The sequence below is a fragment of the Lemur catta genome, chromosome 13 (assembly GCF_020740605.2).
Source record: "Lemur catta isolate mLemCat1 chromosome 13, mLemCat1.pri, whole genome shotgun sequence".
Classification (NCBI taxonomy): Eukaryota; Metazoa; Chordata; class Mammalia; order Primates; family Lemuridae; genus Lemur; species Lemur catta.
In genome coordinates, this window is record NC_059140.1 from 76050055 (window position 1) to 76122143 (window position 72089).

General features: G+C 39.4%; 2 protein-coding genes across 2 annotated transcripts; one reads left to right on the forward strand and one right to left on the reverse strand.

Moving 5' to 3' along the window:
- The first annotated feature begins 8271 nt into the window (after nt 1-8271).
- On the forward strand, nt 8272-22940 carry SLC46A3 (solute carrier family 46 member 3). The gene is made up of 6 exons (XM_045567630.1): nt 8272-8719; nt 9223-9435; nt 12658-13528; nt 15003-15086; nt 21182-21338; nt 22839-22940. The coding sequence occupies exons 2-6, from the start codon at nt 9247-9249 to the stop codon at nt 22921-22923; spliced, it is 1386 nt and encodes a 461-aa protein (XP_045423586.1). The 5' UTR covers nt 8272-8719; nt 9223-9246; the 3' UTR covers nt 22924-22940.
- Nucleotides 22941-29430: 6490 nt separating this feature from the next.
- On the reverse strand, nt 29431-43740 carry LOC123649466 (proteasome maturation protein). The gene is made up of 6 exons (XM_045567631.1): nt 43561-43740; nt 40662-40759; nt 38911-38971; nt 34996-35097; nt 31721-31814; nt 29431-29599 (listed from the first exon to the last, which is right to left on the reverse strand). The coding sequence occupies exons 1-6, from the start codon at nt 43561-43563 to the stop codon at nt 29532-29534; spliced, it is 426 nt and encodes a 141-aa protein (XP_045423587.1). The 5' UTR covers nt 43564-43740; the 3' UTR covers nt 29431-29531.
- Nucleotides 43741-72089: the final 28349 nt, after the last annotated feature.

Consider the following 72089-nt stretch of genomic DNA (forward strand, 5'->3'; position numbering starts at 1 on the left):
ACATGACAAATTCTATGTCCTTGCATTTAAAGATAACCAAGGGTGCGGCTCCCCCTCACTGTCAGGGTGGCATGACTGCCCTGTTTTTGTAACCCGGGGCAGTGCAGTGGCCGCAGGGACAACAGTAGTAAAAACCCGTAATGATGGGAGCAGCTGCAGGAGTGAAAAGATAAGACAGCACCTTTTACCTTCCTGTGGCAGGTGCAGGGATCCGAGCGTCTCCTCCTTAAAACTCCTTCTTAAGCTTCCTTTTAAGCCTCCTTAAAAACCCCATGTTCTGTTAGGAAAATGAAGGCAGAAAGATGGGTGGTGGCAGGGCCTGGATGCCAAGGAGGATCCTGTCCGCAGCCTCTGAGCACGGGACAAGCGGAGGGCAGACGTGTTCCGTGAGGAATAACATTATTTCACCTGCGGGTTCAGTTTTCTTATGCGTGAAGTCGGGGGTGGACTAGCGGGTTTCTGTGTTCTGTGAGTCCCACTGTCTTATGAATCCGGTTTTTTAAATAGGTTCATCCAGGCAACTCAAACATTCCCCTCAGTTCCTCCCTTCATTCCAGGACATTCTGTCTCCATTCTTGACATGACTTTTTTAGATAAAGGACTCTGGCAATAGTCAGTAGTTAACATCCATCCTGTCTTATCTTGGGCCACCTGTGACAGTCCAAGGATGTCATTTTGCCATGTGGCTGCTGATTCAGCTTTAAAGCATGTAGAACCACTTGGAAAATATCAACCTTTGAGAAAGTCTGGCGGGTTTTTTTTTTCCTGAGGCTTTTTAATGAATAAAAATGATTTTGCATGTAATTGTTTTAAAGTTTCCCTCTCATTTCTTTTTAATTAAATTCTCTTTCTGATTATAAGTTCATACATATTCATTGTTGAAAATGTGGAGAATACAGAAAGTTTTAATGTGTATGTTGTTTAATATGCAAATAAAAATTGTTAGAAATCCCACCACTCAGAGATAATTGCTATTAACATTTGATGTATTTTTATAGGCTGTTTTATGCATTTATATGTATACTTACTTTTTAAAAAACTGCTATACTTTATACTTTTGTTGCTTGGTTTTTTCCACTTAATATCATAGCATGAAAAATTTTTGTAGTTAAATATTCCATAAAGACATAATGGTCTTTTCTTTTTTTTTTCTTTTTTTTCTTTTTTTGAGACAAAGTCTCACTTTGGTGCCTGGGCTAGAGTGCAGTGGCGTCATCACAGCTCACTGCAACCTCAAACTACTGGGCTCAAGCAATCCTCCTGTCTGTCTCCTGAGTAGCTGGGTCTACAGTCATGCGCCACCACACCCGGCTAACTTTTTTTATTTTTTATGAAACAGGGTGTAGCTATATTGCCCAGGCTGGTCTCATACTGCTGGCCTCAAATTATCCTCCCACCTTGGCCTCCCAAAGTGCTAAGATTGTAGGCGTGAGCCACCACACCCAGCCTATAATGGTTTTTCTAAGCATATAATTATACATACGCATGATTATCCTATTGTTTTATTATGTATATATAGTTATAGTATATAGTAATATATATTGAGGTCTTTTCAAATTATAAACAACCTTCTGATAAAATCCAAATAGCTAAACTGCTGTATAAATTCATATTATTTCATCAGCAGGACTTGTATAATGATTTTAATGCATATTGTTATTACTCTGAAAAAAAACTTTGACCAATTTACTTTTTACTAACAGTGTATGACACTTTATTTCACCTCAGGCTGTGCAAATGAATTTTATCTTAACAAAATCTTTGCCCATTTTGAATGTGAAAGATAACACCTTAATTGTTATCCTAATGTGTTTTTATTTGATTACTAGTGAGGTTGAATGTTTTTTTTTCCCCTCTTTTTCTGTTTGAGAATAAAATTTCAGATAGAATTACAATTATTAAATAGTTTGGGAGTTAACACATTTTAGACTGGTTTTATGAATAGAAGCTTTTCCATTTCTGCCATTATCACACATCATATTTGAATATTGTTTGTAATCATAGTTTGCTGAATGTTCTGGCACACATTCATTTTAAGTGATTCAGCAAGACAGAGCATACTGTCATAAACTCAGTCTCTTAGAACAATAAGTACATCAGATAATTATTCTCTGTGTTTCCCAAGGGCAGATTTAATGTATAATTCCCTAATGTGGAGAGTAATGAACAAAACCCCCTCATTTCATTCATTGTACAAAGATCTGCCACATGCCAGCCCCAGTTCCCGATGTGAACGTGGTCATGCAGGAGGCGCCACACCCCCAACGGGCATGGAGCTTACATTCTAGTTCAGGGCATAGATGGCCAACAAAGGTAAACATACAAATAAATAAAATAATATAGAATGTGAACTGTTATAAGAAATTGAACAAGATGCTGTTGAGCTAGAGAACAGCAGAAGAGAACTCACTTTCCTATTTTGGGTGGGATGGTCAAAGAAAACTTCTCTAAGGTGCCATTTCAGCTGACGCCTGAAGGCAGGGAAGGAACAATGTGGCAATCCTGATGCGGGAGGGAGCTTGGCTGGCAAAGGACACAGAATGGATAATGGCTAGATCCTCTGGGGTCTTTCGGGCCATGGTGAGCGGGTTGAGTTTTATTCTGAATTCAATAGGGAAGCCATCGAAGATTTCAGAAGATCATTCCTTATTGCTTTGTGGAGAATAGATTAAAGAATCGCGGTGGAGTGCCCAGGTAAGAACTGTGCAGCAATGCAGGTGAGAGACAATGGTGGCCTGGGTGAGGAGCTGGCGATGGAAGGAGGTGGGTCAGCCCTCTAAACATGGTCTGTACTTGGAGTTAACACGCCTGGGAATTTAACTTACTTTGCCAGCTTTAAACCCTTCCCTACTGCCATGCCCAATCCCACTAAAGGTTGGGCTGGCCCTTCTGCAGAGGAAATGTCAATTTGGAGCAGTGGCCAGTGTCCTCTATAACTTCTCAAAGACAGTACTATGTGTGTCTGATCAAGCAGGATGTAGATTCAAATCCAAACATTATTGAATATCCTCCAAGTGTCACACTCTGTTCTGGGACCTTTCACCTATGTCCTATTTCACCTTCTGCAGTTGGAAATAAAGCCACATTTAAGACACTATACAAATAAATCAAATTTGAGCTTCATCCTACTGCTTGTAAGAAGTCCATTTTTCATTCTCTCAGATCTCTCTTCCTTGAAAAGTAAAACCCTCCATGTGTTTACTCAATCCAAGCCAGTTAGTCATGTTTACTACTGTTATGCAGAAAAGAAACTGAGAAGTCTGCTTCGGTGAGGCTGATACAGAAGGCAGGAAGTTCACCTCCCAGGTATAAAGGTCATAGCAATGAGTACACCACACCATGGGACACTGGGTTCCTGGTTACAACTGTAGTGACAGTTTCATTTATTTTTTTATTTTTCATAGAGACAGGGTCTTGCTATATTGCCCAGGCTGGTCTCAAACTGCTGGCCTCAAGTGACCCTCCCACCTTAGCCTCCCAAAGTGCCAGCTATTTCTCTTAAGGAACTCCAAGGTCCAAGGTGGTAGATCAGGATGTGATGCAACTTTATCACTCTGTTCTTAAATGAGCCTCCCTGGGACAGGACAGGCCCTGTGTTGAGGCTGGCTCTCCACCACCACCACCACCATCTTGGTGGATTTCTTCTTGAGGGCCATCGTTGTACACTTCTGACAACTGAGCTTCCTTAGGACTTTCCCAGCCCCATCAGGAGTGTTGTAACATCTTGAAACCTTGAGGGAAAAGGGTCAGGATTCCTGATTTCCAAGGGAACTCCTTGGTCCCTTTGCATATGTGCCCATCCCTGTTCCAGCAATCTTCAAATGCCTCTCACCAATGGGCCAGTGGCAAGGCAGGGCCCTCCACCTTAGCCAAGCCAAAAGAGAGCTGTTCAGCCAAAATGCTCCAAAACAAGGGGGTCTACCTGCCTTATCACCACGCACCCAAAATATAACTGGCATTACTATACTTGGTTTTAGAATCATTTGCACTCCTTTCAGATATTTCCATCTACTCTTACCACATAAAACGAAACTTCTTTGGTGATTAACTATGGTGTAGTGACTCCTTTTGTTTCATCTGCAGTGCACAGTACAGTGACAGATTCCAATTAACCGTCAGTTTAGGCTTCTCTGATTTAATATGTACTCAAGCACTTAATTTTATTTGGAAAAAAAAAGAAAAAGCTTGCATAACAATTGCTGTCACTGTAAAGATGAGCAGGAGAGTACATTAAGAAGGCCTGGCTTTCTTCTTCACGTGGAAGAGCAGGGACGAACAGCATGGCTTAGTATTCATACATATATAGTATTAGTATCTATACCTAAAAGAGGTATAGACAATGCCAATTATATTTGTGATATAAAATATTTATGATGTCTTTGGTGACCAAAAAGTCAGGGCTGAGTTCCAAGTCTCTGTTGTCAGGACAGGTGATATCATTAACTAAAACAGAGATTATAAAAGGGTATCAGATTTGTGAGGAAGATGATATCTGCTTTGTACAGTTAATGTACACAGTCTTTCTTTTTTTTTAATACTCAGGTGGGAGCTCTGGGTGTCAAGTTCAAGAGAAGAAGGTGAGCTTGAGGTAAGAGATTCAGGAGCGGTCAGCATATTTGCGGTAGGTAAGTCACAAGAGCAGATGAGATTGCCTGGGGAGAAGTAGGAGCTGAGATGGGCCCTGAGGATGCTGCCATCTGAGCAGCAAGTTCAAGAGGAAACTGAGAAGGAGCTCTCAGAGCAGCAGGGAGACAGTCTGGTCATGGAATCCAAAGGGAGAAGACATTTCCAGAAGGAGCAATCTGTTCAACAGTGTCCAAAGCAACAGAGGTCAAGAAATACAAGGGTTGAAGTCAGGTTATGAATATAAGAACTATTTAGGTCTGTTTTGGTAAATTATTTACCAAGGTCATATGATCAGATTACATTTCCTCCCCACAATTTGTGCTTGGAGTTTTATCATGTTAGACTCTTAACAATCACCTACTAAGCAGTAATTAGTACAACTGAGATCTTCTCATCACATCTTTCTTCACCGATTTTATCAGAAGTGAAAAAGCCACTTCCATCTTGAAACCAACAAAATCTCATAGCTACTATATTCCATTTTGGCTTTTGCCACTTGAACATGGCATTGCCCAGCACAGCAAAGGTTCTTCTTAGTCTAGTATGTCTATTTGTGTGTCAGGTCATGACTAAAGTCTCCCACTCTTTTTATTGGAATACTCTGGAAACTTATCTCGGACAACATAATAATGACATTGTTTGCTCTTTACTTGGCTTGGGCATATCATTTATATATTTATTCCACTTCTTTTCTCATTAGTCTGACATTATTAAAGTACATTTGCTTGGACCCAACGTGATCATAAGCAGAAATACAAATACAGACACTGAAATCAAATGTCAGTACTTGATTACAACTCATAATTTGCTTGCATCAAATTTTCTAGGTCATTGAACTGAAAACATAAAATTTCAAAATCCTCCCAGAAGCCCTTGCTTTGATGAATAAACTTATTTTCAGAAACACTTCCAGGCAGATTATGCCAGGTGAATGGCCACTGCTCTTTGCACACTTCACCTTTATTTTGTATTTTTTATCCAAGTCTTTGAAGGAAGAAGGCTTGAGTGGGATCCTATGAGGAGGAATGGGAGGGACAGGTCTAGATGATCTCCACATACTTTGTTTTAGAATTGTTTGCACTCCTTTCATATATTTCGATCCATTCTTACCACATAAAGGGAAACTTCTTTGATGATTTACTATGGTGTAGTGACTTCTTTTGTTTCATCTGCAGTGCACAGTACAGTGACAGATTCCAATTAACAGTCAGTTAAGACTTCTCTGATTTAATACATGCTCAAGCACTTAATTTTATTTGGAAAATAAAAAAGCTTGCATAACAATTGCTGTCACCATAAAGATGGGCAGCAGAGTACATTAAGAAGGCCTGGCTCTCTTCTTCATGTGGAAGTGCAGGGACGAAAAGTGTGGCTTAGTGTCCATTCCTTGTATGCTAATTCTTTCTGCCCCACAAGAAAAGACATCTTCTAATTGTGAATTTCCTTTCTATTGATTTTGATGAGAAATTATGGCCTGGGGATGTGGAAACTCATTAGAGCTATTTATGGATATTTCCTCCTCCTTCTGAGCATGATAGGATTGTACTTCTCCACCTGGTCCTGTGACTTGTTTTGGCCAAAAATGTGAACAGAACTGGCCTGTATCACTTCTAGGGGGAAAGTCTGAGCTGGCGTCAGACTCATCATATTCCCTTCTCTCTACGGTGGTGCTAGCAACAATATTCAGATGATGGTCCCATCAGTCTGTGTCTGTGAGTGCCAGTGACAGGGAGTGAAGCTCTGCAGTGGCCCAAGATGGACATAAAGCTTTGCTGTTTTAAGATAGTAAGGTCTGGGCTGGGCGCGGTGGCCCACGCCTATAACCCTAGCACTCTGGGAGGCTGAGGCAGGAGGATCGCTTGAGCCCAGGAGTTTGAGGTTGCAGTGAGCTATGATGATGCCACTGCACTCCACCCAGGACGACAGAGTGAGACTCTGTTCAAAAAAAAAAAAAAAGATAGTAAGGTCTGGGCCATGACCTTGCCTTCCTGACTTTATAGGAGCCAAGCCCCTGAAGTGATCATTTTATTTCACGTTAATAGTTAAGACAGTTAATAAGAGGGTCTAAGCCAGCCAAAAAAATATTTCAAAAGTAATTCGGCTAGCAGAAAAATAAATGTTATTTTAAAAATAGTACCTCAGATTATACAGGGCTTTACAATTGTCAAAAGCACTTTTGTGTAAAGTGTTTCATTTATTCTTCCTTGTGTTCTTGTGAGGTAGTAAGATCTCCTTCTCTCCTGTTCAAACCAACTTTTTCTGGTTAGAGTCAGCTGCTGTCATTGGCCCATCCCACTTTGAATGTGTCCTTAATCTAATACTTAGCACCGAGCACTGCAATTTAAAAATGTTACTTGTTTTCCTAGCAAAATGTATCTTATTCATTTTTGTATACCTTCTTTCCAACATCTATGCTTCATTGTTTGAGACTCATAAGTGCTTCATAAATGCTTGTTTGAAGAAACTGAGAAGTCAAGTGGCAAGTCCAAGGTTATGAGCTACCAAGTAGCAATTAGGATTCCAACCTAAGGCTTTTGACCCTACATTAATGATGTAACTATCATTTACTGAGTACTGAGGAAGAGAAAGCAACTCTGACATCCAGGTGCTGGTCTGGAACTATGAGCTGGGTCTTGGTGTTGCTAAGAGCTTTTCTGGACCATGGTGCCCCTTTGAATGGAAACAATCTCACAGAACACCAACAGCAGACATTGTCAGTCTGTAATCTTGATCAAGACGAAAACAAGACCACTCCATAACCCCCTCTGAACCCAGACAAAACTTGAACATTGTTTAAACCACAAAAATGAGGAATATGTGTGACTGCTGCTTCATTATCAATTATGGCTTTAGTCTCTGTCTAGTCTTGACTCCTTCTAAATAAGATTTATTAAGATACCTAATCATAGAGTTACCCTCAGTTCCCAGTGGGCCAGTCCAGAGTAAGGCCTTGCTTTCTTGAACTCATCCCAAACTCACATAACGCAAGCCCAATCCCGTAATAAATTCTAACACCTTCTTACTGAGATGCCCCCACGGGTCCCCATGTGTGTGTTCCTACTGGCTGATCCTGGTGGCTGTGTTGGCGAGGACTGGCAGCTTCTCTACCCCCGTGGGCTATGTCGTGCATACACGTGGAGAGTTTAATGACTACAACCCTGTTATTACCCCCACTTGGCAGATAAAGACATTAAGTCCACAGAGATTTAACGATTCGCCGCAGGTCACACCACTAGGAAAAGCCAACGACCACGTTCCAGTCCACCGCTAACTCTTTGCACTGAGCGCTCTCTTCTGCACCCCCGAGGGGCGCCCCAGATCCTGCCCCTCTTCTTCGGGGATTCTGCAGGCACTTGCCCTGCGGACCGGAATGCTGCAGGGAGCTGCAGCCCAAACATGTTCCTTTTGCGACAAATCTCCTGGGTGCTTCTGTGCAAAGCGACATTCGGACCCAGACATGCTTTGCAACTGCAGTCTGGGCACCCGGCCGCGGCGGCTCTGGGGCGCGGGATCCACTCCGGGTCGCCGGGGGCGGGCGCACGAGAGCGGCGTCGCGGCGGACCAATCGCAGAAGAGCCGAGAAGGACAGTGACAGTGGCCGACCCGCCTCCCGGGCGGGCGCGAAGCTCAGCGGGCGGCGGCTGAGTCACGGTCGAGGCTCGGGGACCGGCTGACCCCAGACGGCCCACCGCGCCGGAGGAGCAGCTGCCCCGCTCGCCAGCGCCTCCCGGAGCCGCCCGAGGCCGCGTCGCAGGGCCGCGGGGGACCGAGGGCTGCGTGGCGAACCTCGCAGGTGTCACTCGGGAGCGGAAGTGCGCTTGCCGGGGTTTGCTTTCAAATAGGGCTAGAGTTTCCCCGACTGGCGCATTTGGGGAAATTCATCGGGAAAGTCCCCTCCCCGCCCCAGCGCCGGCTGCGTAGCCGGCTGCGTAGCCTCGCCACCCCCGTCCCCATCCCCGCGGAGGCCGGAGTCCCCGGCGCGTCCCTGGCGCCCCCGCCCCGCAGGCGCCGCCCGAGCGCCGGGTACCCGGCACGCAGCCCGCGAAAGGGGTCGGACCTGCGCGCGGCCCGGCAGCAGGACTGTCATCGTGGGGTGAGTTGAAACAGGACAAAACAAGAAAAGCCCCTTCTGATTGGGAGCTGCTTTTTAAAAGGCCCCTCCCTGTCCGTCATTAACACGCAGCAAAATAACAATAACAGTTGTGTAACTGCCGCGTCCCAAGAGGAACCTCATTGTTTAACTTACGAAAACCGGCTGGCAATATACAATGTCGGGACTGTAGAGCGGATCATTAGGTAACCAAGCTGGGTGACAGCTTATTAAGATTATTTCAAAGAATCATCTTAGAGGCTGCTCGAGTCCTTAAAGGTCCCACTCTGAAAAGTGGAAACGATGACAGCCTCGGGTTGTTACTGAGTGCCCTACTCCAACGTCAAAGTTACTCTCCTAGGAAGTGCTTGCTTCTTTTCTCTTCTCTAGTTTGCTTGTTGTTTACTGCACAAAAGTTCTCTAACTTCCCCATCTTTGAAAATCTAGCCACTGGGATAAAAATGCACCTGATTACCTCTCTCCTTTTTTTCCCCCCTTTTTTGTAGAATTCAGCTATCTACGCAAGCAATATGAAGATTTTATTTGTAGAACCTGCCATTTTCCTTAATGCGTTTGCTCTAGCTTTGACCTCTCCACTGACAACACAGTATGTGTATAGGAGAATATGGGAAGAAACAAGCAACTACAGTTTTTCATTTGATAGCAATATTTCTGAGTGTGAAAAAAACAAAAGCAGCCCATTTTTTGCATTCCAGGAGGTAAGACATTAAAATATCCACAAAATGTAATAAATAGGGAATGTGTACCGGAGTTTTAAATAGAAGGGGACACTGCACTCAGTATACATCGGTCTCTCAAGGGCAACCATCAAAGTCCTAAATCCTAAACTGAATTGGTCTTTACTGAACTTCTCATCCAATTGGAAGTTTCTTGACACCTTTCATCTGCCTCTTCTTAAAACACTGTCTTCCTTCTGTGACACTATCTTTTCTCTTTCCTTTTTTAAAATTTTTAAAGTTTATTTTATTTTTCAGACAGAGTCTCGCTCTGTCTCCTGGGCTAGAGTGCAGTGGCATCATCATAGTTCACTGCAACCTCAAACTCCTGGGCTCAAGTGATCCTCCTGCCTCAGCCTCCGGAGTAGCTGGGACCACAGGCATGCGCCTCCATACCCAGCTAATTTTTCCATTTTCTGTAGAGACGGTGTCTCACTCTCGCTCAGGCTGGTCTCAAATTCTTGGCCTCTAGTGATCCTCCTGCCTCAGCCTCCTGAGTAGCTGGGTCTACAGGTGTGCACCACCACTCTGTCTTTCTTCTCCTTTTCCTCAGAAAATTTCAGCACGGTATCATCTCCTCTGAAAATTGGAGCAGGGCCGGCCAGGTGGGCTACTGGGTGGGCAGGGGTGGGTGAAACATGGTGTTTCTGCCTCTCCCCTGCTCTCTGCTTCCCAGCCCTTTCGACTGCATCTGCATGTCCCAGCTTGCAGGGGCCCTAGAAAGTGGCCCATCACTGAAGACTGTGGGCCAGTGTCTGTCACGGGCTGTGGCTGGGGAGCATTTGCATTTGGTGGTGGCATCACACCAGCCTTGGCGCCCACGTGTTGAGGAAGCAGCTGTGTGGACTCACTTTTGCTCTCAGGACACTGAAAATGTTTAGCCACATATTGTGGAGGTTTTTCTTCCTCCCTCTCCAGCTCCCTCTGCCAATATTTTTTGTTTAGAACAGGAGGTACTTCACCGTTCTCCTGGTCCCTGGGGCGGTTTTTGACAAAAGTCTACCATGTCTACCAAAGAGACAGCCTCCAGATTTGCAAATGTTTCTTCCTACAATGCCTCAAAAAAAACCACGCTTGTCAACTTTGAACTCTTCCCCTTGGGGATATTTTGTGTTGGCAAAAGAGCAGTGCAGCCTTCCCAGCCAAAGATGAAAAGCGTTTAAGGGAATTGAGTCACCTCCTGCTGAGGTGACTGGGAGAGGAGTCTGAGGAAATGGCCACGAGGGCCAAGCGGGGAGGCTCCAACACTTCCCGAGGTGACCCCCAGGTGTCAGGTGGAGCTGGCTGGGGTGAGGCCCAGCTGTTTGGCACATTCCCTGGCCTTGCTCATTTCCTCATTCCCATGGGAGAAGATTGCTTGGAACTGATTCTTTCTGGGCAGCCACGGAGTAAAGACATCAAGGTTCTGGCCTAGAAAAGGGTCATAAAAAGAGAGTGGCTGAGGCTCTCACCTAGTGGTTTTGTCTCCCTTCAAGAATGTCATTCCCTGGGGCGAGAAGGTTCACTAGATTGTGTGTCTGTGCTTTCCTTCACCGGGGCCTGGGAGTGGCTGACTTGTAGCAGTGGGAGGGGCCTGGGAGGAGAGACTGGGATGTCTAGGAAAGCCTGCTTGTGCCCTGGCAGAGCTGAGAGACAGGCCTTGGTCCCGACACCTTGGTGGCCTTTGCACCTGTGCAGGTGATGGGTGTTGGCCTCCCTCTGGCCTGGCCCCGCTGCTGAGACCAGAGCAGTGGTCTCATTTTGAAGATTTTTTTGTGAAATTTTCAAATAGATTGACTATTTTTTCATTTACTGTTTTTTAGTTGGATTAATATTCAAGAGAACATACTATTTTAGATCGCTTCCCTTAAATTTGGTGCCCTTAGACCTCTGGGAACTGGAAACCACTCCCAACCCCACCCGCCACCCACACTGGAGTGGCAGCCCACTCGCTATTGCTACTTAGGACAAAGGAACATGTTTGCTCCCAGCAGGCCCCTCCATCACCTTCAGTGATTCATTCAATGACTGAAAAAGATTTAAATCTTCTATTTTTGAATGAGCTTAGTATTTCCTATTATAAAATGGCACATACTCTTTATATTAAATTTGGAAAATAGAAGTGGCAAGCAGAAAATGCTTTTAAATCACCCAGAGTTCCTTCCAACAAATAACTAGTGTAACAATTGTCACATCTAATCTGTGTGCATGTAGTTGTCTGCCATCATTGTTTTGGTCCCCAGGAGTGGAGTTTATCTTACCCCTCAGTTCATGACACGGGCCTGTCTTTAGATAATGACAGGCTCCTCTTTGGATTTTATCTTATTTTCTATTTTATTTTATTTAGTAAATAAAGAAATAGGTTTCCCACTAATCTATTTGTGGAGACACAGGTAAAAAGGGCAACTGAGCTCTTCTTAAATAAAGGACTGTTAAGCATGGTGTTCGCATGTGCTATACTTTCCCCTCTAGAGCAGCTGGGAAGGCATCTCACAGAAAAGGGTATTGCTCTTGCTTTAGGACAGTGGTCATGAGCTCTCACTGCGAACTGCTTCTAGAAGAAAGAAAAGTCACAGTGTGGCCAGTATTAGAGGACTTGGGGTCTCCAGGCCCTCTGTATAAGACAGACACACACCAACACATATTTTTCTTTTTATGGGTTTAAGTCACCACTGTGGCACTTCAGTATCATGACTGAATGGGGATAATTATGTCACCTTTTGATACAGGTTGAGCATCGCTAATCCAAAATCCAAAATGCTCCAAGATCCAAAACTTTTTGAGCAGGAACATGATGCCTCAAGTGGAAAATTCCACACATAAGTACTTAATACAAACATTGTTTCATGCACAAAATTTTTAAAAATATTGTATAAAATTACCTCCAGGCTATGTGTACGAGGTATATGTGAAACATAAGTGAATTTTGGGTTTAGAGTTGGGTTCCATCCCCAAGATATCTCATTATATATATGTAAATGTTCGAAAATCTGAAAAAAATCATCCAAAACACTTCTGGTCCCAAGCATTTTGCATAAGGGATACTCCACCTGTACTTGCTTTGTGAGCTGCATGAAGATTTAAGCTATATCAGTCCTACCCATACACCAGAGACTCCCCACCCATGATCTACTGTTAATGTTAAGAAAAATATGCACCATGATATGTTGATGCACATTGTATAAACCTCTGTAAACATATTCTCTTCTTTCTATGTCTTTGCAGGAAGTTCAGAGAAAAGCATCTCTTTTTAGTCTGCAGATGGACCTCAGTGGGTTAATTCCTGGTCTAGTGTCTACATTCATACTGTTGTCTAATAGCGATCACTATGGACGAAAATTCCCCATGATTTTGTCTTCTGTTGGCGGTCTTGCAACCAGCATTTGGCTCTGTTTGCTTTGCTATTTTGCCTTTCCATTCCAGCTTTTGATTGCATCTACCTTCATTGGTGCATTTTGTGGCAATTTTACCACATTTTTTGGAGCATCCCTTGCCTATATAGTTGATCAGTGTAAAGAACACAAACAAAAAACAATTCGAATAGCTATAGTTGACTTTATACTTGGAGTTGTTACTGGACTAACAGGACTGTCATCTGGCTATTTTATTAGAGAACTAGGTTTTGTGTGGTCGTTTTTCATTATTGCTATGGCTGTTGCTGTTAACTTGATCTATATTTCATTTTTTCTTAGCGATCCAATGAAAGAGTCTTCATCTCAGAATGTTACTATGTCATGTGGTGAAAGTTTTAAAAACCTATTTTACCGAACTTACATGCTTTTTAAAAATGCTTCTGGCACGCGACGGTCTGTGCTCTGTTTGCTGCTTTTTACGGTGATCACTTATTATATCATGGTCATTGGCACTGCCCCGATTTTTATCCTTTATGAATTGAATTCACCGCTCTGCTGGAATGAAGTTTTTGTAGGTTATGGATCAGCTTTGGGTAGTGCCACGTTTTTGACTAGCTTCCTAGGAATATGGTTCTTTTCGTATTGTATGGAAGATATTCATATGGCCTTCATTGGGATTGTTACCACCATGGCAGGAATGACCATAACTGCTTTTGCCAGGACAACACTGATGATGTTTCTCGGTGAGTTACAACTGTAGCCTTAGAACTAACTGTGTGTGTGATGTTTATATGAAATGAAGTGTGTTTCTTGGGAGAAAAACTGAAATATAGAGCTCTCTATTTAGTCCATTCTAATTCAATTAAAAGTAAAAAGCTAGTTGCCCAGGAACCAATAAACTGAAAGCCAAATTTGCTTTAAAAATTTAATTCACTGATAACCACAATTTTCCGCATTTGCCCACTTGCCAAAAAATTGTTTTGAGGAGCATTCTTCTTATGAATCAGTTATTCAATATAGTTTTCGCCAATGAGAGCATTTTTTAAAATGCTACTAAGAAGGCTACTTTCCATAAAAATATTTAGGATAATTATATAAAGTATACTCAGAGGTTCATAAGAAAAATTCCTATTCATTGAATACAGTCAAGAAGCAAATTCTTTAAGACAGATTTTTGCGAATTGATCTTTGATCAAATCAGTCATTTCTGTGAATTGACTTTTGATGAGTTGCTGTTTGGCAAATCGGACTGCTTCCTTAACCCCCTAACTGTTTTTGCAGGGTTTGTGTGAGATATATACAGACTATAACGTGGGACCTTGGGAAAGGTCTGATTTAGTCTTTTCTGCAGTGGAGGTGTTAACCCCTTGCTACCTTGCAGGGAAGCAGTGTGACCAAACAGAATTGGGCTTCATTTCCATCTGTAGCAGTAGGTGATATTGGGCAAGTGGCTTATTTACTCTGAGCCCTCATTTTCTCATTTGTAAGATGGACACAGCAGTATCTAATTCAGAGCACTATAATGAATATTAGATAACTGTAACACACTTACTTAGCACGAGGCCTATTATTCAATAAATGCCAGTTTTTCTCCCTGTCTCCCTAAGAGTTGCCAAGGCCAAGTAAGTTAATAGATGTGAAAACACTTGGAAAACTTTAGTGTTCTGCGAATGTAATATATTACTGTTTTATGATATAACTGGAAACACTACTGACTACTAAGGGCCATAATTTAAGACCAGACGCAATGTGTGTTCATGAAGTTATTCAGCCACAAAGATGAACAAGCAAGATGATAACCAATTTACAAATAAATGAATCGTTATAATAAAGGAATGCTGTCACTGAAAATGCCAAGTCTGAAAAGCACAAAAACTAATCAGCAGCCACAATTTACTAAATAAGGGGTTACTATATAATCAGGAAAATAGGCAGATCAATCTCAATTGGCAGATTATAGAGTTCTGGACCTAGAATTTAAATGAACTCTTGTTGTACTGAACTAAGAATTCTAGAGTAAAGGTACCTTAAATTGGCTAGTCCATAGTTTATTTTAATTCATTAAACAGAATTCTATAATTGTTGCAATCTTTAGATGAAGTGAGTTAGGATGCTCATAGAAAAGGAAATATTTAGACAGAGAGAACTTGTTTCCCATTTTAACTTGACTGTTAGCTTTCAGACTTAGCCAGTGATTTCCAATCATTTCTCTCACAGCCAGGGTACCATTCCTTTTCGTTATTCTGCCGCTGTCTGTTCTACGCTCCATGTTGTCAAAAGTGGTTGGTTCTACTGAACAAGGTGAGTTTAAAGAGTATCATGAATGTACAGTTTGTACCAACTCAAATACATATGTGACCAATGTCTGAGGCTGCAAAATGTTCCACGGCCCTTTTTCTGCATGAGTCTCCTTTTGAATGAAGTGGTGAGTTCTGTTAGGAAGAGGCTCACACTCCCACTGTGCGCCCGCAGTGCCCCCTCCTCTTCTAGACTGAACCCTGTAATTCCCAGCCCGGACAGCTCTGGGCCCAGGTCCAGTGAGTGCCTGGATGATCCTCTTCCTCAGCCCCTTTCTTCTGAGGGTGGGCCATGCAGAGTGCTCACCGCTAGACCAAAGGGGGAGCCCAGGACAGGGGTCTGCACTCCTGTGGAAATGGCCCCTTCCGAGCAGGTGGAGCAAGGGGTAGAATGGATGGGGGTGGAGTGAAGGCTTGGGACAGAGGGCTGAGGGCCCCCCCTCCCAGTGCTGTCATGTTTCTATGTGGAACTCTGAGAAAGCCTGAGAATGCTAAGTTCCAATCCGGCCTTCCAACTCATTACAAAGGTATACTTTTCACAGTAGGGAGACAGAACATATTTTAGTTAACAGTTTGTTAGCCAGATTTATAACTTTTAAATACTGAGAATATAATATTATACATACACCTCTGATTATAACTTTACTCTGGGCCCCACAAATGTTACAGCTGAGCCTGAATCAGAGTCCTGGCAGGAAACAGGGTCCCACTTACCGAGTTCAACAAGAGACCCTCTTGAAGGGCATTATGGAGGAGTGGGTTGATTGTCCCCAGATTCTAAGACCAAAAAATAGAGAGACGGGATTGGGCAGGTGGAGACAGCCAGAGAGATGCCCCAAACAGGGAGGGAGCAGAGAAGAAACACAATAACCTTTTCTCCTCCATCCCTTTGACCAAGTGCAGCAGGAAGTCGGGCCAGCAGGGAAGTCCCGGTCACACAGTGTGTGGGGTCAGCCTCCCAGGTACAGAGCAGGGCACAGAGCTGAAGGGGTGGGCAGAGAAAACCAGCATGGAATGAAGACAAAGTCCTATTTCAAACCAGCTGCGAGTTAGATATTAGACATATGGGGCTGTCCTCCTTCCCTTTTGTATCATGAATGTTATTAGACTTTGGCACTTTCTTTAGTTTCATATCTTGGCCTGGTACAAATGCTCTTATTTGATTTTTGTGAATAATCCATAATTATGCTATTGTATTTATGCCAGTTTATTAGTCAACACTGGGGGAGACTACATAATTCAATAAATCACAAAATATTTCTTGACTCTTTTTCATTCATATGATGTAGCTGTATATTCACACAGCTGCTTCTAGATTATGTGATGACGATTACCTTGAAAACCACTTAGGAATATAAAAATTTATAATTAAACTATGTAAAATTCTACCTGCTTCCTTGGATTGTGCAATGATTTCCTAGATATGACACCAAAAGCACAACAAAAGAAAAAAATAGGTAAATTAGACTTCATCCGACAACTTCTTTCAAAGTTTGTCCTTTGAAAAACTTTTGTGCTTCAAAGGACACCATTGAGAAAGTGACAAGCCCACCAGCAGAATGGGAGGAAATATTTGCAAACCATGTGTCTGAGAGGGAATTTGTATCAGGCATGTATAAGAATTCTTAAAACTCAACAACGAAAAGACAAATTAAAAAATGAGCACAAGATTTGAATGGACATTTCTCCAAAGAAGATACACAAATAACAAATAAGCACATGAAAAAATGCTCAGTATCGTTAGCCATCAAAGACATGCAAATCAAAACCACAGTGAGAACCAACAGGATGGCCCAAGTAGGACAGACCATGCCAGCGCTGGGAGGACGTACAGAGATTAGAACCTGTGCACTGCAGGCGGGACGTGCAATGCTGCAGCCAGCATTGGGCAGTTCCTCCGAAAGTCAGAGTTTCTTTATGACTCAGCCACTCCGCCCCTACATGTATACCCAAGAGAAATGAAAACATATGTGCACACAAAATCTTGTACACAAATGTCCACAGCAGCATTATTTGCAATAAGCAAAAAGTGGAAACAATGCAAATGTCCATGAACTGACAAGTGGTTAAACAAAATGTGGTGCATCTGTCCAATGGACAGTCATTTCTTTTTATTGACAGCATTTTATTCACCAATGAAAAGAAATGACATTCCGATAAATGCTTGTAACATGGATGAATTGTGAAATCATTATGTTAAGTGAAAGATGTTAGTCACAAAAGCCACATGTTATCATATAACTACGATTCTGCTTATATGAAATGTCCAGAAGAGGCAAATCCATAGAGACAGAAATGAGATTAGGGTTCGCCTGGGCTGGCGAGGGGAGTGACTGCTAATGGCTATAGAGTTGCTTTCTGGGGTGATGAGAATGCTCTGCAGTTAGATTATGCTGATGCTTGCACAACTCTGTGAACGTACTAAGAACCACTGAATTGTACACTTTAAAAAGGTGAGTTTTATGGTGTGTGAATTATATCTCGATAAAGTTGTTACAGGGAAAAAAAATTACCTGGTTTTACGTAGAGCTAAAATAGAATTGTCAGGATGTATAGTTTATTTCTGTTTATATTTGGTTTAGTTTATAAAGTCTTTTAAAAGGTCATCTTACACTGTTAAATATAGTAACATTTAAAAATGTTAAGCTTCCATTTTGGCATTTCTTATTCTGTATTGCAGTAACTTTGTGACTTGTGACTCCATTTATTCTAGGATAGTTTAATTACTCTGTTCTTAAGTGTAAACTAAGAAATCCTTTGGATGGTGTCAAGATTTCTATAACTAAAATGTACTCCCACTGGGTGAAGTGGCTCACACCTGTAATCCCAGTGACTCAGTAGGCTGGGGCAGGAGGATCCCCTGAGGATAAGAGTTCGAAACCAGCCTGGGCAAAATAGTGAGACCCCATCTCTAAAAAAATTAATAAATAAATTAGCCAGGTGTGGTGGTGCACACCTGTAGTCCCAGCTACTCTGGAGGCTGAGGCAGGAGGATAGCTTGAGCCCTCTGCACTCCAGCCTGGGCAACAGTGTGATTAAAAAAAAAAAAAAAAAGTTAAAAAAAGAATGTATTCAAAAATGGCCATTTTTGTGAAAATATTATGCACTTTAAAATAATCAGAGGAGAGGAGAAATACTGCAGAGGTTTTCAGATGACTCTATATCTCTATTGTCTTAAATGAGAAAGATGAGAAAATGGAATTTTGGTAATGATTTTGAAATCTCTGTGCTCTACACAGCTGTGAAACTCATAGCTAAAGCCACCTCAGACTACCTATTTTACCTTGACGTCACCCGTGTACTCCTTGTGATCATAAATTGGAATATAATAAAACAGACTTGATTTTTGAGGTCTACTGATTTAAAAAACAAAGTTTAGAAAATAAACTCAATTGCACTTATTATTGAATTTATCTCTGGCAACTATTAAACAAGTTGAACTGCTCAGAGAACAAGCTAAAGCTGCTTCATAATGTATGGTTCTATCAGAACAGATGGTGCACCGTCAGACCCACTTCCATCAAGGATGCATTAAAGCCCTTGCAGAATAGAACCAGTGCTGTGCAGTCTGTTCCATATAGCACGATTTCTGGCTGTAGCAAAAGATCGGAAATATTAATAAAAGAAAATAATAATGTAGCTAAACAATTTGGAGAACTTCCTTCCAATTAAACTGACTTTATTATCATAAGTCATGGAGGCAGTAAATCCACATGCTACTTGATGGTTGATAAGTGGTCTCCTGAATTAAGCTTTTATTCATTCATTTGACAGATATTTATTAAATGTCTGCCATGCACCAGGACAGCTGGGCCCTGGGGACATAGCAGCGAGCAAGGCAGATGTGCACTTGGCAATGGTTGGCAGAGCTTTCGTTTTAGTCAAAAGAAGACACATAAATAACCACACATTATTCTATAGAGACAGATTTATGTTTTATGAATGTATGTCCTATCATTCAATGAAGAATTTGAACCAATGTGTGAGAATATGTAGAATAGAATGGAAAGGTTTAAATAAATAAAAATCGGGCACAGTGGCTCACACCTGTAATCCTAGCACTCTGGGAGGCCGAGGCAGGAGGATCACTTGAGCTCAGGAGTTCGAGACCAGCCTGAGCAAGAGCGAGACCCCATCTCTATAAAAAAATAAATATAAATATAAATAAATAGAAATTAATACACAGTCTAAAGGATCAAGACTGTGGAGAAAATTAGAATATAAACATGTGAACTACAACCTAATTATGAAAGGTAATCCTCTAGCTTGGCTTCCCTTTCTATCAGTCAAGCAAACACAATTATTGGCATGATTTGCACTGTCTACAGGAAAATGCATGCAGTTCTATCATGGAAAAGTCAATATGGCAAAGGAGGGAACAAGTGCGATGGCTTGATGATCAAGTCTGCAGCCAGCAGAAACTACATCCGCAGGAACTTAGACCAAGAGAGTCACGTCAGTCTGACTGAAAATGGTCACAAATCTTATATCTAGTGATGCAAAATTTGACAAAGAAGAATCAAAATGGCCAGCCTGTTTTCTGGAGGTTTAGCTCTTCAGTTGACGTGGTCTTGGATTGCAGACAAAGCTAAAAATGGGTAGACTAATGTCCATTTCCCTCTGACTGTGAACTTGACCTGACTACACAGTCATTTCGTGCTTCTCAAACAAAGCTGAGTGGCCTCCCCGTTACCACACAAGTGTGACCACAGCAGAATCCCTGCTCTTCTTAATCCTTTTTGAAATGTTTTTTATTGAGGTAAAAACATACATATATAATTTACCATCTTTACCATTTTTGAGTGCAATAATACATTTTTAACTGGTAATAAATTTATTTATATTCTTTTTTCTCCTCTTCCTCTCCCCCTTCCCCAGGTTCTGGTAACCACCAATCTAGCCTCTATATTCACGAGATCCACTTTTTTCAGATCCTGCATATGACCGAGGACACGCAACAGCTGTCTTTCTGTGCTCAGCCTATTTCACTTACTGTAATGACCTCTCTAGTTCCATCTGTGTTGCTGCAAGTGACAGGAGTCCTTCATTTTTATGGCTGAATAATGTTCCATTGTGTATATACCACATCTTCTTTATCCATTCATCCTTCGATGGGCACTTGGGTTAATTGCATATTTTGGCTATTGTGAATAGTTCTGCAGTAAACATGGGAGTGCGGATATCTCTTCAATGTATTAACCTCCTTTCATTTGGATATATACCCAGTAGTGGCTTTGCTGGATCATATGGAAGTTTTATTTTTAGTTTTTTGAAGAACCTCCATACTATTCTCCATATCCACTCTTAATCTTATAAGCACCTTAGTGCAGGGGCAGTTGCAACCAGATAAGAGAGAAAAATATCCTTTAAAGAATCACTTAGGGAAGGGGCAGAGAGGGCAAAGGAGAAAAAAAAAGAATCACTTAACATCAAACTGTGGCATAAACCTTCACTAGAGCACAGGGGAGTTAATTTAATGGGTCAAACTTGCAGGAAACTAGCTGGGGACTGGGCTTTTTGGTCACTTTGGTGAGAGGGATGAAATTCAAATTGCAGGATGTATGAGAATCTCATCTCTCTTTGCCTGCAGCTGGCACCCTTGCCAGGACTGAGAAGCAGATGAAAAGGATTTATGTACCCTTCGAAAGGCCATTGCAGGGAAGCTTTGCTTGTTAGGGGCCAGCCTGCCCATTCAGTGTGTCACAGATTAGCGAGGGGAGGGAGGGTGGGACACAGCAGCCTGAACTGCAGGGGTAGCGGTGGCTTCGCTGAGGCTGTGGCAGGGAGGACAGACTCTGCAGTGTGCAGATGAGTCAGCTGCTGCTGCCCAGTTAGCTTTGCCCTGCAGACATGAGAACTCAGCTGTTAGGAGTTTTCACCATCTCTCACATCAAGTCCAAGAACCCTTTGACTTAGTTTCTTCCTCTGCAAAATGGGTTACTGACTTCTCGGGGATTTTGAGAGTATAACTTTCATTCACCAAGCAGGGCTCCCATGTTTGCTGTTTTCAATGAGTAACAACTTTCTCCATTTGTTTTTGTTTGTTGTTTTGTAATTCAGACTTTTCTTTTTCCCTTTCCACACCCCTACCCCAAACAGGTACCCTGTTTGCTTGTATTGCTTTCTTGGAAACACTTGGTGGAGTCGCTGCAGTTTCTATTTTTAATGGAATTTATTCAGCCACTGTAGCTTGGTACCCTGGCTTCATTTTCCTGCTGTCTGCTGGTCTACTACTAATTCCCGCGATCAGTCTATGGTATGTAGCTACTTCCAATCATCTTATCAAGGGGCATCGGGATTAAGTGAATTTTCTAACCCCACCAATAAAATTACATAGATCTGTTGAAAGTTTGCCTCAGAATGTGCTTTTCTCAAGAACTTTTAGACATGAAGAAACCTGTAAATAATTTTGGAGACTTCGGAAGAGGCAGTGACAAGGCTGCCCAGAGCCAGGCGAAAGAAAGCTTGGGTTAGACTCTGAGCAGTTACCTGCCCCTCTTCAAATACAAACACTTCACTAAATTAGCATCTGAGATTAGAGATGTATATATTCAAACTATGATTTCCCAGGGGGTAACATTCCCTGGTGGTCAGAGATTGCTGTAACAAGATTGACTTTCCTGTGGATTCCTGGGTAAACGACCAAAGCAGATGGAATACACTGACCATGAAGAGTTCTCTTCCCAGAGAGTTGGCTTGTTTAATGACTCTCTTTTTAAGTGTAAATATTCAAATAAAACAAAGTACAAAATTGTATTTACGAGTAGTACATATAATAAAGAGATAGGTCAGAGGCATAAATATAAAAGAAATGTTTATTTCCTCCTTTGCCTTCCATTTCACAAAAAGTGTGAGCCAACCAAATGAGCGGAGGCTAAAACGTCCATCCTGTGGGGCCACAGCATCAAGCAAAAAGCTCATTAACCTCTCTCCACTGGCCTTTGTCCTTTTCACGTGGCTGACATGACGGCATAGCGTGGTGACGGGAATTGAGGCAAAGGAGGTGACAAGGAGCCAAGCCTTCTCTGTGTTCTCCTAAGCACTTTGGGGCGAGGCTCTGAGCAAGCGAGAAAAGAAGCTGCAAGCACAGGCCTTAAGCATTCTGCAGGGCGCCGAGCTCCTTAGGGCTGGCCCACGCCTCGTCCATAGGAGCTCAATGCATGTTGTCTCAATTGAATTCTGATTCCTACATCTGTGTCAGAGTACAGTAGTACCTGCAGTTCCTCTAATTTTGATGAAAAGTTATTTTTACTAGGTATCCTAAAAAGAGACTGTTACCTACTGAATTAGCAAAATTATGAATACATGCTGTGCTAGTGAGCACATATGTCGTTGGTAGCTGAGTTATTCAGCTCTATCACAAAGCAGTTCATGAACATAGATCCAAAGCTTTAAAAATAAGTTAATAGCCAGGTGCCATGGCTCATGCCTGTAATCCTAACACTTTGGGAGACTGAGGTGGGAGGATCGCTTGAGGCCAGGAGTTCAAGACCAGCCTGAGCAAGTGTGAGACCCTGTCTCAACAAAAAATAAATAGAAAAATTAGCAGGGCATATTGGTGCATGCCTATAGATTTTTTTACTATTTTCAGAGCACTATGCATAATGAGTGAGCTGGATTCAAGATGCCAGGATACTCCTATTCATAGTTTGTATAATTTATTAAAAGCTATGTAACCAGGGAAAAGATGGAACACAGATTACTCATTTGTGTATTGTCTTAATCTGAATTTTAAATGTCTTGTTTGCTTCTGTAGCGTTGTCAAGTGCACCAGCTGGAACGAGGGACGCTCTGGGCTTCTCATACAGGAGGAACCCAGGGAAGATGCTTCAGACGGATGATTGGGATCTTTCCCAATACACATATCACATACTGTGATTCTGAAGACTGTAAACTAGCTCCACAATCAGTGCTTCATCGATAATCAGTGTGACACACCCTTTCTTCTGAACTGCATGCCAGGGAAAGAGTCCTGGCTCTGGCTTCTTACGGTACCACGCACTCTGAGCACTTTGTTCGCATCACGCCATATATTTCCAATACACAAAACCACCAATCTCCCATACTGCCCACTTTGGGACTTAGAAAAGAAACTGAAACGCAAGGGTGTAAGAAGGGATTAAGAAACTTGATATGGTCAAAAGCAATAATCTCTCTGACATATTCTAGTCTCTCACACGGAACCAAGGAGAAGTCTTTACCTCAGTCTCTTCATCTGCAAAAGAGGTTTCTGGCCCCTCTCAGGGATTATGAAGGTATAATGAAAATTATGATGAGTCACTGATTGGAAAATAATTATATGTTTCAAATATTTATAATTTTACCTATACTTGAGTAATGCTTTGTTTTATAAAGCTCATTAAGTTGCTACTAATAGTCAAAGCTTTTAATAGATACAAAATCCTTAAAAGGGAGGCACTTTGAAGAATATGTATTTTTTGCTTTTCTGAATATGTTTCATCAGTGACAAGCATGATAGCATTTCTAAATGTAAAACAGGTAATTGGGAAAAATAAGATTATAAATAAAATTATTCTAAAGACATTTAAAAACTTAGTAAACAGCTAATCATGGTACCAAGTAACTAATGTTGCAGCACCAATATTTGTTCTTTGGGTCAGTAGTAGGATACCGGCATTCCACAAGCCCAGGCTGGGAATTCTGCCTCCCAGTCTTTCTTACCCAGCTCTTGTTCCCCCTCGCCACCGCGCTGAGAAGGGCATTCCTAAAACACAGGTCTTGTGTTGTTCAAGTCTGACTCTTTCAGCAGTTAATAGCCACAGGAAAACAATCAAATAAGCAAGCCAGACATGATTTGACCCCTTCCCATCTCATTTCTTACTGCCCTACGCTCATCCTGGGATCCACCCTGGTCCCTGAAAACACCACGTTGTCTCATGCCGCCGCGTCTTTTTACACACTGTTCATCTGCCCTTCCTCCCTCACTACATTCAAGTCTCAGCCAAACGTTGCTCCCCCTTCACAGCCAGCCTTCTGGACATACCCTCTGCCCCCGAGTCCTTGCAGGGCTTCCACAGCTCTCTGTGTGTACTTCGATCCTAGCATTTCCAGTGTCTTGTAATTATTAGATTGTGCTACTTGACAATCATTGCCTTGAGTACAGGGGCAATTTTTGATTACTTCTTATTTCCTCAATAAATGTTTTCTGAACTAAATGACTACATTTTTAACTTGTAAAAATCATTTAAAGTTATATATTTAATGCGTTATGAGAGTAACTACTGATATCATGCCATAGTCATTAAGCCAGCCCATATACTTTTTTTTTTTGAGACAGAGTCTGGCTCTGTGGCCCCCAGCTAGAGTGCAGTGGCATCAGCCTAGCTCACAGCAACCTCAAACTCCTGACCTCAGGCGATCCTCCCACCTCAGCCTCCCAGAGTGCCAGGATTATAGGCGTGAGCCACCACGCCGGCCACTCATATGCATTTATAGCATTTTCATAGGTCCTTCAATATGTTCCATTTTCTAAGTTACCATATGTTTTGAAGTGCAACTAGATGGTTAAGTTCATTGTAATCTCTTGAAAGCAGGTAGTCTTCTGTTTGATAGTATTGCTTAGGGCTTTCTTCTGCAAATGGCACTCTTAATTCAATATGCCAAATTATTTCTAAGATCATTCCTTTTAGGTTTAGCTAATGTCTTCTGGGCTGGAGGCCCATCTAATAACTGAGTAATTCTCTGATTGATTGATTTTTGTTTTCCTTCCTATCCAATGCTCTTCCTAAATCAAAAGACAAAGCACCTTACAGTCTACAAAGTGGTTTCTCTATTAACTTGTTTTACTCTTTTAATAACCCTGCAAAGTAGATCTTCATTTTCCTCACTTTGTAGATGAGGAAGGCAGTCTGCGAGATTTGGCTTGCCCATGGTCACCCAGCTACTGTCAGGCAACAGCATACACACAATGCACCTGGCACTGAGGAACTCCACAGCCAGGGTTTGCATGTGACAGAGTATAAACCCAAATGCAAGAACTGTATCACCTATGGTATGCAGTCCCCGCCAAAAACACATTAGCACAACCTGCACTCAATTAAACTGCCTGTAATTATCTTTCTTGAGGTTAGACAAGAAGGTCTATAAAGTCCCTTCCAGCTCAGCACTCCATGGTTTTACGCATTTCATCTGAACTGAAGCAGTCGCATATGGTATCATTTAATACAGCTGAAGGATTAACAGATGGTTTCTGAGTTGAGCAAAAACTCTACTTGGAGATGTAGGAAGTATATCAGGGGATTAGATTGCAGTGACCCAAGGCAAAAATATAGCATGAAGGAATCTAGCCATGTCCAAAGTGTCTATCCTAAGAGTCAATTAGTAAATGTGATGCTGAAGAGACTGGAGAGACATGCAAGCTGACGGGATGGGGGGAATATATTCCACACAAAACCAAAACAAAACGCTGTCATCTAAACTCCCATAACGTAACTTATGCAAGGACCAGTCTTTATGATACAGTCCAGATAAAGGTAAACTGAAGAGGAGAACATGTTCCTTTTTATCCAACAGGGTACAAAGGGGGTTAGATAAACCATATTACTAGAAATGAGTATTTTCATCATTAGAGAGGTATATTAGTATTTCTATTCAATGGGATGGTTCATAGCCTGCACTGCACAGCCTCAAAACCCTCGAAATCCCTTTCATCCACTCCTGTAGTCACTAGATAATCCTCTGATTACTCATTCGGTACCTGAAATTCTTGACAGTAAGAATAGGGTGCCATTTTAAAGAAATGCCTGCATATCAGAACCATCTGTGGAATTTAAAAATAAAAAATCCCTGGCCTCACATCCCAGAGATTCTGATTCGGTAGGTCTGCAGTGGGGTCTTGGAATCTATTTTATTAATAAAAAATCTCCCAAGTAACTGGTACACAGCCTGAGCAAGAGCAAGACCCCGTCTCTACGAAAAATAGAAAAAATTAGCCAAGCATGGTGGCACACACCTGTAGTCCCAGCTACTCGGGAGGCTGAAGCAGGAGGATTGCTTGAGCCCAGGAGTTTGAGGCTCCTGTGAGCTAGGCTGACACCATGGCACTCTAGCCTAGGCAGAGTGAGACTCGGTCTCAAAAAAAAAAAGAAAAAAAAAAAAATACAGAGTCTTTCTGTCACTCCATATGACAGAAGCAACATACTCATGAGCAAGTAAGACACTATGTTAATAATCGGTGAATCTACATGAAAGTTGTATGGGTGTTCCTTGTATTGTTCTTTCAGATTTTTGCTAAGTTTGAAATTTTTAAAATAAAAAGTTGGTGAAAAAAATCATTTGTTTATGTCTTGCAAGATTTCTATAGAATACAGAAAACAAATTAAAAAGGTGGTGGAAGTCTTGAGTTAAAATCAATTCATCTCTCCAAAAGTAAGTGTAGCCAAAGTTAAAGCAGATTTTACCTGATCCTTCCTCCACTGACCCAAAACCATATGCTCCATGTGACCTCTATTTTGTCACAGTGGTAAACAATATAGCTCTTTTTCCAGCCTCTATTAGGTCAAGACACTGAAATAAGCAAGAAGACAACGTACAGCTGACAAAGCACATCCACTGGCTCCAGAAATAAATTCAAGATCTGGAAGCAAACTAACGCTTCAAACCTTGATTTTTCGTCTTAAAAAAATTTTTTTAAATCTCTTACACTTTTTTAATCTGGGGAGAAAAACCCTACAGAAATTCCACTTGAAAAACTAATAGTACATTCTCATTCTTTAATATTTAAGGATCTATAATAAGCATTTATTATACATGAAGGAACTTGAATTTCATTTGAAATCATGAGGTACGTAAGTCCAAGGATGTATCATGGCATTTTTGTTTTATTGAAATAGCAAGTCAAAATCTGGTGGATAATTTCATGTGAAATGAAAAAACAAATCTATTCAATTGTAGATTCCAGTGAAAGATTATATATTGCATAATTGTTCCGTTTTTTCGAAAGTAATCTACTTGTTCAGAACATTTTTCACATTCTTGAACGTGTGCATTCAAAGGATGTAAGCCGGGGCACAATGTCCATGCCTGTAGTCCCAACTACACAAGAGGCTGACACAGGAGGATCACTTGAGCCCAGGAGTTTGAAGCTGTAGTGCCCATGATCGCTCCCGTGAATACCCACTGCACTCCAGCCTGGGCAACACAGAAAGACCCCATCTCTAAAAATAAATAAAACAAAACAAAGGAATAACAAAATGCAGGAGAGCACTGGGCTACATTTACTGGTCCTCCTGAAAAAGGGACAATGCCCACAGCAAAGGGCAAAATTAATGAAAAGTGATAAACTTGTTATTATTTATATTTTGTAGGAGTGAAAAAAAATGCATTTAGTCAAAGTCATCCCATGAGTGCCAAACAGGGCTCAATTATATGCCAAACCCCTGATACTTCCACCAGATGGTAAAACCCACCAACTCCTTTGTTCTCACATATATTAAAAAAAAAAAAAGGCCTTGGCCAGGCGCAGTGGCTCACACCTGTAATCCTAGCACTCTGGGAGGCCGAGGCAGGCGGATCCTTTGAGCTCAGGAGTTCGAGACCAGCCTGAGCAAGAGCGAGACCCCGTCTCTACTAAAAATAGAAAGAAATTAGCTGGCCAACTAAAATATATATAGAAAAAACTAGCTGGGCACAGTGGCGCATGCCTGTAGTCCTAGCTACCCGGGAGGCTGAGGCAGTAGGATCGCTTAAGCCCAGGAGTTTGAGGTTGCTGTGAGCTAGGCGGATGCCATGGCACTCACTGTAGCCCGGGCAACAAAGCAAGTCTCAAAAAACAAACAAACAAAAAGGCTTAATACAGAATTAGGTTGTACCCCCATTAGATATGCTTCTACCTCTTTTATCATTTTGCTGTTAATAAATTCTTATCAAGCACTGTGATACTATGATTTGAAGCTTAGAATTTTTAGTTTCCCACTCACCCATCTCTATCCTCCAGGAAGGGGAAAGGGAGATTGAGTTAATAACTACACGAGGCCTCCATAAAAATCCCTGATCTCTGCTTGTTCCTGGCAAATGCAAAAAACAAAACAAAACCCTGAACTATGAGGTTCAGAACCTCTGGACTGGTGAACATATGGAGATGCCTGGAGGGTGGTGCCACCTGATGAGGGCATGGAAGCTCTGTGCCCCTTCCCACATGTCTTGCCCTACGCATCTCTTCCATCTGCTATTCATCTGTATCTTATGTAATGTGCTTTATAACAAATGAATAAATGTAAAGTTTCCCAAATGATTCTTGGTTGCAGGGAGCAAGCTGTAGATGCAGAAAGTTTTAGAATATCCATTAGTAACTTTTAAGACATAAAACAACCTTCAGTGTCTTCAACTAGCTACATGACCATAAACGCATGTCCCTGCGTTGTAGGATGTTTAGCTGTATCCCTGTCTTCTTCCCACTAGATGCCAGGTGCAACTCACTCCCAAAGTTGGGACTCCAAAAAATGTCTCTAGATACTGCCAAATGTTTCAAATCAGTAACTTATTTAATAAAAGATGCTACTAAAATGTTGATAATCAAAATACATTTTTTAATTGTGAAAGACGACCCATTCACTAATGTTCTAAACAGTTAAATTTTTCTATACCGGGTTCATAAAGAATACCTTATAAGAAAGAACCATGGTGAACATTTATTTTTAAATAAATTACTACAGAATTAGCTCATGGATGCATAGTGTATATATATAAATGTTCTAATAATTTTTTTAAAAAATTTAAGCATCTTCTGATATGTAAATTAAAAACAAGGAAAAATTAGTTTTACTTTTAACAGTTGCTTGGTAATATATTAAATACATATTAAGTCTATGAAGTATAACAGCTTAACCTACATTTGGTGATTGATTTTACACTTTAAAGGTAGGACTAAAACCAAAACTTCTGAACTCACACTTTTGAACCTGAAAGAATCAGAGAATAGCTATAATTCTAAAAATAGCATCAATATACTGAATATTATTCGTATGAGTATTAATGGGCTATACTGAAACAAGATAAATATATTATACTCAATTTGAAGTGTTGCCACTGAAATCAATTACAAATGTTTACTCTAAAAGATGCTACTATGAAGTTTACAGACTCAACTACTGATAATGGTTATTCAAAATTAAATTTATGGAATACCTAGAAAATAGGATAAATTGGAATCTGTGGACCATTTTATAATATTTATGAGCAACAATTTTTTAAAAGACATAAAAGGCTATTGTTTTAATATAAATTAGGAACTTTAAAATCGCCTCCCTTTAGTGCTTTCAATTGTCACATGGCCATAAACCAAAGGCCCAAATAAGTTTAAATGATCACTGATACAACTTTTGCAAAAATTCTCATGTCAGTACTTTTAATGTTGTATACATCAAATAACAGTAAAAAGACAACTATAAACAAGATGCAGCCCCTCTATTTTCACAAACAGCACAGTGTATTACAGTAAACCAAGTTTATATTCCACCATCAAGTGTGGTTCTCCCATTACTTCACTTTGTGATGGATCTGTAAACAAACAAAACAAACATTTTAAAAGAGTCTCCCAAGAAGATAAACTCAATGGTTTCACTTACACGAAAATCTAGAACAGTCAAAACTAATTTAAAGTGACAGAAAACAGACCAGTGATTGCCTGGGGCCAGGGTATGGGGACTGATTACAAAAGGACCAAGGGAACTTTTGCGGGGTGATAAAAACATTCTCTGTATTGACTGAGGGGACCCAGCTGTATGCATTTGTAAGAACTCACAGAAGTGTACACTTAAAAATGGGTGTATTCCATTGTATGTCAATTACACTTTAATATAACTGATTTAAAAAGAAAAAAAATCAATTGAAAAGTTTTCCTTTTTCAAGGTTCAAGTTTTCTTGTGGCTTCCTACATGACTCTAGGAATGATCTCTTAATTTAATTTGCAAAAAAGTCTTCCCTGTATCATTTTCTGCTCTGTTGCATACACACAACACAAATCAGAATTCTAAAGCAAGAAAACCTTAAAAATCTTCACACTCTTGTGTTTACAGATGAGTCAGACAAAAGTCTTATTTTAACTGTGATAATGTATGTAAAAGAGCTTTCAAAATTAATACCAATTAATTAAGCTCACTAAAGACAAAGCCCTGAACTTGAAGTTCCTCTCCTGTAATGAAATACATTGTATGGGCGGGCATCACCGGATCCTCTTTTTGCTGCCCTCAGAGAACCAACAAAAATAGTCATGCTCTGGCTACTGCTACGAGTATTAAACTGTCCTTTAGGAGTCTTGTGTCTTCTGCTAGCACGCATGAAACCATGGCAAGCTAATGTGTTAGCTTGTAAGATCTCAAACCCTTCAGAGTTCTTCAACTATTCTCAGGTTACAGACCATGAAAGACCCTGAACATATTATCTCTTCTGCCTGAAATACTCTTCCCTCTATTTGTAGCTCAACTAAATCATATAATCCATATACCTTTCAGGAATCAACTTATGTGTCGTATTCCCAGAGGCACTTGCCTCTCCCAACCCGACAACATTCTTTTTATTCCTAGAACTTACCACGACTTATAATTACATTTGTATTTTATCTGTTTAACGTTTGCCAACCCCATTAGAAAGCAGAGATGTTTAGTTCACTGCTTATGCATTCAGACAGATAATATCTGACTGAATAAATGCTTAGTAAGGTCCTCTCTCTTTCTTTACACAGAATTACAGATTTTTAAATGAATGTATTTTCATAACTAAAACTTACAACTATATAGACCTTAACTATCACCTTACCAGTTTTAAATGAGGTCTAAGTTCAATGTAAAAGCATAAGAATCCCAGCTTTTCCTGCATTTAAAAAGTTCCCTCAAGGAAGATTCTCAAAAAGGAGGCTCACTAGACTTCTGTTATGTCCACAGCATTTCCTTACCGGACATCAGCAGCCAAGCAAAACTAATAAAACTCAATCCTGTTGAGTTTTTCTATTTCTCCTATACTGCCGAGACATAACGAGCAGAGGCAGTACCGAACAGGATTATATTTGTTTATCTTCCTCAGGACCAGAAAAAATAGAGGATGCTGTGTGTATTATTTTTACTTAAATGTCATCTCATACATGATACAATTATTCAAGGAATTTTGTTAAAAATGACAAGGTTCTTCTTTCCTACTCATCACCTATAGAAGTACAAAAATCACTGTCTGGAGGACCACTTTTTAAAGAAAGATTTGTTCCAGTCATTTAAACACTAGTCTACACATACGCACACATGCAAAAACCCCACAAACAAGGAAACAAAAACAACACTAATCACATCCCACAAGCATGAATACTGAAACAACTCTCATTGTTTAAGCCACCCTAGGAATACTGCATCAGACCGACACATCAGACTTGATGCTAGGACATGAAATGAATGACTACCATTACTTGACTGAAATGACTATACTCTTAGAACTTCATAAATAATTTTCACTTTTAAGCACAGTTAAAGAACAGTTATCACCATTAAACCATATCTTACCACAGAGAATAAACACAAGTGAATCCAACTGGCTGTAACCTCCACGAGGACAAGAATTTTCTCTGCCTTTGTTTGCTGCCGTCACCTTGTATATCACAGGGGCTCCATACGAAGGTACTGAATGACAACTTACCGTTAAGAATATCTTCAAATCCAATAGTCTCATCGTTACCCCTCAAAATATCCAGTGAAAAATTTGAGCTTGGAAGAAATGGAAGACGCTGAACCTTTGGGAAAAGTATGAAAAAGGCAAGATTAGAAAAAAAACAGGGGGAAAAATATAATATATAATCTAATTTCATGTTCTATATCCTTCATTTGAAAAAAATTCACAAAACTAGGTAAAATATAAATTTAACCAGGGGTGGAAAAAACAGCAGTTCATATTTTAGACACCAAGTTTTTAAAACTTCTTCAAAACTTTACTCAAAGTATGTCAAGATAATGTACTTATATTTTATTAACACTTAATAATCACATCAGGTTTGCACATACTTTGAGGCTTTGCTTCTGTCCAGGAAAACTACAGCAAATAGCCACGTGATGAAACGTAAAACCCCAAAGCCTAACACTATACCTTGTTCCTGATATGTGGGATGATCAAATTCCTGAAGAAATTCCAACTCAGTGACAGCATTATTCTACTTAGTATACAGATTACTTCATCTTCTACATTGTTTTGTACTGCTCATTGCACAAACATAAGGTATAACCCTTTCAAACAGCAGTAACCAGAAATGCAGATCAAAGTCACTTGTGGAGCCTTTAAAAACACAACACCATTACAAACTAATGTGATCTTTTTTTGAAGACCACAATCTGCCATACATTAAATACACATGTGGCAGACTGACTCGTAAGTGTAGTGGAGAAAACCATAAGCTATAGAGGCAAAATGATCGAAATTCAAATTCTGACTCTATCACTTACCAATCATATGGCTCTGTGCAAGTTACCTGACCCATCTCAGCCTCGGTTTCCTCCTCTGTGAAATAGGATAATACTACCTTCCTCTGAAAACTATAGCAAGACGTGAGGTAAAGTATGTACCCGGTATATTCACTGGCACGTAGCTGGTACTCTATAAACTTAAAGGTAGCCAAACCAAATTTCCAGTTTTTCTGTTCTTTGTTAGTTGTCCAGCAGTTATAATTGAAGTCAATGCAGATAATTTTAGAAACTGCCAAAAGACTATCGAAAGAGTAATAGGTGGTCAGTGACTAAATGATATTAGCATTTTGAAAATAACCATACCTTTAGAATCTAAGGGGGCAGTTATGCTCAGATTTTTTTCCTCCCCAAAATGTATTTAGACTAAAGATACTATCTGCAATTACTAATGGCCTACAGAGTTCTTTCAAACGTTACAGCGTGGAAAAATTTCTCTAGATTGCCAGACCTTAAAAAAAAAGAAAAAAGGAAGTGGAAGAGGAGGAAGAGGGACAGAAATAGGAGCCTGTAAATTAAACCCAGCAGGAAAGGGTCTGGTAGTTAGATCAGAGGTACAGGAAGCCATCAAAAGCAGGGATGAGCAGGCAGCAATTCTTCACAAGCAAGAATTGCTGAAGTACAGCAAAAAAAAAAAAAAGGTCAGAATTCTGGGCAAAGATTTTTGGATTAAACAGTATTAAAAATTTAAGTCCAAAATTTGAGCATATGTAGTTGAAATCTGAATCATACACAGGAAAATAAAAGGGGAAGCTAACAATTTTTTGTCATTTAATCTTCAGAATAACCCCATGCTGTTTTTAAGGCTCTCTCCATTTCACAGTAAAAACAAAGAAAAAATCTGAGGTTCAGAAAAGTCTCTAACTTATTTATGTTTTTAAGACTAGCAGATGATGCAGCCAAGATTCAGATCCAGATTATTCTGATTTAAAGCCATGCTATTTTAGAGCTTTATCTCTGGAGAGAAGTACTCACAGTAGCTTCCAGAATGACTTAGCCAAATACAATTGATTGCATTAACAGAATATACTGAATAAGACAAAATTTTAGCCAATTCATGAACAGAGCCAAGTTAAGGAGTTGGGTTTTATTTTGAGGGCAAAGTTGAGGTGAGTGGCATGATCAAACTTGTGTTTTGCAAAGATTATTCTAGCCTGAGTGTGAACGAGGGCTGAAGGGGCAGTAGGGATGAGTGTTGCAGTAATTCAGATGAAGCATGGCAGGGGTGAGAACCAATGTAGCAGCAATGGTGAGAAGATCAAGTAATAGATTGGGTGATTTGGGGGAGGGGACAAGGGGCTAGGGTGAGGTGCTGGATGAGATAACCAAGGCTAATGCTCCAATTTCTGCCTTAGGTAGAAACCTATGCACACATGATAAGGAGTATGTGAGGAATAATGAGTTATTCTGTACTTGTACATGTGAAACTACAATTGGAAAAGGACAGGTTTACAGCTCATGAGAATTACAGCTTGGGAGTGATCAGCATATATATGAAACTAAAGTCACAGGAATAGGCAGGAAATAGGGTGAGGAACGGACCAAATGGGGCCAAGCATTTTAGGGAACAGATAAAAGGAACCTACACAGAGACACCTAAAAACAAGAGTTCAGAAAGGAGGCGGACACAGGGAAAGTGTGGTGTTCTAAAAACCAAGGGAAGAAGGAAGGAGCTATTAGTATCAAATACTACAGAAAGATCAAGTAAAATGAGGGCAAAAAAAAAAGTCCCCATTGTTTTGTTGCTGTGATGGGAGACAGACTATAGTGGGTTAAATGAACAGGAGGTAAAGTAGTACATAAAGCAAATGTAGACAACTTTTTCAAGAAGTTCAACTTGCAAAAAGCGCATGCCATGAGAGAGAAGGTACTCTAAAGGATTTGAGATTGATACGATTTTTGCTTTGTTTTAAAAAACAAAAGAGGTTCAAATATGTGTAAATGCTGCTGCCGAGACAGAAGAGAGAGAGCTGCTGAAGATATGAGATACAGAAATGATCACCAACAAAGGGAATTTCCTGAAGTATTATGACGGGACAGAATCCGGAGCAGAGGTAGGGAGATAATTCTTACACACTGGGAAGGACACTTTCCAAATACTTATTCCTCAGCAACAGATATATCAGCTACATACAAACTGCATGCCCGATACCTCCACTTGGATATTCCTAGAGTCATCTTAAATTCAATGTAACCCCAAAAACAGAAAAACATGACAGTAGATATAGATTAAGTTTTCAGGCACTGAGCCTATAATTAGGAGGAGTTTTCCATTTAATTACTTCTTTTTTCATCTATGAGGCTGGAATCAAGGTCATATCCTATAAAGGGGGAAAGCAGCATAAGTTGTAAGGGAGCAGAGAAGGTAAGGGTTGAATAGCTGTTATGAAAATAGAAGAGTCCTCATGACCAATATCAACACATATGGCACACATATATAACTCAGATGCACACACTCACCTGCTGCACTGCCTTGAATTCCATCTGTAATTTTAGTGGAGCAAACAGACCCTGGATGTTTCTCAGCGTGGAAAAATTCATTTTATCTTGGTTGAGCTGGAACTACAAAAGACAACGTAATTTTAAATGTTACCCTCAATATTCTGCCTTCAAAACAGCAGCGATACATACATAACACAATACTTACATGAAAAATTTTAATATTCATAATAAAAATGAAGGATTTTTACTAATTTCTTCTGATAAATTTTAGGATATATGTCTATATTTTATTCAGCATGCAGGTATACTTCTTTTTCTTTTTTTTATAGAGCCCAGGTCTCACTATGTTGCCCACACTGGTCTTGAACTCCTGGCCTGAAGCAATCCTCCCGCCTCAGCCTCTCAAATTTTGGATTTACAAAACTAACAAATTAAGGAATGCTTTTCATATTTCAGAAGTATATTTACAAGGCATCATATTTCATGCTTTTGATTAAAAGTACTGCAAAACTGGGGTGCAAAGAAAAAGTGTAATTTGAGATTCAGAAAATGTCACATATATTGACTTAGAATTTCTAAGTATGAAAGTATATATTTCAAAAGATTTAGTAAAAGAAATAATCAGACCATTATACCATCCTGTTAAGTAAACTACAATGTTTAAACTTCACTTTTTCGGGTAATTGACTCGGGGGGGGGGGGGGGGGGGGGGGGGATTCCAAACTCTGAAAAGTCTATTCAGTTGTATTGGGTCCAAATCAACAATTTTTTTCTGGAATCGTACTTTCAATAAGAATTGATATTACATTTAAGAAACTTTGATCATAATTTAATGTATTTCAGGTAAAATGAATCAACTTGACTGATGGATTCTAAAACAGTTTCCCAAAATGGCTCTTAAAGATAGTGAATATGATATATAGACTGCTACAAAGATTTGTCTGAGCTAAGGTAATTATAATGAGGTAAAGTGACTTGTCATTATTTTTTATTAGACTATACTCTCTTGATAAGATTTTTTTCTGTCACCAAAAAGATCATTTTGATCAAAAATCTATGGAGAAATTAATGCCTACTATGAAGGTGTCTAATAATATGGTTTTAATTACTTTAGCTTGACACATCAAAATTTTGACATGGTCATTAGGAAAAATCTGCAATAGTTTATTATGAGTATACAATCTGACTTTCTAAGTAAAGGGTTTCCTTTAAATACTGAAATATCCTCATGATACGTAAATATGATTTTTAAAGAAATGGGGTTATGCTATGTGGCTAGAATGTAGCAGCTATTCATAGCTACAGCCTCAAACTCCTGCTTTAGGTTCCCAAGTAGCTAGGACTACAGGTGCATGTCACTGCACCTAGCAATAAATACAATTTCATGAAGAAAAAACCCAATTCATATAAATTTTGATGAACACATCTAACTCATGTGTGTCACATTGTAATGTGATACTAAAACTACAATTATCAATCACATACAAATTAGCAACCATGTACAAAATTAGGCTCTGTGGTGACATACAAGAAAACAGAAGAAAGTCTACCCTGGAGGAGGTTGTACTCTAGCTGGGAAGGCATTACATACAGATCAGGGCTCCTCAACTCTTGGTACTACTGATGTCTTAGGCCAGGTAAGTCTTTCTTGTGGGGTGTTGTCCTATCGTATGCATTGTAGGATATTTAGTAGCATCCCTGGCTTCTACCCAATAGATACCAGTATTGATAATACTCCAACACCCGCCACAAACATCATTTGTGACAACCAAAATATCTTTAGACATTGCCAACTATCCCCTGGAGAGGGGGAATTCCTCCCCTAGCTGAGAACCACTGATACAGATGATGACAGTCATCTTCCATCACTATCACCACTGCAGCTCCCAATCATGGAGAGCTACTAGAGGCCAGCAATATGCCAAGAGATGAACTATTTCTAACTCCATTTTACAGATGAGGAGACGAAGATGCAAAGAAAATTAAGCAATTTGCTCAACTTTACATAATAAGTGTGGTGCCTATGTAGTTGAACTATACAACCCATGCTAAAAGACTTATAATAGATGGTAAGTGGTACAGAATTTTAAGAAAAAGAAAGACTGCCATTAGCTGGTTCGTGATTAAGGAAGAATAGAGGCAGTAGGTATAAGGTGAGTCTCAAAAGACCTACGTTTTTAGAGTCTTCACCATTCTCGCCAGTCTCACTCAGATTTGTCAAACTTTCTCTTAACATGTATTGCTCAGAACTGAACCAATATTCCAAATCTACTGGCTAGGCCTCTTATTAATAAAGTTCAAGATTACATTAACCATTCTTTTTAGTGGCGCAATACTTATACTGAGTATATAGTCAATTGTCAAATTTTACATATCAAGACAGGTTTACCCTACCTACATGTGTATAATTCATTTTTTGAACTCAAATACAGAACTTCACGCTCACCTCTATAAATGTTTTTCTGAAAGTTTTGGCCTAGCCTTTTGGTCTATTTTGTCATTGTGATATAGTTCAATTATTTACCAAAATGATCTTTACCAGCTTTGTCTTCTAAAAACCTAATTTATGTGTTTTCTATGATTATTCTCTTATCTTTGAAAAATATTTAACCTCCTAAGTGCCCACCTTACTACCTAAAATGTAAGTAGAGACCCAAGATCCCTACCAACATATCCCCTCTAAATTAACAATTCCTTAATCATTGCTTTCTGGGTACAGTTATCAACCACACACAACTCGCCCTACACTACTTTCACTTTGCCCATAATCTACCATCTAATCCTCAAGCTTATCCCTTGTCAGATAATTTGGTCCCTTCACTGATCCATTTGGTAATTTAATAAAAGAACAAACTAAGATTAATTTGCTATGAGCTCAGAGTTGCTGGTGATCATCGCTTACTTTACCAAACACTCACAGACTTCTACTCAATAGTCCACTTAAGAACAGTGCCAGGGGCCAATGTTACCACAAACAACCTTACTTTTTAGTTAAATCCCTTTTAGAAAAGTAGACTATTTTATCCATCTTCAGTCTATAGGCAATTTTCATTTCTCCCATTATTTCTCAAACATGATCAACTATGCTTTTATAATCATACTCATATGCTTTTCAGTCTACTCTGGGCTGTCAATTTCTGAGCCTGAAACCTGAATGCAATTAAAACAACTAGAAGCTCTTTATTTTCTCATCTTTCTTGTCACAATTACATTATTTGTCTACTCTTATAGAAAGATCTATCCCCTTATTAAAGAGAAAGGAAGCAAAAAAATTTTAAAAATGAAATCAGTTTTCTGTTATCTAATAACATTGTACTACCTTCCCCAAGTAGTGAGAAGCCTTTATCTTCTTGCTATTAATGCTTATTTAAGAAGCTTTTAAGTTGTTTATAGAAGATCTGTATGTACATGCCATCCCTTCTTTGGAAGTGACCTTTCCCCACCTAGTTACTTGATGGATCTTGGCCTAAAACTGCCCAAATGTCCCCTCCTCTATAAAGTCTTCCAAAAGCCCTAAGCACTTAGGGGCCTGACCCATCCTTGGTCCTCTCTAGCACTTTACGAAGCCTCCTCTTACCCACTGCTTGCCTTTCCCATTAATTTTAAGTTCCTTAACAATGGGGGTTATATCATACTTATCAGTGCACCTACTGTGCCTCGTGGATATGTCCCTCAGTAACTTGGAGATGCAGGGCTTGAGAAAGATGTCAAGGCTAGGGCTATGGACTTGGAGATCAACAACAAAAATGGCAGAGAAAAATATTAAAAAAAACAGGATTATCAAATGAGAAAATTACAAGAAGAATGGAGAAGTGGATCAATCTTTAGACGTGTGCATAAAAGACAGAAAAGGATGTGTAGACAGAGAGCTTTAGTGAAGCAGTATAATGATAATTTGAAAGCCTACAAGATTGACACAAGTAACATACTTACATTTTTTTCTGATAATTCAAGAGGATGACTAGGCAAAAGTTCATTTTTCACACAGGAAAAACTGGAAACAAAATTAAAAGGGCAATTAAGTATCACTTAATACCCACAGCTCAAAATCATATCTATTAAGGGTGTGACTACAATGGAATGGCATGAAGGAATTTTTCTGAAGAGATGAAAAACGGTTCTGTATCTTGACTGTGGTATTACAGGAATTGACACGTGTTAAAATTCATAGAACTATTCACCAAAAAGAAAAATAATCAATGCATTGTATAATAATTATTCAAGAATGCATCTATTATGGTGGTAGTCAAGACTCCAATCACTAGAGAGAACCTTCCAAAACCTGGTGCTAAATGATGCCCTAAACCTAAAAGAAATTTAATAAACGTATGTGTAATACTATTATTCTGATGAGTTGCTTCTCACACCATATAAAATGTTTAAGCCTTTTCCCCCCAGGTCTATCACATACTCAATATTTAATATATCTTTAATAAACATGTTAAAGCATTTACTAAACACCTCTGTGCAAAAGTACTGTTAGGTGATGCACAGCTAGAAGCAAGCCACTGGTCTTTATCACTCTAGATATATACAGATGACTATCTTATTGTCCAAACCTGGATTTGAAAGCTGAAAGAAACCTTAGAAATCCTGCCATGATCATTTACTGAATATTGTCTTTTACAGAACATTATCCAAGTGGGGCTTGAAAATTGTCCTGATCGTGGCAATCTTACAGCTCAATCAGGAAACAAAGAAAGAGGAACATTTCATGTGAAAAAAAATCATCAGGACTTAATTACTGCCTAGCCAGTGAATCTGATTATATTACAAATCAAATTATATCTCCAATTCAACAGACTATACAATCCATCTTTTACTATAATATTGGAAGTCTATAATGAGAGATTATGTCTGCACCCAGACATCAGCATTCAAATGTCACTCTATTATCATAACACTTTAAAATTAAGATATAAAATTTAAAAATTCAGGATACAGAATGTTTATAGGCGGAAAGGCATCATTTTCATTTGATTAAGCAAAAAAGTGACCAGACAAGAAAAACGACTAGTAGCAGAAACTGAGACTTAAACATAAAGGAAAACACAGGAAGGGGCATAACTGCGTGCTAAAGCTAGAAAAGAAAAACACCAGCAGTCAACATTTACTGAGTGCTTCCAATGTCAGGTATCGTTTTAAGTATTTGTTAGGTGTTAACTCATTATTCCTCAAAACGAGACATATACTACTATTGGCCCTATTTTATAGATAAGGACACTATCTATGGAGACATAGAGCAATTAAGTAACTTGCCCAAAGGGACATATAGTCTTTACTAAATAGCATAGCCAGGATCCAAATCCAGGCAGCCTGAGTCAAGAGTCCATCCTCTTAACTCCTATGTTCTAGTGCCTCCCCCAGAAAAGTGAATTACTCCAATAACTAAAAAAATAAGGAAGCAAATGGCTCTCCAAGTTATCAGTAGTAACAATAATAATAATTTCTATCAAATCATGCTAATAGGTACCACTGCCTAGGAGGATGCCCTACTCTGGGAACCTACTACTCCGAGAAGATGCTTCTAAGCCTCTCCCCTTCCCCCTTCCCAACCTATCTAAGGCCTATTACTTCCATCTCCCAAGTTAAATATACATTTATAGTCTGATGAAGAATATTATGAAAAATAATTCACAGAAAACATTGTATAACAAAGCTGAAGTCACAACTCCCCCATATACCCTTTCCGAAGAAGATCATGACTTTCAAAAGGTCCACTTGCTGAAAGTTCAGTAACTGGAATACTGTCCTTTAGCTGAGATCCAAGTCCTCTGGCATTCTACAACACAAATAAAAAACACTACTAAATACCAAAAAAATTTAAACATACACACCACCCCCAACACCTATGTCAAAAATACTGTTTAAGTAGGACAGAGAAAAGATAAGGTCTCTCCCTTAAAGAATCGACAAAGTAGAGACAATTACAACAAGCCTTAAACACTATGATAGAGGGACATACATGGTACAATGAGTAATACCAAATTTGTGAGTGGGAAGGATTTCTGAGCTGATCTCCGGGGGTTTTTTGGTTTTGTTGTTTTGAGACAGAGCCTGTCACCCAGGCTGGAGTGCAGTAGTGTGGTCACAGCTCCTGTACCTGAGCTCCTGGGCTCAAGTGATCCTCCCACCTCAGCCTCCCAAGTAGTTGGGACTACAGGTATGTGCCACCACAGGTGGCTAACTTTTAACTTTTTTTTTTTTTTTTTTTAGATACAGGGTCTCACTATGTTGCCCAGGCTAGACCTGAACTCCTGGCTTCAAGTGATCCTCCTACCTCAGCCTCCCAAAGTGCTGGGATTACATATGTGTGCACCACACCTAGCCCTGAGCTGATCTCTTAATGCTACAAACTGAAAGGCATTCCAGGAAAAAAGAAATAGCATATTATGTGGCATCTTCAGCAAAGGAAAAAAAAAGAAATAATATAAACAAAGGTGTGAAAATATAAATGAACAAGTTATAAGTAGTTTGAGATGACTGGCTAAATACTTGTATTAGTAGGCAGAAGTAAAGGCTGGAAAAATGGGGGAAAACAAGTTTTACATGCACAGAAATCTGGGTTTTATTCTGAAACTGATAGAGAGCCTGTGAAGGGATATATAGGTGTGATCAGATGTGCTTTCACTGTAAAGCTCTCTCCCTTAGGTTGGAATGTTTAGCATAGAATGAACAAGTGGAAGACAGAATTCCGGGGAATACCATTCTTTAAAGACAAGGAATAACAAAGAAATGGGATTAAGAACAATACAGCTAGGAAAAAAGGTAATTCATAAAGTGTTTAGTCTCTTTCTTTCCTTTTTTTTTTTTTCCTTAACATTAGAGACACGGTCTTGCTATGTTGCCCTGGCTGGATTCGAACCCCTGGGCTCCAGCAATCCTCCTGCCTCAGTCTTCTGAGTAGCTGGGATGATAGGCATATACCACTGCCCCTAGTGAAAAGTATTTGGTTTCCATAAGAGGAGGGCATTATCTATAAAAACTAAATGTTTCTAATCAGAATAGTGTAAAACAAAACAAAAACCAAAAAGAGGAGACCGTGCATTTAGTACAATGTATTGTCACCCTACACATTTATACTATGAAACATGCAATCACTGAGTATTTATTAGGCACCTATTATGTGTCAGGTACTCTGCTAGGTGCTGAAGATGCATATCTACCTCCCATGGCTTCATCTAATGAACATATATCAAGCAAATAAAATAGTAAGTGTTACAACAGATAAAGCACAAGATGCTGACTTTAAATCACTTGTTGCTTAAGTACAATATCCCTGCAACTGTGTAAAAAAATGTAAAACATCTACAGGTAGTTTGGTATCTAATCTTAACACTACTGTAAGAGAAACTATTCTGAGAAACCAGAATAGTTTGATTTATTGATTTCTTAATATATTTGTACATTTTATTTCGTCAGGTACTTTCTCTTGTCTGGGATTTCTTCACTCTATAGAAAGGCTTTACGAATACTAGAAGTAGTCTCTACTGAATGTGTATCACTTTCACAATATTATAAAGTCTAGAAAAATAGTTAAGTTGAACCATCATAAGTTGGGGGCCCTCCATAGAGCTGTATGATTGCAACTTTCCAAATGTGTCTTCTGCTTCTTTCCTACATGGACATTCTCCTCCAGCTACACTGCTTTACTGTAAAGTGAAAGAAAAGGTTTCTTCTATGCACAAAGAAAAGGGGGATTCTGACCTCTGGGTTTTATTGTTACAGTCATTTTTCCAATTTCCTTTTGTAAAATACCGGGCCAGTACTTTAATGTTTCTAATAAAGTAGCAGAGAAAAATCTATGAAAACCTAGTTACCAGTTACACTTGAGGGTGTTTACAAAACTTCTTTACAACGATTAGCAATATTTACCAACAGAAGCTTCCTAGATTTGGACAGATGGCCTACCAGCATTAACTGATATCAGAGTCAGCTGGCAATGGTAACTCAGGAGCCTTCCCAAATATCACAACTTTTAAGTTAAAGAGAAAGAGAAGGGGAGGGGTGTACGAGGGAAGGAGATGCACTAACAATACTGACAAATTGGGAATAACTGCATTATTGTTATTATTATTTTACCTACGACACCTAGCATACTACAAGCTCTCAACACCGTTTGCAGAGTAAAGCTTAGCTGTATAAATGCGACCTATAGTTGTGGGTTGGTTATTAAGCACTTGCAAGCGGGCGGGGGTGTGGATTGAGGAGTTTGAGGGCTCTGGGCTCCCAACGTTACCTCTCTCGGGGCAAGGGTCGGCGGCGCCACCCTTTCGGGTGTCCTTTTCCAACTGCGCGCCAACTAAGGGGAAGGGGCCCAAGCTGCCAAGGGGATTGGGGAGGAAAGGGCGCAAACCCAAAGAGGAGAAACAGGATTAAGCTGAACCGCTGCTTATGGGAGCAGGACAATCACGACCCGCCCCTACCCAATGACTCGACAGATCATGGCGCCCGAGGCCGGCTTCATGCCCACGCCGCCGCCGCCGCCGCCACCCAGGGGCGCACGAGGAGGCCGCGGCCTGTTCCTGCCGAGCCACGGTCTCCAGCCCGCCTGGAATTCGGGCCGCCCGGGAACTCACTCACCATCTTCAGCCGCTCTGCGGAGAGCCTCTCAGCCCCGTTACCGTCAGCCGACCCCGCCACTTACTTCCGTTTCCGGGGGCCGCCCTCCACATCCGCCGGAAGTGCGTCCGTCCGGGGGAGGAAGGAAGGAGGGCGAAGGGAGGCGGGAGGGAGCCGCGCGGGACTGTGGCTCCCACGCTTGCGATCCCGAGGGACCGAGGGACCGAGGGCGTAGTAGGGGTGTGGGCTGGGAGGAGGGAGAGATGTGCCGTGGGGGAGGAAAGACGTAGACTCCGCTTTTTTAATAAACATCTACGGTTTTTACGGCATTTTAAGATGTGCTTTTGTAGATACGTCGCCTTACTTAACACAAAATCTCGGTGTGGTAGGTAGTACATTTTACAGAAGGGTAAATGAGGCCCAGATAGTTTGAGTGATTTGCCTAAGATCGTTTAGCTAACAAGGCAGAAGTGGGACTCAAGGCTTTGTCCGTTTGCCCTGCCATGTTCAGAACCCTGTGCTGAGGCTTAAGGAAAGAAAAGGGGATCAGGCTGGCGTGGTTCCTGGCCTGAGGAGTGGGGTTACTCCAGGGCCTGGGGGGGATCGTGAAGACTAAGTAAATGTGATCATGACTGACATACACTGGGCTCTTAGAACAGCATATCAACACAATTCTAAGTGCTTTCGTGTGTTATCTCTAATCTTTTGAATAACTTGATGAAGTAGCTACTACTATTTCCCTAATTTTACTGGTGAGGAAACCAAAACATAAAGAGGTTAAATAAATATGCCCAGAGACCTAGCCTGAGTCCATAGTCCATGGTCATGACACTATCCTGTATTATCTTCCAAATGTAATGTGATAAAATAGCCTTCAGCTCTGCCACCAGATAAAGGAGACAGGTTAAGGAATCCTTGGGCTGTTAGTCAAAGGAGAAGAACAAACTAATTTGGGGTAGTAGCATATGTAAAAGAACATTAGCAGATATGCTTGTGCAAAAAGCAAACTGGAAGCCTGAGCAACAGACTTCTTTCTACAAAATAAGAAAGAAAAAATTTAGCTGGGCACTCCAGCTACTTGGGAGGCTGAGGCAGGAAGATTGCTTGAGCCCAGGAGTTTGACATGGCAGTGAACTGTGATGACACTACACTACTGCACTCTAGCCTGGGCAACAGAGCAAGACTCTGTCTTGGAAAAAAAAAACAAAATTATTCTGGTCCAGCATAAGGGACAGACTGTTAATTGGGAGAAAGTAGGAACCAGGATACCATTTAAGCTATTGCAGTAGTCCAAGCCAGAGATGGTAAAGCTGAAAATTAAGGTTATGTGGCATCTTGGAAAGGCTTTGGAGGTGGGAAACAGTAGGATGAACTTGAGAAATACTAGAAAGGCATGAGAAGAAGGGGAGCCTGCTCTGGAGACAGTGATATCTTAGAATTCAAAGGTTAAGAAAGTATTGAGAGGTTAGAAAGTAGTTCAAAAGTAGCTAAAAAGAGATTATGAAGTCCTGAAAGTAGACCTTTGGTGACCAATGTGAAACCAGTTCTTTTAGTAGCAGTTGTTTTAGTAGCTCAACAAGGAGAAAGTTCCTCTTATTTTGAGCAGTACACCCATGTTATATCCTATTTTAAAAGGTTTGATACAGCATTAACTAATAAAGGGCACTTTTGAGTGTGCTAAATAGTTGAAAGAATTAGATTTGATACTAGAATGATTTAACATATTTGCTTAAGCTTTACATTATATAGCACAAAGGCTGGAATATTAATAATGTGCTATATGTCAGGTCTCAGACTTAGTTCTTTACATACATTGTCTCAATTAATCCTGTGAGGTAGGTACTACTATTATCCACGTTTCACAGAAGAAACTGAGGCTTGTGTGCGTTGTATGAAAACAAGCACCCTATTTTTTTTTCCACTCTCTTCTTTGACTTTACTCTGAAGCCAGTCTGATTATCTATATAAGCCGACTGAGGACAAGTTCAGCTTCATTCACAGCATGTGGCAAGAAGCCCTTACTGCATTTGTTGCCTTTGAGTGTCTCCTGTTCAGGTCCTGTTCCTGTACTTCATCTTGTCAACTGAATTTGGTTCTACTGACTTAAATTTTCATGCTTTCTAAAGACATGGAATTGCACGTACCTTTGCTCTTTTTTATTCTTTTCCTAAGCTCTGCTCTGGGCACTTAAACCCTACCACCAGCTTGCTTAGTTATAGACCACCCCCCCCCTTTTTTTTAAGAGACTGGGTCTCACTCTGTCTCTAGGCTGAAGTGCATTGGTGTGATCATAGCTCACCACATCCTCTCACCTCAGCCTCCCGACTACAGGCATGCACCACCATGTCCATTAATTTTTTTTTTTTTGGTAGAGGCAGAATCTCACTTATGTTCCAGCCTCAAGCAATCCTCCTGCCTCAGCCTCCCTAAGTGCTGGAATTGCAGGCCTGAGCCACCACACCTGGCCAGTTAGAACCCTCTTAACAGCTGTTTTGCCTTTACAGCACAGTGCCTTGCATACTTTAGGCAGGCACTCAAAAAGGTTTTAAAATGTAGTATGTAGTAAATGTCTCTTTAGAACTTGGGAGAAGCTAGAAGAGACATGAAAGAGGTATGGAGAAGAAAGGTAGGAAAATGTCTCAGAGCTAAGGAAGATACAATGTCAAGATAAAGGAATGACCAGTGATGTCAAGTATTATGATTATGGGAAAATCAATGGGGTTTGACAAACAACATGTCATTTGTATGATGTTCTGGTGAGCAATTTAAAATGGTGGGAGCAGAAACCAGATTGCTAGGAATGAAGAGTTAGTAATAAGAAAATGGAGGCAGCTGAATTTTGTAGATCAATCTTTTCAGAAAGTTGTCAGTCTCAAAAAAGAGAGTCAGTATTTTGGTTTGAATGAAAGTGGGGTTTTGTTTTTGTTTTATGTGTATGGCTTGTTGGACAGATGTTAGAGTGAGTCAGTGAAGGGGCAAGAGTGAAGCCGCAGCAAGAAAGAATGATTGAGGTAATGACTTCCCAGATGCCCAGAGCAGGTGTGAGGGGGATGGAGTCGTAGGCATGGAGTTGCTAGAAACAGGAGAAAAGGTATCATAGAAAACATGGTGAAGAAAAAGTCCTGAACTTTTCAGGAGGAGGAGTGTTGTAACTGGAATTCTAATCACCACTGTTAATAGTGATGGGGTGAGAGGGACTGCTGGTGGCAGAAACATTGAAAAGTCACCATGGAGAATGTACTTGTAGATCAGTAAGATGAATAAAAAGAGCTGCTCAGAACCATAAGGAACATAAGGGAAGGTGAGGAGCATCAGTTTGTAATGGGCTAGATCAACACAGTTTCACTGTGTTCTACATGCAGCAATTCTCAGCAACACAAGTAAATGAGAAAGGATCACAAAGCAGACAACATAAAGAGTAAGCAGAGTGAGGGTTCTAGGGGACTATGGTATGAGGGGGTCAGAAAGGCAAATAAAGTGATGAGAAAGGAATACGACGCCCTTCCAGAGTACCCGCTGTCTAGTCTTCTAACACTCCTTTGTATTGAAAGCCTCTTTCTTCACTTGCTATTTCTCTGGACTGCAAGCTCCTTGAGGGTGGGGACTATAATTTGTCTACCTTTAAACGCCCACTCCCTGGCACAACATTTGTTGAATGCATGTTGTTGAACATAGTCAGAAACTCCCTTCAGGGGGCAGGTTGGTAATGAAACACGGGTGAGATGACAGTGAATGAATACAGCCAGGCAGGAGCTGAGGCTGGTTAGAAGAGATGGAAAATCATGCTGAGTTGAAAAATGGCTGTGGCTTGGGTCGAATCCTCATCCCTGCAAAGCTGAGATAGAGTGGTGAGAAGCACGGGGCTACACTTGGAAGAAGGGGTTGAGTGGTCATGTAAACTGGCAAGCAGCTCGTGGGGAGCAAGCGGTGGTGTTGACACTCTCCTTGCCTTGCCGGTCAGGGAAAGTGGAAGGAAGAGTAGATGCCACTGACAAGCTTTTGAGGAAGGTAGCATTTATGAGAAAGCTAGGTTTGGCTTCAGTGAGGGCTCAGATGTGGAAAGAGAACGTGTGGCAAAGTAAAAAATACTGGGAAGTCTATTTGCGTGTTCCAAGGGGCATAGTGGAAAGGATTAGAGCAGAGGAAGGTAGAAGTAAGTAGTGGACTCAGGGGCTGGGTGGATTATGGGAAAGCAGAGTTCATAGGGTGGAGTCAAGTTTCCTTTATCCCCCTCATGAAACCTATGCACAGTTTACTGTAACCTTTAACGCTTGGTCGCACTGACTGAGCTAGTTCCACATTTATCTCTTCCCTCCTGTAAACTCCTGAAGTCGGGCTATGCCTTAACATCATTGTATGGAAATAATAGAAAGCACTTGATAAGTAGTTTATTGAAAGAAGAGTGTGGGAATGAAAGGATGAATGAACAGTTGGGCCTCATAGGTGAGACTGACTAGTCTGGTTGGGAAATTGGTGATCTAAGAGAATGTATTTGGAGTTGTTTCCAGAAGCAGCCCCCTTGGCCTAGAGCCTGACCTACCCCCCACAAAGCTCAGCACCGTAAGCCAAGGCCCTGACTCCTTGCCTGGTTCCAATTATACACATATATCCTTTCCCCCAGGGCTAGACTCAACAAAAACTGGCAGCCCACCACACAGTCTACAATGTGACATCCACTAACATCAAGAATCACAGATGTGTGTGTGATTGGATGAAAAGTATTAATGCATGCATGTGCCTTTCCTTCTTGCTAGCTACCAGTTCTGTCAAGGCCTGCTTGGCCTTTTCCTCTCCCAGTATCGGAGGACAGTTCTTCCCAGCTTATTGGATTCTTTTGGGCTTTGAAAGCAGAATCAGGGGATTTGAAGAGGGCCCGGCAGCAGGGACTGGTGGTATTGGTGTTCCTTCAGAGTTTAGAATAGGAGAAGCACGAGAACTCTTTTGTTGGAGACAGATGGGAGGGAAAAACAATTAGTGTAAAAAGTTTGGAAAATTTCCTCCAAGGTACCTGAGAATTAGAATGTTGTATGGTGCTGTAAGTTTCAGAAATTTTACTCTCCTTCAAGGTTGGGGGAGAGAGTTCATGTGAGGAGGTGCTATAAATCTTAACCAGTAAGAAATTTACTAGGTTTCAGAGGACCTGAAAAGGAACTATAAATTTTAAATAATACATCCAAATCTTCTGGCCAGGTACGGTGGCTCATACCTGTAATCTTAGCACTTTGGGAGTCCGAGGCAGGAGGATTGCTTGAGGCCAGGAATTTGAGACCAGCCTGAACAACATAGCGAGATCTCGTTTCTACAAAATTAAGAAAATTAGCCAGGCATGATGGCTCTAGTCCCAGCTACTCCAGAGGCTGAGGCAGGAGGATCATTTGAGCCCAGGAGTTCGAGGCTGCAGTGAACTATGATCTCAGCACTGTACTACAGTCTGGGTGACAAGAGACCCTGTCTTAAAAAAAAAAATCTTTAAATGATCTAAATTCTCGCAGTGTTGGGAAAGGTTCAATGTGCTTAATTTAAGATAAATCATATTTACACATCTTTTTTTGCAAGACCCTTCCTATGTGTTAAGAGATGGAGAAATACTTTACATCAAGTTTATTTGACAGACCCTTTTCTTTAACCCCTGGAGATGAGTGTTTCATATTTCTTCTGAAATACTTTTCTGACTATGATTTCAGATGGAGCTGCTTTTAAGAGTGTCCTCTGATTATGAAAAGCTGGGTTTTGAGAATAAGTACTAGAATGGACTATTTTGAATCCAGATGTTTTGTTTTACTATTTTACATCTGCAATGCATCAGACACTGCAGAGGTTAGCATTCCATTTTCCATACTTTCATAGCTCTATTTAAGGTCTGTCTGTGCTTAAAAGTGGTTTATATTTTCACCATAAAAAGTCTTTATTCATTTGCCTGCACAGTATACATTTTATAGATTATATGCAATGAATTTTAAACTCTAGACATGTTTCTTTCACTATAGCCTTCTCTCTTCATTTGCCAGCCCACATGTATGAGTATAGAGTAATTTTAAAATTAGCCAAAGAAAAATTTTATTCAGAAGACATATCTGCCAAAAGTAACATGTGTAGTACCTTACAAAGCCTAATATAATATCCATGTATACATGGTATTTTTAATTCCCTGCTATTTTTGAACACTAGTGTCAGTATTCCCCTTCGCTGACATAAAAAAATTTAGAGTTGATGTTTTTGCATTTATTTTTATTTTTATTTTTTTAGAGACAGGGTCTTTCTCTGTTGCCCAGTTTAGAGTGCAGAGGATCATAGCTCACTGTAACTTCAAATGCCTGGGCTGAAGCGATCCTCCTGCCTCAACCCCCCAAGTAGCTGGGACTACAGGTGCGTGCCACCACACCTGACTAATTTTTTAAATTTTTGTAGAGAATAAACATTTTATGAAAATATTGTACTAGCTGGTCTGGAACTTGTGGCCTCAAGCAATCCTTCCACCTAGTTCTCCCAAAGTGTTGGGATTACAGATGTGAGCCACCACACCCAGCCTGTATTTGTATATTTGAAAATTTAAAAATGTCTTCCTTGAAAACAAAGACTTGAGGAAAGAAATTTAGACTATATTCATAGCACACTAGAGGGTTACCTCAAAGTGGTTTATGTTAGTCTTATTCAGAATCAGAAAGTTCATGGAGAATCAGCTGAAAAAGATGGCGTCTGATAAGTTGGTCTATTGGACTTTTTTGTTTTTCCTTCCAGAAGCAATGCATGCTCATTGTAGAAAATTAGACAACACCAAAAGGCAGAAAGAAGAGAATGGCAAGAGCTTTAATTCACCACCCGAAGATAACCACTGTGAATGTGTCGGTGGCTATCCTCTCAGATAGTCTTCCACATAACAGAATATATCTATGTATCTTTTTTTAAAAAAATAGACTGATTCTGTGTTCTAAGTGAGCTGAGAAGTCTTCTCTTGGCGCTTTTTTAAAACTACCTTGGTATTACTTAGTAAAAGATGTCACTCTGGAGCCTTAAAAAAATCCTTCCTTTAGGAGTGGGAAATTACTTCTTTACTTCTTTAGGAGTGGGAAATTACACGTAGGCATTTACTCAACATTTTTCATTCTGTCAGCATAATTGGATGCCAAATGGCTGTTCTGAATAATTTTTGAAGGTATTTTTTTTGACACTTTGCCAGGGAAATCATAACTCTTAAAATTCTCCATAACCCTAACCATACAGTTGAATTTGCGGGTAGATATTATGTTCCATGTTGTGTTGTTTTCTCATTGTTTCAGTACCTGGGATGGATGCCAAAGGCTATTCAGCCTCACTCCATTTATTAAATTCGAGTGTACAACTAAGTTTATACAATAGAGTTTAGGGGGAAAAAAAGACCTTGTTTGTTTATCATTCTAGTTAGGTATCTCTACGTCAGTGAGAATGAAAGGTATTATTAATATTTCTAAAATGCTTCAGTGAACTCACCTGATTTGAGAAAGAGGACATTGTGGCTAACAGAATTAATTACCTGACACCTGAGGCACAAACAGAGCTCCTGGGCTATTCCAAAGCATCCTCTGTACTATTGCCAAAGGTGTTTTGTCTTTTAAAATTCAAATCTATTACTTTCCTCCTTAAAGACCCTCAATAGCTCCTCGTTGCCTGCCCTACAGGATTAATTTCTGACTCTTTAGGATGGGAAACAGGCTTTCTGTGATCTGCCAACCTCACTCTTAAATCCTTTATTGCTGTCACATTAAAATACTTGGAATTCTCTGAAAATGTCATTGATTTTATGCCTCTGTACTTTTATCCCTGCTCCCCCCTCATTCTGGGATGCTCTATCACACCAACTCAGGTCAAGCATCACTTCCTCTAGGAAACCTTTCCTGCCTTCCCCATTTCTAGGGAGAATAGACTCTTTGTGCTCCATCGCACAAATATGAGTAATTGTATCCCAGCAGCTCTAACACACTGTTGTACTTCTTGTTTTTGTATGTGCCACTCCTTGTTAGACAATAAACTCCATTCACCATCTTTTTGGAGCTGATTATATCCTTTTGTGGTTCTCATCTTTCGTCAGGAACACAGTAATAGCCTTTCAGCTAGCCCGTCCACCTCCACGCTTACTCACCTGCTCCACAACTTCCCTAGAGTAAGCAGGCTCAGCTAGTCTGTTTCAAAGGTCTGGGGCCACAGGGGAAGTTAGCTCCAGGGCACAACTGGCACTGGGTCTAATTTATTTAATATAGTGGATATCATGTGACCCCACCCAACCCCAGCCACCCTTCACCAAACCTGGCCACGTGCTCACATTCCCAATAAGGATGGAGTGTGGGGAAGGAGGAGGAGTCAGTGGAGAAAGTAGGCGCTTGTGAGAAACTAGGTGAAGGGTCATATGTGGGCAGCCATGCAGCTCACAGATCCAAAAAGGTCTGGCTAGCCAGAGTTCAACCAGGGCTGCCAAACTTCATGGGCAGAGTGCTGAGACGATGCTGTCGGGAGCTTCCACCTGGTCAATGGTTGGAGTGGTAATGAAGAAAAAATGTCCAGGGACCAAACGTAGCTGCAAAATTCTGTGTTTGGAGCTGAGAGGAACATACACTGTAATACAGAGAGCAGCATACGTCAGAGGCTTGTCAGGCTACATTCCATGAAAATTCGAACTTTCAAAATAGTGTAGCTTGTGTTTGATTAATTGCAATACTGAGTAATCTCCGTGACCACCATATATATTAAATGATTGCTTTCAAACACCTTTTCCTCAAGAGGTAAAAATAAACCAAAATGTTTAAATTCACATTTCTGTCAACAAAAATTTCACTTTTGTCTGTCTGATGGGTGAGAAGTGATAATTCATGGTTACTTTAGTTTGCATTTTTCTGGTTGCTCTTAAGATTAAGCATTGTTTTCATATTTATTTACTGTTTAGATTTGCTTTTCTGGAAATGCCTATTCACACATTCTTTGCTCACTTTTCTGTGGGATTTTTCTTCTTTTTCCTATAAATATGTGGGCACTCATTATGTGCTATAGATGTCAACCTTTGTCTTATGAACTGCAGATATTTCTTGTAGTCTGTTGTAGTATTTTTCTTTTCTTTAGGGTATCTTTGACATGCACATTTTAAAAAATTCTCTTTTCCTTTGCGAAAGGAAAATTTTGAAGTTATTAAATTTCTTATCTTAAATTTTATTCTAAAATACCATTTTTAAAATCCATATAGCATTTATTTTTGAATATGGATTAAATAGAGGTCTAATTTTATTTTCCTCTAGATGGCTATATTAAAATCCCATGTGTACTAATACACATTTTGGTACTCTCTATTCTAAAAATGATCTAATTATTTTTTTCAAATAACAAAACTAGCTAACATGTATTGAGTGCATATGTTGTATGTGCCAAATGCTGTCCTAAGTGCTTTACATATTTTAGTCCATTTAATCCTGGTAGCAACATTGTGGGTTAATTCTGTTATTCCACATGAACTTTAAAGTGCCTTTATCAAATTAAAAAGAAATCACTGGGATTATGTATGAAATTCTATGAATTTTATGAAATTCTATGGAATTCTATGAAATTGATACATTGATTTTAGGAGAATTGACATGTTTTATATCTTTCAATAATATTTAATAATTTTCTTCATGTGTCTTAAACCTTTCTTATCAAATTTAGCCTTAAGTATTCTGTAGTTTTATCACTATTACAAGCAGATTACAGTCATGCTTCACTTAACCACAGGGATACATTCTGAAAAATGCATTATTAGGTGATTTTGTCATTGTGTGAACATCAGTAGAGTATACTTACACAAACCTAGATGTACAGCTGCCTACACACCTAGACTATATGGCACAGCATATAAATCTGTACCTGTTACTGTACTGAATATGTAGGCAACTGTAACATAATGGTAAGTTTTTGTGTATACATAAGGTACAGTAAAAATAAGGTGTTATAATCTTATGGGACCACTGTTGTGTATGCACTCCATCGTTGACCACCATCATTATGTGGCATGTGTCTATGTATGTTTTTCCATTCTCACTTCTATTTGTTTATAGCCATAAGCATTCTGACTGATGCAGTAAGGATGATGTGTATATTAGTCAGCTTCGGCCATATTATGCTGCAATGACAAGCAACCTGAAAATCTCAGTGGCTCACAACAGCACATTATTTCCTACTGATACTGCATGCCCATCCCAAGCTGGCTGCAGCCCTGCTCCACATCATCCTCACTCTGGGGCCCAGGCTGATGGAGCCATTGCTATCAGGGACATTGCAGTCTTGTAGTAGAGAGAAAAGGAATCAAGGTGCAGCATCTGCTGGTTCCTAAAGCTTCTACCAAGAAGTGTCACAGATCAGTTCCCCTCATGCTTTATAAGACAAAGGAAGACAAATGCCCCTATCTGATATTGAAGCATCCGGGATGCATAATTCCCCCAAAGGGAAGGGCCCTTCAAGTCATAATGCCAAACCTGGCATCCAATAAATACCAGTGGGATGGGGTTGAATAAACTTCCAACTTGAAGGGCAGCAAATATTTTTATCATTAATACAGTCTATCACAGTGCTTTGTTTTTAAGTTGGCAAGATTGAGAAATCCTAGAAAATGATACCTGTGTGATAGACATTTACCACTGTTCAACAATATTTGGTTCCTCTCTACTTCTAAGTACACAAGATAACACTTTCTTGTCCCTTAAAATTAGACATAGCCATGTGACTAATCCTGGCCAATGAAAATGTGAGTGGAAGTGAGGTCTTCATTCCTGCATAGAAGCACTGAGGAGTTGGAGCATGATTCTCCATGACACCATCCCTGCCATAGTGATTATATAAGTATGTGTTGATGTGGAAGTACCAAAAGTTCAAAGTAGCTAGAATGGCATCATGCAAAAGATTGGATGTCACCCAGACAAAGAGTCTTTGTGGTCAGGATAAGGTAAGTTATGCTTTGGTAATAATACATATTTTAAATCTTTGTACTTTTCTTTTAAATAAGTATGAGTCTACTGATTTGAAGTGCCACAACATGTTTCTTACCTAAACTATGTCAATAATTCATCATATACAGTTTCCAGTTTGGATTTCTCTAATATTTCTCTAATATTAACAACTTAAAAATACTTGTAGAAAAATATAAATACAAAATCTTATAAATTCTCCCTCATCCTTTAAAATTGTTATGCTCAAACCAATGGTATTTTTTTGGTAACTTGCCTTTACTGAATTTTTCTAAAACTGATAACTTGGTTTTCATAGAAACAAAAATTCATTCTTTTTACTTTATTATTTATTGGATTCAGCAATATTTATTTAAATTACTTTTTATAATAATAGTACAATTATCATAAAAATGTTTACGAGTGAGCAGAATTGGAAATTAGTAAGCAAACAACTCACCTATTAAAAGTGGAATACATGGTTGTATAAGAGAGCAGCTCACATAGGCAATAGTGTGTAGGTTTCATAGCTGAAATTGAGAGCTTGTGTAAATCCCAAGAGTCATTTATGTAGAAGCAAATTAAGAGAGCTTCTATATAGGGATCAATGTATCCCTATATAGTATGTATCAATACTCACATATATATATTTTTATACGTATGTGTTCCTGTGTGTTATATTTATCTTGTTTCCAGCCATGTTACTTAATTATTTAAAATGATATGCTGTTTTTAAACACATATCTTGGAGTTGCTAAATATGTAGGCATATTATCAGCAAAAAGATAATTTAATCTCTTCTTTCCCAAACTTACATTTTATTTCCTTGTTTTACTGTACTTGCTACAACCTCTAAAATAATGTTGAATAAATGATGCTGATAGTTAACATACCTGTCTTTTTTGTGATTTCAGTGGAAATATATTTAATGTTTCACTCTTCAGGATAATGTCTGTTATTAGTTTTTTTGGTAAGGTCTTTAATATTTTAGGTAGTTTCTTTCTGTGGCAGAGACTGGCTAGAGTTCACTGCATCCTTTTTCTTTTCTCTTGGGAACACAGCTAAACCACATTTTCCAGTCCTACTTGTGATTTGGTAGATCCAACGTAACTGAATTTTAGTTAGAAGTATATGGGTGGAAAAGATGGATCACACTTCCAGTCCTAACCTTGAACCTCCCACACAATTCTCCATACGTGCAGAGGACTTGGTGGAGAATTATGAGGTCCTAGAAAATGGAAAAGCTACTAATGGAAAGAACCTGGGTCTCCAAATGAATGACTGTGTTGGAGAGCTCCATTGCTGGCCCACACTGGATTTTGACATAAAGAGAAATAATTTATTGTGTGAAGCCACTGAGGTTTGGAGTTATTTGTAAGAGGATTCAGCTTGTGCTAACTAATACATCTTCTAGTCAGATTTTATGGAGAGTTTTTGTTTGAAATGACTGCTCAACTTTTTCAAATGTTTTTTCATCATCCGCTTGTATAATCATTATTTTTCTCCACTAATTTGCTGGTGTAATGAATTATGTTGACAGGTTTCTTAATAATGAACCAGCCGTATATTGCTGGAATAACCCCACTTAGTTATAATAATTTTTTTGTCACTTTGAAATATTCTATTTCTTAAAATTGTATTCAGAATTTTTGCACTTACAGTCTTAAGTGAAGTTATTCTGTATTTTCCTTCATGTACTGTTTTTCTAAAATCAGATACTCAGATGAAGATTGTGTTGGTTGTATACAATTAAATGTGGAGCTTTCTCTCTTTTTCTATGGTCTGAAATTATTTAAAAAACATTGAAACATCTGGCTCTGATGTGTGGAAAGGTATATTATTTATTTATTTATTATTTAAAGTTCTCAATTTCTTTGTAAATTAAACATACCTTATTTAGTTTTGCCTGTTTTAACCTTTATAAAAATAAAATCAGGTGTATTCATCCATGACTTATTATTTTTACTAAATAATGTTTTTGCAATGCTTCCATATTAATATTAAGTTGATTCATTTTTACTACTGTATAATATTCTATTGTATAAACATACCATCTTTTTAAAAAAATCCATTCTACTGGGTTCTTTGGATTGTTTCCACTTTTTGCTAATATAAGTAGTAGGTATACAAATATTTTTGTACATATCTCTTCGTGCACAAGTTTCTCTACTAGGAGTGGAATATTGCATTGTAGAATATGCATAGCTCTAGATAACACCAAAATGTTAACCAAACAGGTTGAAGTAATTTATGCTTCAACTAACGCTTTCCATTTCTGTACATTCTTGTCAATACTTCGTCTTATTCAACTTTTACATTTTTGTCAATCTTTCAAGTATAAAATTGTATCCCACTGTGGTTTTTTTTATTACTATTGAAATTTAGTATATTTTTATATTATTGGCCAATGTATGTTTTCTCTTCTGTGAGAGAAATGTAGGTCAGTGATAGGTTTTTTGATAAATGTTTTAAAATTAAATATAATCAAAGTAATCAATATTTTTCTTCAGAAACAAAGTTTACCTTTATAATGTTTGGGGAAAATTGACATCTTTAAGATGGAACTTTTTTGTTCATATGGCATGTTCCTCCATTTACTTAGGTGTTTTTACATGTATTTCAATAAATTTTTATAGTACTCTACATCATGTTTTAAAAATATTTTTGTTAGATTTATTCCTAAATAACTTATATTTTGCATTACTGTAAATGATATTGTTTTAAAATTAAATTTGCATGTTTTTTGCTGATATGGAAATGCAATTGACTTTTGCCTGTTGATTTTATATGTAGCAATCTTGCTAAATTTTCTCATTTCTTACAATTTGTGGTAGACTCTGAGTTTTCCAGGCAGACAATTATTTAATTTGTAAATAATGACAATTTTGTTCTTTCCTTTCCAATATCTTACACTTCCTTCTTTGTGTTTTGTTGTTGTTGATACTCTGCAATGGCTAGAACTCCAGCACAAAGTTATTAGGAATGGGGCTAGTTTATCTCCTTGTCTTATTCCTTGTTTTTAAAGGGAATGCTTTTAACTTTTTTTATTGTGGAGCATTATGTTTGCTGGAGATTTTTTTGAAGATACCCTTTATTAGGTAGGCTTAGGATGTTTTCTATTCGTTTTTGGCTAAAAGGTTTTTTTGTTTGTTTTTATTATAAATGGCTTGTGAAAATTTCTTGAATGCTTTTTCTACCTCTCTTGAAATGACCATAGTGCTTTTCTCTTTTAGTCTGTTAATGTGGTGAGTTACATTAATAAATTCTCGAGTGGTACAATAACCTTCCATTCCTGGAATAAATGCAATTGATCATTATCTGGATAGAGTTGCTAATATTTTGTTCAGTATTTTTCCATCCATAAGCTAGAGTGGAATTAGACTGTAATTTTTCTCTTATCTGGTTTCATATGAAGTTATACTAGCCTCATAAAAATGAGTCAGGAGATGTCTCTCCTTCTGTGCTCTCTGAAAGAGTTTAAAATTGGAATTATCTGCTCCTTGAATCTTGCTTAACTTACCTATAAAACTCGCTGGACTTGGTGTTTTCTTTGTGGGAAAAATTTTAACTACTGATCATATTTCACTAATGATTATAGGCTGGATGGCAAACTATTAATATTTAACAACCAATTAGAATGGTTTGTACCAGTCAATTAGAACACACCCTGGCCCTCAGCAAACAGTACGGCTATAGAGTTGCATACAGGCTAAATAACAGCTCTGATGTTTTCAATTTCAGATTTATGTTTCTTCTTAAGTCAGTTTTGTAAATTATACGTTTCCAGGGAATTGTCCATTTTCCTTAAATTTTAAAATTTATTGGCTAGGCATAGTTGCTCATGCCAGTAATCCCAGTACTTTGGGAGGCCAAGGCAGGAGGATTGCTTTAGGCCAGGAGTTTGAAACCAGCTTGGACAACATAGCAAGATGCCACCTCTAAAATACATAAATAAATATTTTTTAAAAATTAGCCAGATGTAGTGGCTGTACCTATAGTCCTAGCTACTTGGGCGGCTGAGACAGGAGGATCACTTAAGCCTAGGAGTTCAAGGCTAAGTGAGCTATGATAACACCACCACATGCCAGCTTGGGTGACAGAGTGAGACCTCATCTCTTAAAAAAATAAAATAAAAAATTATTAATAAATTGGTCATAATATTCTTATCTATTAATGGCTGTTGTATTTATAATGTTTCATTTTCCATTCTTAAAATTGTATCTGCTTTCTTCTTTCATCAGTTTGCCAAAGTCTTGTCAGTTTTATTAATTTTTTTTCAATTAATGAACGAATTTTTGTTTTGTTGATCCATTCTACTGAATGTTATTTTTTGTTTTATTAATTTCTGCTCTTTTTGTTATTTCTTTTATTCTATTCTATTTAGGGTTTTGTTCTTGTAATTTCACCTTTAATTTTTTTTTTAAATCCAAGTATTATAAAGCTTTTCCATCAACCACTTTAGCTGTATCTCACAAATTGTGCTATAGAATCATTACTGTTGGTTGTGAGTATTTTCTAATTTCCCTTTTGCTTTCTTTTTTGACTGAGGAATTATTTAGAATTGTACTTTTAAATTTCTAAAATTTTGTTATTAGTTGCATTATGGTCAGAGAATGTGATCTAGATGATAGTGATTCTTTGACATTGTTAAGACCTGCTCTGTGGGTTAATATGTTGTCAATTTTTATAACAGCTCCCGGGAACAGAAGGTGTATCTCCAATTATTTGGTATAGGACTCTATATATATTCATTAGAACTATTTTGTTTATTGTAATGGTCATATCATACAAATTCTTTCTGATATTTTTGTCTTGTCAGTTTCTGACAAAGATGTGATAAAAATCAACCTCAATAGTGGTGTATCTGTCAATTTTATTTTCTTGTTCTGCCATTTTTTGCTTGATATTTTTTGAAGCTTTGATTTTAGAAGTACGTAAGTTTAGAATTGCTTATATCTTCCTAATGAACTAACTGGATTTTCATCAACATGTACTGCAACTCCATCTCTAGTAATGGTTTTTGCTTTATTTTTTTCTTTACCTGATAATAATATATCCACACAAACTTTCTTTTGGTTAATATTTACTAAATGTTTTTCTATCTTTTTACTTTCAATTCTTCCATGTTGTTTTGTTTTATGTGTCTCTTGTAAAAAGCAAAAAGATTTTGCATTTTATCTAGTCTGACAAAGAGTTAGTCTATTTACCCTTATTTTTATTTTAATATATTTGGATTCTATTTCTACTATCTTACTTTATACATTCTATTGTTTTGCCTTTTCTACATTCCTTTATCTTCTTTCTTGACTTTTCTTGAATTAAGTTTTATGTTTTATTTTTTCTCATTCTGTTTTTTGCTTTACTAGTTGGGAGCTTATACCTTTGTTTTTTATATTTTTATGCAATGTTCTAGAATTTTTAGCACATATTTGTATACACACACACAGTTGTAATTTAGTAAAGGCTTAAGTTAATCAATGTTTTACCCTCCTGAACAAAATACATACCTTTGAATGCCTTATTCCTGATCACCTCCTTCCAACTTATATGCCGTTTTTTTTTTAACCAGCATTTAGTTCTATATTATTTTTAAGCCCATATTTATTTAAGACATTATTATTGTTATTTAATATAGTGATTGCTTGGATTTACCCATGTGTTTATTATTTTCTTTTAACTATCTTTTTTTTTTTTTTTTAATCTCGGACCTTCTTCCTGGAATCAGTTCTCTTCATTTTGAAGTATTAATATATACTTTAGAAGTTCCTCTAATGAGTGATAGTAAACTCTCATTTTGTGTTTGTAGGAAAATGTTTTATTTTGCCTTGTTTCTCGAAAGATAGGTTTTCTGGGAGAAATCTAGATTTTCAGCTATTTTCTGTCTGCATTTTGAAGATGTTATTCTACTGCTTTCTGGCTTCCATTGTTGCTGTTGATAAATATGCCAAAGGTCTATTGTTCCCTTGTAGGTGATCTGTGCTTTTCTCTCTGGCTGCTTTAAGAGTTTCTCTTTCTCTTCATATCATCACAGTGTGTGTTTGTGTGAATGCTTTTTATTTATCCTGCCTTGAATTTTTTAGGCATACTAAAGCTTCCATGATACAATAGGAGAGCCACTCTAAAAACAATTCACATTTTTCCCTTGCCTATCCATCCTTATTTCACAACCACCACTACCTTTAATTACCGTTATGAGGTCTGGAGCTTTGAGAACTGTCTCAAAATCATGAGCTAACAAACACAAGAATTGTGAGATCAGAGAGGAGGAGCTCAAGTCCTTGATAACCCCATTGAGCACAGGATTGCCTACCTCTAGACTTCAGGCTACGGGAGAAAAATAAATGCCTTCTTTGCTTAATTTATACTCTTTAGTCAGGTATTCTGTTGTATCCCAAAATAATCTTAACTAAAACACTATACTTTATTTCCCCAGTGAAGTGTGCTAGAACATTGTAACAGAGTAATTAATGCACAGTAATGTTTTTCAAGTGACTGCTGATTGTTCTGTATCATGTACATGGAGAAACCTATGTTTTGTCTTTGAGCATATGTTTAAATTATTGGCTACTAACAAGAAATTAATCATTGATTAAAGACATCTTTATAAGATCTCTCCTTCAATTGAAAATTTATTTGGAAAACTATATTTCTTGGAATTCCTTTTTAAACTTAGTATTGTGACTTATATTGTCAGTTAAACAAAAGTCTTGGGTCTTAAAAGTAAAAGAGTATCATTCTTTTGTTATTCTGTTGCTGGCACTCCCACGCAATGCCATTCATCTCAGGAAGATTTGTTTTTAGAGGGAAGCACTGTGAAAATGTATTTATCTTGTTAAGATAAAAGTCATGCAAGTGCAGGAAACTAATTAATTTTAATAGCTAACAGATATGGAAAGTCTGGTTTATGTGTATGTATAAAAATTCTTTTGTTTGAATGCCTGAGTACAGCAGCCATTAAAAGATCAGCAGTTCTCAAAGTAGCAAAATTGCACTTGTATCCCTTGAATATATGCCCTGGGCAACATAGCAAGACCCCCTTTTCTCTGAAAAATTTAAAAACCTAGCCAGGCATGGTGGGGTACGCCTGTAGTCCCAGCTTCTTGGGAGGCTGAGACAGGAGGATCACTGGAACCCAGGAATTCAAGGTTACAGTGAGCTATGATGGTGCCACTGCACTTCAGCCTGGATGACAGAGTAAGACTTTGTCTCTAAAAAAATTAAAAATAAATAAATGAGAAAAAAAAATTAAAGAAAAGGTCAGCAGTTCTGTTAAAGAGTCTGGAGCGCTTGATTCCAACTAGTCATTTGCATTTTGTCTTCATAAATCTACACACTACATTCAAGTGACCTGCATTTGATGTTTGAAAAATAACATCCCAACCAATCACTCCAAACATAACCTAACACTTGAGCAGTAGTTTAGATTCACAGAATACGTTCATGTGTATCAACTCATTATCATTTTTGGTATTTATCAATAGTCCCCATTTCTAACTACTTTATTCAGCGGTTCACCAAATATTTATTGATTAAAGCATATACTGTGTTAGCTTCTGGGGGCACAGTGCTTGCCAGACACGGTTCCTGTCCTCGTGGAGTTTGACCCTTGGGGAGCACACATTAACCAAATGATCAAATAAACAAAAATAAAACTGCAGCTCCAGCAAGTGCCACAAAAGAGAAATAAATTGTTCTCATAGAGGAGTCAGCGAGGTCAGAAAAGGATTCTCTGGTCCGATGAGTAGAAATTAACGGAGTAAAGAAGGGAGGAAGTGAGAACAGACATGGGCAAAGGTCCTGCAATAAGACGGAGCCTGGTGGCTCTGAGGGACTGGAAGAAAGGGACTGGTGGCTGGGCGGAACAGCGAGGCTGCTCACGGTAAGTGTCAGGATAAAGCGTGCAGGGTCTTTTAGGTAGAGGGGCCAGAACAGTGAGGGGGTAAAACAGAGGAGGAGGTAGCTTGAGAATGGAGAGAAGATGGATTTGAGAGCGACTTAGAAGTCAACAATGACAAGATTTGTGATGGATTGGCTGTAGGGAATAAGACAGAGGAAGATGTCAAGGGTGATGCAAGTTTCTAATCTGTGCAACTTAATGGACGTCGCGGCATTTACTCAGACACGGAGCACTGGAAAGGGACCAGGTTTTGGGGAGGCAATCATGAGTTCTACTGTAGGCATGCTGGGTTCACACCTTTGAGATATCCAAAAGGAAATTCTAAGCAGACAACTGACATACAGGCTTAGCACCCGGAGGAGATACATAAGTAAAACATCCACATAGAGGTGGTAATCAAAGTCCTGGAAAGAAATAGGAGCTAAAAGAGAGAGTGACTGTCACCTAACAGTACTCCTCAGAGTTCTCCACTGGGCACGAGTCAAAACTGTTGATTGCAAGCATAAAATTTATACACACTTTACATTTCTGGAGTGCCTAATATGTCCTTGTTTGAATTCATGTAACAATAGAGAATAAAACCTTAAGGTTATCTACCCTCAAATGAAATCGATACTCTAAGAAGACATTTACCTCCTGGCTATGTACATCCTCTGACACAATCTCGAACTCTTCTGTCTAGGGGTCTACATACCCCATTGTGAGAATCATGCAAGTGCAATTCTTTTAGAACGTACTAAACCCAGAAAGGCCAAGCAATTAGTAGTAGTAGGTTGCTGACACATCCTGGCTCGCACGATTCCTAACCATCAACAAACATCAAATATCAAACACAAGTTGATGAACAAATGTTATCAAATAACTAAAGTACCAGGTAGTGTTTCTTCCACCATATCACAGCCATGTCAGAAATCACTGGAGTCTCATGACCTGTTGATCCAGTCTCAGGGATGTGAAATACAAGACTCAGGTCATTAAGCTTTGTTCTGTACTCACTGAGACAAATCATTCATTTTTCGGAAGGAGGCGGCAAGACAGATGAAAATCAAGATGAACTGGGAGATCTGGCTTGAGGGAGTTGCAGATGTAAGTGGGGGTGGGGAGGAGAGAGAAAAAGAAAGGGAGAGAGCTGAAAATAGCAAGTGGCTTTTACTCCCTTCTCTTCTAACCAGCTCAGCTGTCTTTTAATAAGTAGACACGTCTTCTGAAAAGGAGCCACCTGCAAGTGAGCTTGGAGGTAGACGTGGCATCGATTGCCCGTGGAAAACACTCACCTCCATGCACTGCTAACTGCAGCTGGAAATACAGAGTCATTACACAGGGGCAGCTGCTGAGACAGAACGTGATTGTGTCCCTCACTAAGACACCGCAATGACAGGGAGCTGGGGAAGCCCTGAAAATGTGTGTTAACCCGCTTCTTTCCCCTTCTCGTGGATGCACTTTCTGCAGAACTCAGAGGGCTGGGCTACCTGGGGTTTGCAAACACCCAAATCATAGATCACTGCCGGGCTTTCCCCTCCAGTGTAAAGAATCCACTTCAAGTTTTGCATAGACAGAGGAGTTTCCATGCCAGGGCAGTCCGGGCAGGCTCAGGGGTGTTTCCATAATGAAGATGTGGTGATTTAGAAACGTGCAGTCTGGCTGGGGGTGGAGGGCTGGTTCTGCCGTTGGCCAGTTGGTGCCCGCGACTGTGACCGAAGCCCAGTGGGAAGACCACCCTTTTCCCCCAGGCCCACCCACCTCTCGAGACCTGACTGATGTCACCTAGCCTTCTTAATGGGTCAAACTATCACACACGTTTTAAGCGATGCATGTAGTCATGTCTTCAAATAGGTGAAAGAGAGCCGAGTGGAAGCTTCCCTCAGCGGTCATTTCTGTCATGAGGAGAGTTGCGCTGGCCTCGCTGGGGAGGAGAAGGACTGCCTGGGGGCAGTCTGGATTTCCTTCTTCTTCCACTATGTCCCTGGTCATTAAAATGGGGGATCTCCGCAGAGCTAAGGGTTATTTTACACAGGAAGCACATTCAGTATTAGTACAACAAATGTTTTCCTCTCTCCAGCCGTGGAAGAACTCCACTCACAGGGAGCGGGGAGGAATCAGAGCATCAGCCCTTTCCGCTCGGATGCCAATAAGTCCTGTACTTCAAAATTGCTGACCTAAAAAGGATACTCCAGCAGAAGCATGTCTTTTTTTTCTTTTAAAGAAAGCAACACCAGAAGCAGCCTGATTTCCTCGTACACTTAGATGTGTACAAAAAAGAAAAGTGAGTCACTCTGAGTTTCTAACTTTAGTTCACAGAAACAAAGCACTGAATTATATGACTTGTCAGGGAAGACCTAGATATAGTTTTATCTAGATAACATTCATATTAAAAGAATCTGCAGTTCTATTTTTGTGGTAGAGCTGTGGGATTGGAGCTACAACTGTCTACTGACTAATAATCTGGAAGGTCAGGACGTGACTGCAAAGAACATTCCAACGGAGATACGGTGGGACCATCTCATTCAGAACCAGCCACGCCTCAGGTCAAACAAAGCTTGTCCCTGACGTCCAGAACTGAAAAGGAACTATGAAATCCACATTGGGAAAAACACTCGTAAAGTCAGTCTAAATACTAATCATGCTGTCAATGAAATGGTTTCCTAAAATCATCTTTTCAGTTCTTGGAAACCAAATAAAACCCTATATATAAAACATATCAAACAGAAGATAAATTAGAGCTTTGAAATATTTTCTTTCTGATCCAAACTCAAGTCTTTCTCTAAACCGAGTTTTTTAGAAGTCTGATACAGCAGAGTTAGTCTATAGAAAATATCTAGTCCTATTTTCTGAATCTTCTCTTGTAAGTAGTAGTCTCCTACTCTGTCTTTAATACTTTTAAACCTTACTTTTATTATCTCTACTACATATGAACGTTTCCCACTGTCTTGGTGAGCATGTAATTATAAAATGTCAATCAACAATGACAAGCAATTAGGAATGGCAAAAGTATGAAATAATTTTTAAAACAACCATAATAATTGAGCTACCACATTTTACCACTCTGCCATACTGTCTGCCATTAAAGTAAATTAAGCAAAACAAAGTAATTTGCTGATTTGGTGCATTCCAAAGCCATGATTTGGGGAGTATCTGTTGTTTGAAATCTTTGCATTACCACTCTCCCAACCATGAGAGTTGGGTTTTCTTTTTGTAAGATTTTCCAATGTCATGGGATATCATTTATCACACACTGCAATTGCATTCAGTCCCATACAGTCTCAAAGAATCTTAGGTTCAACAAAACCGTCTTCTGCATGAATATTCTGTCATGTCTGCACTTATGAGGGTCACCCTCTCTGCTTCAGGACCCTCTTCCTCCATTTGCCCCTCACAGCCTGAGCTGTAGACTTCCCACAGACAGGCTTGCTAGTGAGAACTTCCACATCATTCCGTGAAGCAAAGACAGAAAGGAAATGAGTTGAGAAGAGTGGTAGCATTAACTACTGCCAAAAATCTTTTAGATTCTTCGTAACTGATCTAAGGACTTGGACACCTGTCCTTATTGACCACAATAACAGTTATTATCTAATGAATCCTCTCTAAGTTCCAGGCCCCGTGCTGAGCTCCTTACTTGCATTCAATTCTCACAGCAACCATTCACGTTAAGGACTATTAATATTTGCCGATTTGCCGCTTGACAAATGAGCAAATGAAGTCTTGGAAAGCTTCATTAGCTTGTTCAGATCACACAAGTGAGAGTCAGTTTGATTCTAGAGCTTGAGCTCTTAAACACATTACTGTACTGCCTGGGTAGAAAGTCCAGAAACAACACAGGAAAACACCAGAAATCACAACCTCGCCGGTTGAAGCCTTGATAAAAAGCAGCAAATCTATTTTGAAGCTGTTTTGAGGTGACACGTACAAGATTTAAAAAAAAAGAATTATTGTTTCTCTTTGAGTAGTATTTTTGTAGGACTAGCAGGGGCTAGATAGCTGCAGATGGAAATGACCAGCTATTATATCATTCACAGTCGCTTTGCCTGATTACAATTGCCCAATAAAGAAAGGGCCCACCATTAATACAAACCCACGTCTTACATACCACTGCAAATTGGACTGAGAGCGTATTTCCATCTCACCACGTTCTGACATTTCAGTGCATAACTGACTTAAAGAAAATTCAAATCTGCAGGTATTTAGGGAGAAAGAGGACTTTCATTCTCAAAAAGTCAAATTCTTCCCTACTTTGTCAAAGGTAGCATTAAAACCAGCTCCACATGAGAGGGGGTTGAATTCAGAAGCATTTGCATTCAGTGGTAGCCGTAGCAGCCCATGCAATTAGTTACTAATCAATGCTGGACTGATTATTTACTACTCACACACACAAAAAGGCAAAGCCAAGGTACTGTCTCTTTCCCTTGCCATTTTAAATAAAATCAAAAGATGTTGAAAAATGCCATTGGCTTGAATCCTATGCTATCTTCAATCAAATCTCATCGTTCTATTTTTCTAAACATGCAGTATATCTTTCTAGTATCAATAAGCAAATTTTCTGGCTCTGTGAATATGAGGTGTACGATGCATTTATCTTGGTGGGGGCAGGGCAATAAGAACTTCTAGGTCTTTCAATAGCAATCTGAATCCCTTAAAGTGAAAGTACTTGTTATTTGTCTTTAGCAAATAAAACAAACAACATTCCTTTGATCTTTAGGAAGCCCTTTCTTGTTAAGGTAACATTCTGTCTGACTTTTATGTTTCAGCATTCATTGTATATTTAATTATTTTTAAAAGTTTTGTTTTAAACCATTAAACTTTTTCAGCATTTAAGATAAACATGGGCATGCTTTGTTAAAGATTAAAAATAAATTTCACACGAAACTGCAAAATATGGCAAAGATAATACCACATGGGGTCGGTATGTTCCAAAACACGATTCTCAGGGGACTCCTGCAAACACACTGCTTCATTAGAATTCTTGTTCTGAAAAGTTTCAGGAAGCCCCTGACTCTAACCCACCCTTTCCTGAAACTGGTGAAAGTAGGAAAAAAAAAAAAAATTACTGCTAAAGTGAAAAAAGGAGAAGAATCTCAACACATTAAGGAGTCATGTTCTGCCTGTTTTTAGACTGCCACTGTCCTCAAAAATACATTGGTGCTAACCTTGTAATAGCTTTCAAACAGGAAACGCACTGGGATAGCAATTAGAAAAACAAATACATTTGCATCACTACATAGAAATGCTATCCAACTACTGCTTTTAATTCAACTTGAGAATAATGAGTAGATCTTGTCATTATATTGAAAACATCATCTCATTTTAGACCATTGGACTTTGTGATCTTTTACAAATAAGACTTTCCTTTTGGAAATATCACAATAGATATACAAACACAGGTTTCCCTTGGTGACTCATTTCTCAGATGGATTCCCCAGATGTTCATTTGCTCTTCTGTTTTATTCTTTCTTTCTATCCCAATGCATTTCCTCTTTCTGCGGTTGGGAGAGTCACCGCTCCTGGTGGGTTTGAGACTGGACTGAAATACTCATGCAGTTCTCGGAGCAGACAGTGGGTGGTGATAAGAAGCCATGCCTCTGAGCCAGACACTCTTTCTGGAAGTCCCCAGTCAGAAGTGATAGCAGTGGCTGCACTGGGGCAGGGGAAGGAACCCTGCCTGGTGGAGACAGACAGAGAGGCAAGCAGAAAACACAGGCTCTACTCTTCCCTTAGATACCCACCTTCCTCCCTTTCAAATGGAAAAGAATTCTACCCTAATTCAGAAATTCTACCCCAATTGAAGAAATGAAATCTTTAGACCCAATCGACACTTTGCCAAAGAATTTCATGTACTCAATTACAATGATGTTACAACATTTAACATGCTGGTGTCATCTGCTAAAACTGAACAAAGACGTACATATGTGAATTCAATAAAATATAAAAAAGTGGTTTAAAAAAGGTTAGAATTACAAGAGTCCTCATACAGATTCAACCCTAGCCTCAGATTCCTGGAAGGAAGTCTTTCCCGAAGGGAATAATGAAATAGAAAAATTTTCTAGGTTTTTCTTTAAGAGAACAGTTAGAAAATGGATTACCCCAAGATGTAAAATGGAGCTGTAACTTAGCTCAGAGTGCAATGTGACAGGCCATCAGAAAGGAATGCAATCTGGGTTTGCTGGAATGAAGTGGGGTTGATCAATTGATTGACAATTGGTTGGTATAAATGAAATTGTGGCTATTTGGACGGGGTTGCGGCAATAAGAAAAGAGACTTAGTAGGCTACAAGTACATTATTGTTCTGGCGTTGGGCCATTGCACAGCCTGTGAAAAGCAGAGCTAAAAGCAAATTAATTCAGGGCTAAATCTTCATAAAAATTGGAATTATATAATCTTGGAATTAGAGATCATGTGTTCTGACATCTCTCCAAAAGAAATAATCCCCAGAAGAACGTCCCTAAAAGACAGCCCTTCCAGGCAGTTTCTGGTACACTTTGAGTAAAGAGGCTCTAACAAGTTCTCAGAATACCTCATTCCAGTCTCGAACCCCTGATTTCAGCATTTTTAAAGCGGTGATGGGGCCTCTGGGCTACACAGACATATTCTTGGAGGGCAAAGAGTTCTAGACAAGATCTATTAATGTTTGTCTTTTCATTTGGACAATAATCTAAAAGGAACTAATATGTAAGCATGTTATAGTGACCACTTTTTTTTTAGTTAGTAGACTTTTTTTTTTTCTTCTTCTGAGTGGTTTTAGGTTTACAGAGAAATTGATCAAAAAGCGTAGAGTTCCTCTTGATCCCTCTACCCCTATTTATTTTATTTTATTTTATTTTTTAGAGTCTCACTATGTTGCCCGGGCTGGAGTGCAGTCTATTCACAGGCCTGATCATCACATACTACAGCCTTGAACTCCTAGGCTCAAACAATCCTCCTGTCTCAGCCTCCCTCATCTGGGACTACGGTCACGTGCCACCATGCCCAGCTTCCAATTTCCCCTATTTGTAACAACTTACAATAGTGTGGTACATTTGTCACAATTGATGAGCCATATTGACTCATTATTATTAACTACAGTTCATACTTTCTATTAAGGTTCACTGTGTTGCATATTTTATAGATTTTGACAATGGTAGCGACCACTTTTTATCTAAGTACCACTATAATATATTTTTCAGTGCTTTCTTTTGTCTCTGTATTATGAAAGTAGTTCTACTTTAATTGGGGTGAATAAGAAAAGAATTAAGTGCCTGAATAGGTAAAAATGATGTCAATTTTAGCGAAGGAAAGTGACATCATAGCATGCCTCGTATATGAAGGCTTGTCTGTGGCTTAGAAAAAGAATTGTGTTTATTTGGGGTCCTCACAATTCATGTAGCCATCTGTACCTGTCCAAACAAAAGCCATCAATACCATCATCATGCTCTGAATGAGGATTTTGTTTCAGCAAAACAACATCATCTCTCTTATTAAAATAAGGTCGTTTATTTAAATATTGTAGCTCTGTTTGTCTTTCATTTGTACATTTGTAATTGTATTTTATAAATTTAATTTATAAATTAGTATAATTGTAACTATAAGGACTTTATACCTAATTGTATGTTTGTTCACTATTAGGAAATAGTATAGAAAAATAATTTTAAACTTTAGAGATTTGCAAGAATATTTTTCTGTCAGGGTTTATACATGACTCAGGTTTAAGAAATGCTGTTCTAGGTGTTAGTGTTCCCTTTTTTGGGGTGCAAAACTGCCACCCTATAAATTGCACATACTTACCCTGGCTCTGCCCTATGAAATCTAATCCTTCTTCTATACACAGCCCTCTAAAGAGTATTTAAATATAACAATTGCTCAGTTTGGAGCTTTCTCTTTTATATTTTAAAGGGCTGAAACAGATTAATATGGACTGAAAATACGTGCAGTTTCTGCAGGGCTGGTTATAGCTCTGCCTTCTCCCTCATTTCCGCCAATTATTACACCCCAGGCTACTGAGAGCTGAGGTTAAGATTTGTTGTCTAATTTACCAGCTCTCCCAAAAATGCAAACAAGGTCAGCCTGGCCTGACTCGTTCTTAGGGAATTCACGTTGACTCTGCTTTGGTGTCCTCCTTGGATTTCTTTTCTGAATGTTCACTGTCACACCCAGGAGGGGTTGAGCTGAAGAGTTCATCGTTTCTGTGATTCTGCCTTCTCTCATTTGAACACTGACACAGTGTGTTCTATCACCAGTGTTCTGGAAACCCTGTCATTCTGTATGATTTCTCAGAGAAAACTCAGCGTGGTTCCTCAAGCAAATCCTCCAGTGATTTTCTTCCGAGTACTGGTTCGGAGGAGTCCCTGGGCCTCAAATGAGAGATGAGCGGTGCTAGCCAGATGGTACTATGTCGCTAAAAACTGGAAAAGTTAAAGACTGGAACTTCGGGCGCTCCAGTTGAGGGTGCTGCGTTGAGAGCTGGGATCAAGGTAGGCGGGACCCCAAGGCCCCGTGGAATTGGGAGAGGTGTTAGCCGGTCACTAAGACAGGAAATAAGGACTCTGTGTCAAAAGAACCCATATTTCTAGCCTGAAAGATTACACTGTGTCTTAGGCTAAAAAGTGATTGTCGAAGGTAAAGAGTGACTTAAAGAGTTGAGAGCAAGTCAGGGTGAGGTTTGAGGAAATGTTTCTTCAAATAAGAAGTTGAGGACTAAGCGCACAGAAGGTGAGCCTGTCCTGGAGCACCGTCTAGATGAGGTGCCTGATATGTGCGTGTGTGTGTGTGTGTGTGTGTGTGTGTGTGTGTGAGAGAGAGCATGTGCAAGACACAGAGTGGAACTGGCTAACCCTGTACAATCTAACCCTAAAAGGGCAGGTAAAAGAGGGAGTTAAACATTCTTACCTGCTACCTTTTCAGTAGTGTGATTTTGACTAATGTTTATAATGAATGATAAGGCCCTTAAGAGGACACTACAAATTTTAATCATTCAAAGCCAGAAGACCATTCCTGCGGGACCTTCTGGGGACGAGTAAGGCTGTGTGGAAAGCTAATGTCTCCCACGGCCAACCTTTGCTAACTCAGGAACAATGCTTGGATGTGCTCCAGGCATACAGACAGGCCTGGGTTTCTGCATGTGACACAGGAGCATGGGTCTTAGCGCCAGACAAGCCCGGATAAGCCTTCTTGTTCCAACATCTATGAATTATGTGACCTTGAGAAAGTTGCTTAACTTCTCTGTTGCATGGTTTTCTCCTCAGTAAAACAGGATGATAATAGCACCCTTAGCTCATGGGGTTGTTGCGTACTTAAAGAGCACCCCGTAGAAAGTGTTATATTGTATAAGAATGATTATTTTTTTAGCTTAGCTGTCCCTAACTGCAGAGGAGGCTGAGGACACGAGTATGGGGCAAAGGAGATACGAATTACTGCAAGTGACTCAAGCCAATCATGATTATCTCAGGACTGATTACCTGGGAACAGGGACTTTCCACCTGGCATCCACATAAAGTTTGAGTCAGTGAGGAAGAAGGGGCAGGTGGCAATGGCTGTAGAAGAAGCTGCAGACCATGTCTGCCACACACCTTGATGTGCAGGTGAAGCACAGAGATGCACTGAGGCCTCCCCAAGACCATACAGCTGCTTGATGGCAAACCATTGCAAAATCCAGGGCTCTTGTTTCAATATTACTTTTTGGCACAAAATGACTTGGTAACTATCTATGCACTTCTCAGCTGTCATAGCCCTGATACAGTTTCGATATACAA

Coding starts and splice junctions, on each gene's coding strand:
- LOC123649466 (XM_045567631.1), bottom strand. Junction 31,815..34,995: donor AATTCAAGGCAGTGCAGCAG/GTGAGTGTGTGC, acceptor CTTTTCCCAAAG/GTTCAGCGTCTTCCATTTCT. Junction 29,600..31,720: donor ATTTGAAGATATTCTTAACG/GTAAGTTGTCAT, acceptor GTTTGTTTACAG/ATCCATCACAAAGTGAAGTA.
- SLC46A3 (XM_045567630.1), top strand. CDS start 9,247: ATGAAGATTTTATTTGTAGAACCTGCCATTTTCCTTAATGCGTTTGCT. Junction 13,529..15,002: donor AACACTGATGATGTTTCTCG/GTGAGTTACAAC, acceptor TTTCTCTCACAG/CCAGGGTACCATTCCTTTTC. Junction 15,087..21,181: donor GGTTGGTTCTACTGAACAAG/GTGAGTTTAAAG, acceptor TACCCCAAACAG/GTACCCTGTTTGCTTGTATT.